Source organism: Aegilops tauschii, chromosome 2, assembly GCF_002575655.3.
Source record: "Aegilops tauschii subsp. strangulata cultivar AL8/78 chromosome 2, Aet v6.0, whole genome shotgun sequence".
In the NCBI taxonomy this organism is placed as follows: Eukaryota; Viridiplantae; Streptophyta; class Magnoliopsida; order Poales; family Poaceae; genus Aegilops; species Aegilops tauschii.
In genome coordinates this window covers 354,677,769-354,749,857 of record NC_053036.3, presented here as the reverse complement: position 1 = coordinate 354,749,857, position 72,089 = coordinate 354,677,769, and the positions used below count along the sequence as shown (strand labels likewise).

Here is a 72,089-nt window from a genome sequence, read left to right as displayed (position 1 = left end):
CCTCAGTTGACGGCTTACCAGCCACCCCCGGCTTATCTGACGGCTTCTATTGATGCGGGTATACCTACGAGGACTGGAGGTGTCCCTTGTCTGGTGTCGGCTCTCCGCAATGAACGTCTGCCCAAGGATTTCAAAGGGCCTAGGAAGGTACCTACTTACACGGCTGATTTACAACCCGGAGCATGGATCGAGAGTTACGAGATGGCTATAGAGTTGCTGGAGGTCAGCGAAGCGGCAATGGCCAAGTACTTCACCATGATGTCAGATGGGACTGCCCGCACTTGGTTGAAAGGACTGCCACCGAACTCGATCGGGTCTTGGGCTGAACTAAAAGCCCGGTTCATCCAAAACTTCAAAGATACATGTAGGCAATCTATGTCAATTGTGGATTTGACTAATTGCAAGCAGCAGGAGGGTGAGTCTACGACCCATTGGGTTCGCCGGGTGAAAGAAATAATACATTCATCTGATAAGATGGATGCCGGCTCTGCAGTCTTAATGTTAGAGCAGAATTGTCGTTTTGCGCCCCTGAAGATGAAGCTCGGGCGGCTCAAGCGCGATTGCAATGATATGGGTATGCTGATGGCGGCTCTGGTCAAGTACGCCGACTCTGATAGTACCAAGGAACCCGCGTCGGATGATGAAAGGACAGGGAAGGGAAAACGGAATGGCAATGGCAAGGGCCCCCAGCATAACCCGGCGAACCAAGGAGGCAACAAGCGTAAGGCTGATGGCAGTATGGAATTTTTGGCCAACACCAATTCACAAGGTAACAGCCACCGGCGCAAGGGGAGACCACCTCCCCGAGCCGGCGGATCAAGCCCGACGCTTGAGCAGTTGTTAAATGAGCTCTGCCCAAGGCATGGCTCTAGGGAAAAGCCGGCCACTCATCTATGGAAGGACTGCGCAATCATGAAGGCCTTTAAGAATTCCAACGCTTTCAATGGCAATAATGGCCCGGGCGGCGGCTCAGGCGCCGGCGGCTTTCATGGCCCGGGCGGCGGCTCAAATTCCAATTCTCAGAACGTTCAAGGGGGCTTTAATCAGCAGTCCGTCCAGGGTCATCAGCAGCAGCAGGGGGGATACCAGACCAATCCAAAGCAGCTCAATGGTGGACAGTATCATGTGTTTACCACCAGTCTGTGCAAGCGAGATCAGAAGCTTCATAAAAGGGTTGTGAATGCTGTTGAGCCGGCGGTTCCACGCTATTTAAGATGGTCTGAGCAGCCTATTGTGTGGAGTAGGGAAGATCACCCTCCCCGGGTTGATAACCCGGGTCACCTGGCCCAGGTGGTGGCTCCTCAGGTGGGGGATATAAATTCACTAAAGTGCTCATGGACGGAGGCAGCAGCATCAACATCCTCTATTATGAGACCTTCCGTCGTATGGGGTTGATTGATAAGAACCTCAGCCAGTCTAATACTGTTTTCCATGGTGTGGTGCCTGGTAAGTTGGCATATCCAGTTGGTAAGATCGAGTAGGAAGTGGCGTTTGGAGATGAGTACAACTACAGGGCGGAAAAAATAACCTTTGAGTTGGTTAAGATAAGAAGTCAGTATCATGCTTTATTTGGGCGGCCGGCTTACGCCAAGTTCATGGCACGGCCGTGTGACGTGTATTTGCAGCTCAAGATGCCGGGTCACAATGGGATCATTACGGTTCATGGCAGCCGAAAGATAGCCTTGGAGTGTGAGGAAGGTGACGCGGCTTACGCTGAATCTGTTTGTGCGACAGAGGAGTTGAAGTTTTACAAGGACAATGTTGACCCGGCAGATATGACGTCTTTGAAAAAGCCGACCATGGAGCATGAGCCGGCAATGAAATTTAAGTCAGCTGATGAGACTAAACTTGTTGACTTTGTTCCAGGTGACTCATCTCAGCAGTTCAGCATCAGTGCCAATCTGGATCCGAAATAGGAAGGCACGCTCATCGAGTTCATCCGTGAGAACAGGGACATTTTTGCATGGAAACCTTCTGACATGCCAGGTGTACCTAGAGAACTCGCTGAGCACACTCTCAATATTGATCCAAAATTTAAGTCGGTCAGGCAATTCCTTCGGCGGTTTAATGAGGAGAGGCGGAAAGCCATTGGTGAGGAGGTAGCCCGGCTCTTGGCGGCCGGGTTTATCGTTGAAGTTTTTCATCCAGAATGGTTAGCTAACCCGGTGCTCGTGCTCAAGAAGAACGGCACCTGGCGGATGTGTGTGGACTACACGGATTTAAACAAGGGATAATTAGATTTATGCCCCTAATTGTGTCCCACTCGTCTATTTTACCCCTAATTCCCAAAAGTCGCCGGTTCTGTCCAAGTCACTTTGATCCTCTTATACTTTTGCCCTTTGACCGTTTGACCGTCACTTTGAAAACTTCATAACTAATTCATACAAAATCAAAAAAATGCAAATAACATACCAAAATGTTCAGAAAAACATCACCTATATGTCAGTGTCATTTGCATTCATGAAAAAAGTGTTGGAAAGTGCACATCTGAGTTTTAGCTCTTTTGATACCACCATGAATAGTAAACTCTAAAAAAATTCAAAAAAATTCAAAAACAATATGGTGGCAAAGAACGACAAGTGTTCTAAGTGCTTGCCAAGTTTCATTAGGGAACGACATTCGTGGAAGTCGTGGCAAAAAAATAATCTATTTTGGAGTGCTAATTGTTTTTTTTTGCCGCGGTACCCACGAATGTTATTCCCTGATGAAACTTGGCAGGCACTTAAAACATTTGTCATTCTTTGCCACCAAATTATTTTTGATTTTTTTGAACTTTTTTAGATTTTACTATTCATGGTGGTAGCATAAGAGCTAAAACTCGGATGGGCACTTTCCAACACTTTTTTTAATGAATGCAAATGACACTGACATATAGGTGATGTTTTTCTGAACATTTTGGTATCTTATTTGCATTTTTCTGATTTAGTATGAATTAGTTATGATGTTTTCAAACTGACGGTCAAACGGTCAAAGGGCAAAAGCATAAGAGGAGCAAAGTGATTTGGACAGAACCGGTGACTTTTGGGAATTAGGGGTAAAACAGACAAGTGGGACACAACTAGGGGCATAAACCTAATTATCCCTTTAAACAAAGCTTGTCTGGCTGATCCTTTTGCTCTCCCCCGTATTGATCAAATTATTGACGCTACGGCGGGTTGTGAGCGCTTAAGTTTTTTGGACGCTTATTCTGGATACCATCAGATTAAAATGGCAGTTAAGGACCAGGAGAAGACGGCGTTCATCACTTCCTTTGGAGCCTTCTGTTATGTGTCTATGCCTTTTGAGCTCAAGAGTGCGCAGGCGACTTACCAGCGCTGTGTGCAGAATTGTCTTCATAACCAGATTGGGCGCAATGTTCACGCCTATGTGGATGATATCGTGGTTAAATCCAGGGAGAAGGAGACGCTGGTAGATGATCTTAGAGAAACCTTTGATAATCTCCGAGTTTACAAGATGATGCTTAACCCGGACAAGTGTGTTTTTGGTGTTCCCGCGGGCAAGCTCTTGGGTTTTCTGGTTTCTCATAGAGGCATTGAAGCTAACCCGGAAAAGATCAAGGCAATCACCTCTCTGGCTAAGCCGGCGTGCATAAACGACGTCCAGCGTCTGGCGGGCCGCATCGCTGCTTTGAGCCGGTTTATAAGCCATTTGGGTGAAAAGGCCATGCCACTGTACCAGTTGATGAAGAAAACAGATGACTTTGTCTGGAATGATGCTGCTAATGCTGCTTTTGAGGATTTGAAGAGACAGCTGGCTGAGCCCCCAGTTCTTGCTGCTCCGGTTGACAAGGAGCCCTTATTGCTGTATGTAGCCGCTAACACACGAGCCGTCAGTGTGGTTGTCGTGGTGGAGCGCAAGGAAGAGGGTAAGGAGTATCCAGTTCAGCGGCCGGTTTACTACGTCAGTGAAGTGCTCATTGATTCCAAACAACGGTATCCACATTGGCAGAAGCTTGTTTACGGGGTATTCATGGCAAGCCGGAAGCTTAAGCATTATTTCCGGGGTCACCCTATCACTGTGGTTAGTTCTGCTCCCCTAGGAGATATCATCCAAAACAGAGAAGCCACAGGAAGAGTGGCTAAGTGGGCTATAGAGCTTGGGCCTCATGGTCTAAAATACGTGCCACGCACTGCTATCAAATCTCAAGCATTGGTGGATTTCATCAATGATTGGACAGAGCTGCAGGTGCCTGAAGAGAAACCGGATAATACATACTGGACTATTCACTTCGACGGGTCTAGGCAATTGGAGGGCTCGGGGGCTGGGGTTGTATTAACTTCCCCTCGAGGTGACAAGTTTTGTTATGTGCTATGGTTGATGTTTCCCTGTACTAACAATGCGGCTGAGTACGAGGCCTTGCTCCATGGTCTTCGAATGGCTAAGGAGATGAGCTTGAGCCGGGTAAGGTGCTTTGGCGACTCAGATTTAGTGGCTCAACAAGTGTCGGGCAAGTGGGATTCCAAGGACCCTCTCATGGCGGCTTATTGCCGCGAAGTTGATGCCATTGCTGGACACTTTCAGGGTTACCAAGTAGAGCACATCGATCGCAGGAAGAACGAGGCGGCTGATGCATTAAGCCGGCTAGGCTCTCAGCGAAAGCCGGTGCCGCCTAATACTTTCTTGGACATCTTGCATAACCCTTCTGTTAAGTTGCCTACAGAGGAAGACTTGGCTGTCCCTGACCCGGAGGCACAGTTGGTGGCGGCTCTCCACATTACCCCAGACTGGACAGTACCATACTTGGCTTACATGACCCAGGGAGAATTGCTTGAGGATGAAACTTTGGCCAGACAAATAACCCGGCAGTCTAAGTCAATGATAATTATCAATGGTGAGCTGCATCGTCGCAGTGTCACTGGAACTTTCCAGTGTTGTGTTTCCCCTGAGGAAGGCCAAGAAATTTTACGCGAAATTCACGAGGGGGATTGTGGTCATCATGCCGGCTCAAAGTCCCTTGTGGCCAAGGCTTTTCGTCATGGTTTTTATTGGCTGACGACTCATGCTGATGCAGAGGATTTGGTCAGTAAATGTGACGGTTGCCAGAGGTTCTCGCAACGGGCTCATGTGCCGGCTCAGGAATTGAGGATGATTCCAATCACTTGGCCGTTTGCGGTTTGGGGGTTTGATATGGTTGGGCCCTTTAAAAGGTCCAAGGATAAGAAGACCCACCTCTTGGTGGCGGTTGACAAGTTCACAAAGTGGGTTGAGGCAGAGCCAGTTAGCAAGTGTGACGCGGCCACAGCGGTTCAGTTCATGAAAAGGGTGATATTTCGCTTTGGTTTTCCACACAGCATTATAACTGACAATGGTACCAATCTGTCTAAGGGTGCCATGGAGGAGTTTTGTCAACGAGAGCATATCCGGCTTGATGTTTCATCAGTGGCTCACCCTCAGTCCAATGGTCAAGCTGAGAGAGCTAATCAGGAAATCTTGAAGGGCATCAAGCCCCGGCTTTTGGTCCCTTTGCAACGGACGCCGGGTTGTTGGGTGGAGGAGTTACCCTCCGTGTTATGGAGCATCAATACTACTCCTAACAGGTCTACGGGTTACACGCCTTTCTTCATGGTTTATGGAGCGGAGGCGGTCCTCCCAAGCGACATTCGTCATGACTCGCCTCGAGTGGCGGCTTATGTTGAGACGGATAATGAGCGGGCGCACCAAGATGCTCTTGACTTGTTGGATGAACAGCGTGATGTGGCAGCGGCTCGCTCGACGATTTACCAACGAGACCTGCGCCGCTATCACAGCCGGCGGGTTAAGTCCATAGTCTTCCAGGAAGGTGATCTGGTGCTCCGGCTCATCCAAGATCAAATAGATGCACACAAGTTATCCCCGCCTTGGGAAGGGCTCTTTGTGGTCAGCAAGAACTTGCACAACGGGTCATACTACCTTATCGATGTTCGGGAGTACAAAGATTCACGTAAGTCAGAGGAAGAGACCCGTCGGCCGTGGAACATAGCTCAGCTTCGGCCTTATTACACTTGAGCCGCCGGCTCTCATAATGTACATATTTCTATAGCCATGTATATATTATGATAAATAATAAAGCAGGACCTCTGTCCTTTTCTCCTCCAAAGGTAAATGTGTTATTTCCATTACAACATTACATGATCACTTGGAGGTGGATCCGGCTTACGATCGTATTCGAATCTAGCCGTTAACAATATGATCACCTGAGGGCTTCCTGTTCCAACATAGGTCGTATTCGAACCAAAGAGAACATAGCTGTCGATACCCACTTGATTGGCAAATTGCCGAGCTCATTGGGGAGTTTTTCTTGATCATATTTGAATCATAGCTCAACCCCCTTTGGGAACCGACGTGGATCGTATTCGAATCAGCGTCGTTAAATAACTCTCAAGGTCATTTGGGGGCTTCCTGTTCAAACATAGGTCGTATTCGAACCGAAGAGAACATAGCTGTCGGTACCCTCTTGATCGGAAACGCCAAAGCCACTGGGGGCTATATGATCGCATTCGAATCTTAGCTTAACCCCTTTGGGACGGTTCTCTGGTCGTATTCGAATCAGAAGCCCCTAAGTTTTGATCTTTTGGTGTGCAACAAGTTCTTTTGATCATATCAACAGTGCGTAAGGGCGGTTCTTACTCCGCCGGCTTAATTTTGTTTAACAATATTGACAACACACAATAAGCATTATTGATGCTGGTGAACCGGAGTTGAGTTTTCAACCTTATTATTTGGGTTACATAAACCGGATGTGTACTTGAAGGCTTGCAAGTATGATGTTATGGTTACCTCGAGGATATAATTGAGAGCCGGTCTTTTATGATTTTGGTTCATATTCCGGGTTATTTGTAAAATATATGACTTTCAGTGCGGTAAGCCGCCTAAAAGACTTGTGATTTGCTTTCTATGCAGGACAATTAAAGACAGCTCTTTACGTTAAAGGAAAGTAAAAGAACAAACATAACCCGGAGGAATATAAAGGAGCAGCTTCAACAGAGTTAAGCACTCTACACATGCACGATGGCACGACAAAATTAAGTGTTTTATCCTACTCTATTACAGGACTCCCCGAGTCCAAAAGGTGAGCCATTGTTTTAAGGTGTAACCATGAGCCGCCTAAGAAATCAAGATGCTTGTTGGGCTGAAGTTCCCGGCTCATCCCTCTCCGCTCCTCCGGCTGTTCCCATGACCTGGAAGGTTGATGATTTCCAGTCAATGGCGCTCACAACTTCAAATTGAGCCTCGTCATCGATTAACCCGGCCGGGTCAATTTCTGGGGCGAAGGTATGCTTACGAGTCGGAGGGATCAGACTGATTGCTTCGTAGCATGGAGTGGAGATCCTCTGATTCTCCGCGTCATAGCTCGGCTGATATTTGGTAAGGTCGGTGCCATTCCCAATCAAGGTGGCCACAGGGCGCACGCTCTTCACACAGGCGGCAAAGTCTTTCTGGTCAAAGGGGGTACCGTCTTCCTTCAGGCTGGGGTATCCAAGAGCGATGTCGGCCGGGTCTAGCTCCGGGAGAAAAGCCTTGGCCCAGCTCAGAGCAGCTATAGCTCCGGCTCTAGCAGAAGCCCGTCTCAGCTCTTGGAAGCGTTGAGGAAGAACGGCGAGCCGCCTGAGTACGTCGGCCAGGTGAGTCGGAACCTCATTGGACAGAGCCACAACGGCTAAAGCACGTTGTGACCCGGTGTAGAGTTGCTCCACCAAGGTGTAAACCGCCTTCAGCTTGGTCAGCACGTTCTGATTCAGATTGGAGCTTCTGGGACCTGCATAATAATGTCAGGTGAGCTGATGGCAACGATGGGACTTATGAGTCATGAAGAATGTAAACTTGTTAAAAGCTTATAGAATAACTTACCGAAGATTGCGGAGACCATCTGTGACACATGGTGTTTTAAGCCGGAGAGTTCGGCGGTTCTTTCAGTAAGGGCAGCCTCCGCTTGTTCGACCCGGCTGAGCAAGGCAGTCTTCTCGTCGGTTTTTCTTGTGCAGCAACACTGAACTCAAACTTGGCATTGGCCTTCCGGGTCTCAGTTTCCTGAGTCTTCAGGCGGTTCTTCAGCTCAGAGATTTCCGATTCAAATTTCTTGCAGGCAGCCTGTACAAATTCCGAGTTACAGTTTGAGTAATTATCATGCGACATTAAAGTCCCAAGCACTTTGCAAGCAAAGACACTTGGCACTTGGGGGCTAATGTATGCTGAAAGATTCTATTTATACGTGCCGGTTCATGAAGGTAAGCCGGAAGTTAAGTCTACAACATATTCTATCATAAGTAATAGACTTGGGGGCTAGCATGGTAAGGATGACTATGGAGTAAGTAAGAGAGTTGTACCATAGATTTTTGCTGTATCTGCTTTACCATGTCAATCTCCAGGTCCCGGCTGTTGTGCACTTGACCAATGTAACCAGAAACAATGTCTCCAATGCTCAAGTTAGCATAGTGAGTGATCTCCAGTCTGGCCCTGCGGCGCTCCAGCAGTTCCTCTTTGGCAGAGCATCTGGCCAGCACAGTGGGTCTTCCCGGCTCAACATATTCGGTCCGGGTAATCACCACATCCGGGTCATCGGTCGGTTGAGCTGAGCTGGGAATCTCCGGGTTGTCAGAACCCGCCATGGTTTGTTCTTCAGTTGAAGTGGCGGTGTCCGGAGCTGGTGCAGATGGCGGCTCAGAGGCAGAGGCGTTGGGTTCAGTTAAGTCCGGCTCTTCGACCGGTTTACTTTTCTTTGCCCTCTTGCTGAGCTTGGCTTGGGCACTGGAAGTCAAAAGGTTAGTGCAAAAAACATAAATAAGATAAGCACAAAATGAGATGATCATCATTACCCGGGTGAAGTCTTGAAAGCCGGCAAGTTAGATTGCATGGAGTCACCGGAGGAAGGTGAAGTTTCCTGATAGTTTGAATCAGAAGAATTGAGTGGTTGGCGAGTGATGCCCGCCAAAGGATGAAAAGGATATAAGTTGGAGATAACCTCGGTCCGGCGCTTCCTTGATGCTTCGGGTAAGCCGGAGGAGAGGTCTGCATCCTTGCTGGCCCGGGTTTGCCTCCGGCTCTCATGAATCTGTTGCTTCAAAAGAAATTGAGAATCTTGATAAGCTAAAGGATGCGAAAATCTTACTTTCCGGGTTACTCTTCGGACTTTCAGCCTTGGCAAGGGGTCCGAGTCGGAGGAAAGTATAGTTACCTCTTCAATCACCGGGTTACTCGCTCTGGTGTCCTCCTGCTGATTATCAATGTCAATAAGGTGGTTAAGAACAAACAAAAAACAAGAGAAGAGCGTAAGAATGAAGGGTTACCTCTGACTCGGAGGAGTCATCCAGCTGAAGCAGCTCTGAGGCGCTAGGCTTACTCCCCTTCTTGCGGGGAGCGGCTCTCCTGGCGGCTTTCTTAACCTTCCTGGCTTTCTTAGCAGCCTCATGGTCATACCTGACCTTCCAGAACTTATCATTAGCCTGAAAAATACAACAAAGGTTTCTTGAGGTTAAGATGAAAATTGTTAAATTGGAAAGTAAGGTGCTCAGATCAGTAGCTTACCGCCGGAGCCGGGTTAGCCTTGCAGAAGGGACTTAAGCCTGTCTTCCCACAGTCTGCTAAGCTCTCGTTCAAAAGGGACTTGGTCATGTCGTCAACGACGTCCTCAGGTAGATCGGTGGGGCTGTGCCGCAGAGGATCATCCTTCCGGCCCGTGTAATCACACATTAAGCCGGGGCGGCGGCTCAAGGGAATGACCCGCCAAGCAATCCAGACCCGGACCAGATCAACACCGTTAAGACCATTTCCCAGAAGAGCTTTAATCTTGTTGATGGTCGGGATAAGCGGTTGTCGCTCCGCTTGAGATAATTTGTCTGGCAGGGGTGATTTGACTCCAGACGCAGGGCGCGAAAGCCGGGTAGAGGGCTCTCATCAGCCGGAGAAGTATCCTGGCAGTAGAACCATGTCTGGTTCCAGTCCTTTGGGTGGCTTGGCGGTTCAGCATAAGGAAAGAGGCAATCTCTCCGTCGTTGGATTGAAATTCCACCAAGTTCAAGCTAGGCCCGTTGGCGCACTCGTTCTGGCGGTTCAGATAAAACAGCTCCCTAAAGAGCAGTAGGCTGGGCTCTTCTCCAAGGTATACTTCGCAGAACACTTGAAAGTTACAAATGTTCGACACGGAATTGGGTCCAATGTCTTGAGGTCGCAGATCGAAGAAGTTTAGAACGTCTCTAAAGAATTTTGAGCCGGGAGGTGCAAAACCCCGGCTCATGTGATCAGCAAATATCACAACTTCTCCGTCTCTTGGTTGAGGTCTTTCTTTCGATGGGTCAGGGGCACGATAGGACATGACCTCCTTCTTAGGCAGGTAACCCGTCTTCACGAAATCATCTAAGGTGTCATCAGTAACGTTGGACCTCACCCAGTTGCACGTAATGGGTGCCTTGGGAGCCTTGGGCGGCATTGTGAAAGACGAAAGCCTATGACAAAAGGAAATGTCCGGTTCAAATATAAGCCGGAGGAAGATTCCAGTTCAGTATTCAAGATGGCGGCTTATGAAGGGGCCTAATGATATATGGCTAATTGTGTCGGGTTATCTAAGCCGCTGTGGGCATCATGAGCAATTCAAGTTGTTTAAACTCTATCATAAATGAGCCGGAAATTTCACAGCGCATGGCCTCTTTTAAGCCGGAGATATGAGCCGCCATAGCTAACAGATGCAATTTTTGACTAAGTGTGGCACAAACAAGTTTCACAGATCGCAGTAATTATTTTGGATCAAACGATCGTCTAGAAAGGAAAAATTTCTAGACCTAGAAAGCGGATACAGAGAAGTTCATAAGCTCAGAACGAGGTCTCTTTGCGGACAAAGGGGATCTACTAGCATAAAAATGAGTGAGAAACTACTACCGCAGGGGGTCTATACCGTTTTTAGATCAAAGGGAACCTCGGTGGCGGAACTGTGAAGAACTTGAGATGAACGACGAAGAACAGGGGAAGAACGACAGAACCCTAATGCGGATCTACTGTAGGGAGGTGCAAGGATTTACTGGCGCTGATGAGATGTGGATGTCGCCGCCGTTTCTCCGGACCAGTTCAGGGTGATGCAGCGGCCAAGGTTGAGGAAGATAAGGGGCACGGCGGCGGCGGCGGAGCTCGAGCTCTCGGGCGTCAGAGGAGGAAGACGATGGAGGAGAGGAGTGAATGAAGGCTTATGGGCCGGGCCTATTTATAAGGGTGACTGATAAATGGGCGCGAGAAACGAGGAGGCCAAGACGTGATTATCTCGCCACAGAAACGCCTCGATTTTCGGGATGGTCATTAAAAGATAAGATCCGTTGGGATATGACATAATAAAAAATGAATTTAATGGAAGATGACGTCACGGCGGGTTACCAAGAATCCAGAAGATGACGTCATGGCGGGTTATAACTTTTGCACAAGCAGAAGCCGGAAGATTTTCTTTCAAAGGGATTGAAGATTGACATGAACTAGTTCAAATCAATCTGGGGCCTAATGTTGAGGATATAACCATTAGAGTCACCCGCCCAGGAGGGGCCGGGTTACGTTATAATGATCATCACGTGAAGCCCAATACCAGGTTGGAGGATGGCGGATCAATAGTGGGCTTAAGACCAGGAGGCGGCTTAAGGCCCGTAGTGATAAACCGCCATTATGGCAAGACTTGTAATGTAAGGCAAGAGTAGATAAGAGTCCGAGCCGGATACTGTTATAAGCCGGCCGGGACTCTGAGAGCCGCGGGGCGTCAACCTATCTATATAAAGGGACGACCCGGCGGCGGTTCAGGGAGAGGGGCAAGAGATCGAAAGCCAGGCATAGCGATTAAGCTCCCTGGTCATCGAAACCCTAAGTAATACCACCTCAACTGGACGTAGGCTTTTACCTTCACCGTAAGGGGCCGAACCAGTATAACCCTCGTGTTCCTTGTCCCGCTTAACCCCTTTAAGCTTCCTAGCTGCAATGGCTCCACGACTAAGTCCTTGCACGAGGACATCTGCCGTGACAATTCCACGACAGCCACCAACTGTGCTTCTGGGTCAGGAACAGCCAAGTCTTCCTATGTAGGTAATTTGACAGAAGGGTTATGCAGAATATCCAAGAAAGTATTAGGCGGCACCGGCTTTTGCTGAGAGCCTAACCGGCTTAATGCATCAGCCGCCTCGTTCTTTCTGCGATTGATGCGCTCTACTTGGTAACCCTGAAATGTCCAGCAAAGGCATCAACTTCGCGCCGATAAGCCGCCATGAGGGGGTCCTTGGAATCCCACTTGCCTGATACTTGTTGGGCCACCAAATCTGAGTCGCCAAAGCACCTTACCCAGCTTAAGCTCATCTCCTTAGCCATCCGAAGACCATGGAGCAAGGCCTCGTACTCAGCCGCATTGTTAGTACAGGGAAACATCAACCGTAGTACATAACAAAACTTGTCACCTCGAGGGGAAGCTAACACAACTCCAGCCCCCGAGCCCTCCAATTGCCTGGACCCGTCAAAGTTAATAGTCCAGTATGTATTATCCGGTTTCTCTTATGGCACCTGCAGCTCTGTCCAATCGTTGATGAAATCCACCAATGCTTGAGATTTGATAGCAGTGCGTGGCACGTATTTTAGGCCATGAGGCCCAAGTTCGATAGCCCACTTAGCAACTCTTCCTGTGGCTTCTCTGTTTTGGATGATATCTCCTAGGGGAGCAGAACTGACCACAGTGATAGGGTGGCCCTGGAAATAATGCTTAAACTTCCGGCTTGCCATGAACACCCCATAAACAAGCTTCTGCCAATGTGGATACCGTTGTTTGGACTCAATGAGTACTTCGCTGACGTAGTAAACCGGCCGCTGAACCGGATGTTCCTTACCCGCTTCCTTACGCTCCACCACCACAACCACACTAACGGCTCGTGTGTTAGCGGCTACATACAACAATAAAGGCTCCTTGTCGACAGGAGCAGCAAGGACTGGCGGCTCAGCTAGCTGTCTTTTCAGATCCTCAAAAGCAGCATTAGCAGCATCATTCCAGACAAAGTCATTTGTTTTCCTCATCATCTGATATAGTGGCATGGCCTTTTCACCCAACCGGCTTATAAACCGACTCAAAGCAGCGATGCGACCCGCCAGACGCTGGACGTCGTTTATGCACGCCGGAGCCAGAGAGGTGATTGCCTTGATCTTCTCCGGGTTAGCTTCAATGCCTCTGTGAGAAACCAAAAAACCTAATAGCTTTCCTGCAGGAACACCAAAAACACACTTGGCCGGGTTAAGCATCATCTTGTAGACCCGAAGATTATCAAAGGTCTCTCTTAGATCATCTATCAAGGTCTCCTTCTCTCTGGATTTGACCATGATATCATCCACATAGGCATGAACGTTGCGCCCAATCTAATTATGAAGACAATTCTACACGCAAGGCTGGTAAGTCGCCTGTGCACTCTTGAGCCCAAAAGGCATAGACACATAACAGAAGGCTCTGAAAGGAGTAATGAACGCCGTCTTCTCTTGGTCCTTAACTGCCATTTTGATCTGATGGTATCCAGAGTAAGCATCCAAAAAACTTAAACGTTCACAACCCGCCGTAGCATCAATGATTTGTTCAATACGGGGGAGAGCAAAAGGATCAGCCGGACAAGCTTTGTTTAAATCCGTATAATCCACACACATACGCCAGGTGCCGTTCTTCTTGAGTACGAGCACCGGGTTAGCTAACCATTCTGGATGAAAGACTTCAACAATGAACCCGGCCGCCAAGAGCCGGGCTACTTCCTCACCAATGGCTTTCCGCCTCTCCTCATTAAACCGCCGGAGGAATTGCCTGACCGGCTTAAATTTTGGATCAATGTTGAGAGTGTGCTCAGCGAGTTCTCTCGGTACACCCGGCATGTCAGAAGGTTTCCATGCAAAGATGTCCCGGTTCTCACGGATGAACTCGATGAGCGCGCCTTCCTATTTCGGATCCAGATTGGCACTGATGCTGAACTGCTTAGATGAGTCACCTGGAACAAAGTCAACAAGTTTATTCTCATCGGCCGACTTAAATTTCATTACCGGCTCATGCTCCGTGGTTGGCTTTTTCAAAGACGTCATATCTGCCGGGTCAACATTATCCTTGTAAAACTTCAACTCCTCTGTTGCACAAACAGATTCAGCATAAGCAGCGTCACCTTCTTCACACCCCAAGGCTACCTTTCGGCTGCCATGAACCGTAATGGTCCCATTGTGACCCAGCATCTTGAGCTGCAAATACACGTAACACGGCCGTGCCATGAACTTGGCGTAAGCCGGCTGCCCAAATAAAGCATGGTACAGGCTTCTTATTTTAACCACCTCAAAAGTCAGTTTTTCCGCCCTGTAGTTGTACTCATCTCCAAAGGCTACTTCCAGCTCGATCTTACCGACTGGATACGCCGACTTACCGGGCACCACCCCATGGAAAACAGTGTTGGACTGGCTGAGGTTTTTATCAGTTAATCCCATACGACGGAAGGTCTCATAATAGAGGATGTTGATGCTACTGCCTCCGTCCATGAGCACTTTAGTGAATTTATACCCCCCAACCTGAGGAGCCACCACCAAGGCCAGGTGACCCGGATTATCAACCCGGGGAGCGTGATCTTCCCTACTCCATACAATAGGCTGCTCAGACCATCTTAAATAGCGTGGAACCGCCGGCTCAACAGCATTTACAGCTCTCTTATGAAGCTTCTGGTCTCGCTTGCACAGACTGGTAGTAAACACATGATACTGTCCACCATTGAGCTGCTTTGGATTGGTCTGGTATCCCCCCTACTGCTACTGCTGATTACCTTGGCCAGATTGTTGATTACATCCTCCTTGAAAATTCTGAGAATTGGAATTAGAGCCGCCGCCCGGGCCATGAAAGCCGTCGGCGCCTGAGCCGCCGCCCTGCCCATTGTTGCCATTAAAAGCGTTGGAATTTTTGAAGCCTTTCATAATCGCACAGTTCTTCCATAGATGAGTGGCCGGCTTCTCCCTAGAGCCGTGCCTTGGACAGGGCTCATTCAATAGTTGCTCAAGCGTCGGGCCTGACCCGCCGGATCGGGGAGGTGGTCTCCCCTTACGTCGGTGGTTGTTACCCTGCGCATTGGCGTTGGCCACAAACTCCATACTGCCATCAGCCTTACGTTTATTACCTCCCTGGTTCGCCGGGTTATGCTGAGGGCCCTTGCCGTTGCCGTTCTTCTTTCCCTTCCCTGTCCTTTCATCATCAGACGCGGGATCCTTGGTACTGTCAGAGTCGGCGTACTTGACCAGAGCCGCCATCAGCGTACCCATATCGTTGCTATCGCGCTTGAGCCGCCCGGGTTTCATCTTTAGGGGCGCAAAACGACAATTTTGCTCCAACATTAGGACTGCAGAGCCGGCATCCATCTTGTCAGACGAATGTATTATCTCTTTGACCCGGCGAACCCAATGGGTTGTAGACTCGCCCTCTTGCTGCTTGCAGTTAGTCAAATCCACAATTGACATAGATTTCCTACAGGTATCCTTGAAGTTTTGGATGAACCGGGCTTTTAGCTCTGCCCATGACCCGATGGAATTAGGCGGCAATCCTTTCAACCAAGTGCGGGCAGTCCCATCCAACATCATGGTGAAGTATTTGGCCATTGCCGCTTCGCTGACCTCCAGCAACTCCATATCCATCTCATAGCTCTCGATCCATGCTCTGGGTTGTAAATCAGCCGTGTAATTAGGTACCTTCCTAGGTCCTTTGAAATCCTTGGGCAGACGTTCATTACGGAGAGCCGGCACCAGACAAGGGACACCTCCGGTCCTCGTAGGTACGCTCGCCTCGATAGAAGCCGTCGGATAAACCGGGAGGGGATGGTAAGCTGTCAGCTGAGCCGCCTGTTCAGCTTCCTGACGCGCTCTGTCTTGATCCACCGCATTAAAGGCTCCATTATGCGCCGGGCCATGGCCAGTAGGCAAGTCACGGCGTCGGACGTTGCCTGAGCCGGTCGCTGAAACCATGTGTCTGCTATAACTCGGGCTCCGGTTTGGACGAGGGGTTGAATGAATCCTGTCCCGGCTATATGAATATGCCTCCTGTTGTGCCAGAGCCGTCTGAAGAAGTTCTCTGACCCGGCGGGTTTCCACCGCCGTCGGAGAGTCGCCCTCGACTGGGAGAGCCGCCAGCCGCACCGCCGCACCGATCATGTTTTCCAACGGGTTGGCATAATGACCCGGTGGTATTGGCACGTATTGAGGCGGGGTAGTGTTCACACGGGGAGGCCCCATCACTTGCGGCTGAACCGGCGTTCCAGCCCCGGGTGCCATGATTTCTGGCGGGTTACTGGGCCCTGCACCAGGCTTCGCGCCAAGTGGCGGTGGAGGGGTTGGCCGGCATCGGGCTTTGAGGAGAGGAGGTGGGAGGCGGCTGGCTGATGATTGGGGGCGCGGGTTTCGAGGAGGAGGGAGGAGAAGGCCAAAAATGGCATGTGGGGGTGTTTATATAGGGAAGGTTAGGGTTTGAGGGGGTTTCGGAGCCCTCCGATCGCAATCGAACGGTTCCGGTCGGAGGGGGTTTTAGTGGGCTGGACTTGGGCTGTGTATAAGGCCTCGGGTAATGGGGGAGAAGAGAAGGGCAGCCCGGCGACAGTTTTGGAGACCGAAACGTCCGACGATTAAACCGGCAACGGTGCCGCTACGGATGACGGTTGGGCTATCAAACGGACTCCGAATGCGATGAAATTTGACATGCGGTCTACCTACACTATAACAAGACCGCACGCCAACTTTCATCCCATTCCGAGAACGTTTTTTGGCGGCTCACAAAACCAAGGACTGAGAGGTGCCGCGGGCGCGTGCGAGTGTGGTTGGGCTCAGAACGGACAACGGAGAGAACCGGGAGGACCCGAACGGATGCAAGTTTTGAAAAACATGCAGAAGAAATGTAGATGATGACATGGCAAAATGCAACACGCAAGCAAAAGACATGGCAACAACGACGAATAGCTGGAAGACACCTGGCGCATCGAATCTGGGGCGTTACAAAGTCTCCATACAACTTTTGGGCCGAAGCCATCAACACCGCGTGTCATGCATCCAATCGGCTCTACCTCCGCAAGGGCTTGAACAAGACTCCATATGAGATATTCACCGGTAACAAGCCCAACCACAAGTACTTTCGGGTGTTCGGGTGTAAGTGTTTCATCCTCAAGAAAGGTGTTCGGTTGTCTAAATTTGAGGCTAGAGCATATGAGGGCATATTTGTTGGTTATGCTACAAACTCTCATGCTTACCGTGTCCTCAATAAATCCATGGGACTTATTGACGAGACGTGTAACTTGGAGTTTGATGAGAATAACGGCTCCCAAGTGGAGCAAAGTGGCACTTGTGACGTAGGTGATGAAATTCCTCCTCAAGCCATAAGAAGAATGGGTGTTGGTTTTATCCTACCCATTGAGGAACCCCTTGTGGCCGAAGGAGAAGGACAATGCTACACTCAAGTGGAGCCATCACCAACCCAAGGCCCACACGCTTCCAAAGAACAAAGTGAAGGCCCTCAACCTCATGAACAAGACCAAGGGCAAGATCATGCTCAAGACGGTGGAGACACACCAAGTGATGCCCAAGGTCAAGTTCTCTCCTCCGAGCAAGTTCATGATCAAGAACAAGCTCAAGACGGCCCTCAAGATGATCAAGTGACCGCTCCTCAACTCACCTCCGAGGAGGAATTGGAGCGTCGTGCCGCCAAGATTGCTTCCAAGCTCTCCACCAAGGGTCATCTCATGAAAAATGTGCTTGGAAGCATTCAAAAGGGGGTAAGCACTCGTAGACAATTGGCAAACTATTGTGAACATCACGCGTTTGTCTCTTGTGTGGAACCCCAAAAGGTATATGAAGCTCTCGAAGATCCGGATTGGCTCAATGCCATGCATGAAGAACTCAACAACTTCGAGTACAACAAGGTGTGGAGATTAGTGCCAAGGCCAACGGGGAACCACAATGTCATTGGAACGAAGTGGATATTCAAGAACAAGCAAGATGCTCATGGGACCATCATCCGCAACAAGGCACGATTGGTGGCACAAGGCTACTCCCAAGTCGAGGGTATCGTCTACGGTGAAACCTTTGCTCCCGTTGCTCGCCTTGAATCTATTCGTTTGTTGATTGCTTATGCTTCTCATCACAACTTTAAGTTGCAACAAATGGATGTGAAGAGTGCTTTTCTTAATGGACCTATTAATGAGTTGGTGTATGTCAAGCAACCCCCCGGGTTCGAGGATCCCTACTTTCCCGATCATGTGTATCAACTCGATAAGGCATTCTATGGCCTTAAACAAGCCCCACGCGTGTGGTATGACCACCTTACCGAGTTGTTACAAGATCGTGGGTTTGAAGTTGGGCTAATCAACCCCACTCTTTTTACTAAGAAGGTCAAAGGGGAGTTGTTTGTGTGCCAACTATATGTTGATGACATTATCTTTGGTTCCTGTTGGGGATATAACTACTGGAGTCACCCGCCCAGGAGGGGCCGGGTTATGTTCTGACGATCATCACTTGAAGCCCAATATCAAGCTTGAGGATGGCGGTTTAGTAATGGGCCTAAGGCCTAGAGGCGGCTTAAGGCCCGTAGTGATAAACCACCGTTAAGGCATGACTTGTAGTGTAAGGCAAGAATAGTTAAGAGTCCGAGCCGGACACTGTTTATAAGTCGACCGGGACTCTGAGAGCCGCTGGGCGTTAACCTCTCTATATAAAGGGACGACCCAGCGGCGGTTCAGGACAAGTAAGATCAGATCGATAGCCAGGCATAGCGGTTTAGCTCCCTGGTCATCGAAACCCTAAGTAATTCCACCTCAACTGGAGTAGGCTTTTACCTTCACCGTAAGGGGCCGAACCAGTATAATCCTCGTGTCCTTTGTCCCGTTTAACCCCTTTAAGCTTCCTAGTTGCGATGGCTCCACGACTAAGTCCTTGCACGAGGACATCTGCCGTGACTATTCCACGATAGTTGGCGCCCACCGTGGGGCCAGCGCACGGTGGATTTGAGTTCTTGAAGGGCAGCTTCGAAGGGCTCAAGGGATACGCTGTGGGCCGGATGACCAAGAGTCGTCGCGACAAGCTCTACATCGACGACGCAGGCTGGGGCCCCGACGCCGCCTCAATCGAGTACGGGTACCGGGTCCCCTTCGGCGGAATCCATGTTTTCATTGGCAAGATTGGCGAGCCGGGCCCTGAGCCGGACCTCTGTACCGACCTCGTCGAGACGGCTCAGCGTGCGAGACCCGCCCGGACTCTGCCTGCTTTGAAGCGTGCTTTCGTGGGATGCGTCCATGGAGGACTCTCTGAAGGATCTGGATCTGGTGATGAGACGGCCGCCCGCTCTGACGGCGAGTCGTCCACAGATGAGACCAACTCGTTATATCAACTTCAAGATGGCAGGCTCAGGGGTTGTTCCGATGGCGACAGTATTCCGGACCCCTTTGAGCCGCCAAGCCGGGTTGGAATCTTCATGGCCGGCACACAACCTGTTCAAAACCCCGCCGTTGGGGCAGGAGGTGCTAATGGATCTCACAGATAAGATGACGGCCCTGTTAACTGCCACGGTCGTCCCGGCGGATCAAGCTCAACATGATGCAGAAGTGGCACAACTAAAATTGGACATAGCGCAGGCCAAGGAAGACCTGGCAGCGAAAGGAGTTAGGATGGCTGCAGAGCGGGCGGCTCTGGACGCCCAGACTCAGTTTATTCAGGCGCAGTCTTTCCGGCTCACGATGGATCAGAACGCATCCAATGAGGTCATGAGAAGAAGGTATCAGAAGGCTCAATCTCGGCTCCCTCCGGTTTATGATCCTCGCAACCTCTTCAACACACCCGGTGCAGGGCCTAGCAACCCGCCAGAGATAAATCAGATCACGGCACCCGGGGTGGGAACGCTGGTTCAGCCACCAGTGATGGGGCCTCCCCGTGTGAATAGTGCACCGCCTCCATATGTGCCAACACCACCGGGTCATTATTCTAACCCGTTGGAAAACATGATCGCTGCAGCAGCGCGACTGGCGGCTCTTCCGGTTGAGGGTGACTCCCCAACGGCGGTCGAAACCCGCAGGGTCAGAGAACTTCTTCAGACGGCTTTGGCGCAGCAGGAGGCATATTCATATAGCCGGGACAGGATTCATTCGACCCCTCAACAGGCAATTCGTCAAAACCGGAGTCCGAGTTATAGCAGACACATGGCGTCGGCGACCGGCTCAAGCAACGTCCGGCGCCATGACTTTCCTGGGGGGGCATGGCCAGGCACATAATGGAGCCTTTACTGCGGTAGATCAAGACAGAGCGGTCAAGAAGCTGAGCAGGCGGCTCAGATGACGGCTTACCAGCATTTTCCGGTTTACCCGACGGCTTCTATTGAGGCAGGCATGGCTACAAGAGCCGGAGGCGTCCCTTGCCTGGTGTCGGCTCTCCGTAACGAACGTCTACCCAAGGATTTCAAAGGACCTAGGAAGGTACCTAATTACACGGCTGATTTACAGCCCGGAGCATGGGTTGAGAGCTACGAGATGGCTATGGAGTTGCTGGAGGTCAGCAAAGCGGCAATGGCCAAATACTTCACCATGATGTTGGATGGGACTGCCCGCACTTGGTTGAAGGGACTGCCGCCCAATTCCATCGGGTCATGGGCAGAGCTAAAAGCCCGGTTCATCCAAAACTTCAAAGATACATGTAGGCAATCAATGTCAATTGTGGACTTGACTAACTGCAAACAGCAAGAAGGCGAGTCTACAACCCATTGGGTACGCCGGGTCAAAGAGATAATACATTCGTCTGATAAGATGGATGCCGGCTCTGCGGTCTTGATGTTGGAGCAAAATTGTCATTTTGCGCCTCTGAAGATGAAGCTTGGGCGTCTCAAGCGCGATTGCAACGATATGGGTACGCTGATGGCGGCTCTGGTCAAGTACGCCGACTCTGAGAGTACCAAGGATCCCGCGTCTGATGAGGAAAAGACAGGGAAGGGAAAGAAGAATGGCAACGGCAAGGGCCCTCAGCATAACCCGGCGAACCAGGGAAGTAATAAACGTAAGGCCGGTGGCAGTATGGAATTTGTGGCCAACACCAATGCGCAAGGTAACAACCACCGACGTAAGGGGAGACCACCTCCCCGATCCGCTGGATCAGGCCCGACGCTTGAGCAATTGTTGAATGAGCCCTGTCCAAGGCACGGTTCTAGGGAGAAGCCAGCCACTCATCTATGGAAAGACTGTGCAATCATGAAAGCTTTCAAAAATTCCAACACTTTCAATGGCAACAATGGGCAGGGCGGCGGCTCAGGTGGCGGCGGCTTTCATGGCCCGGGCGGCGGTTCAAATTCCAATTTTCAGATTTCAAGGTAATCAAGGGGGGTTCAACCAGCAATCTGGCCAGGGTAATCAGCAGTAGCAGGGGGGATATCAGACCAATCCAAAGCAGCTCAACAATGGACAGTATCATGTGTTTACTACCAGTTTGTGCAAGCGAGACCAGAAGCTTCATAAAAGGGCTGTGAACGCTTTTGAGCCGGCGGTCCCATGTTACTTGTGATGGTCTGAGCAACCTATTGTATGGAGTAGGGAGGATCACCCTCCCCGGGTTGATAATACGGGTCACCTGGCTTTGGTGGTGGCTCCTTAGGTTGGTGGGTATAAATTCACTAAGGTGCTCATGGACGGGGGCAGCAGCATCAACATCCTCTATTACGAGACCTTCCATCGTATGGGATTAACCGATAAAAACCTCAGCCAGTCCAATACAGTTTTCCACGGCGTGGTGCCTGGTAAGTCGGCATATCCAGTTGGTAAGATCGAGCTGGAAGTAGCCTTTGGAGATGAGTACAACTCCAGGGCGAAAAAACTGACTTTTCAGGTGGTCAAGATCAGAAGCCCGTACCATGCTCTATTTGGGCGGCCGGCTTACGCCAAGTTCATGGCACGGCCGTGCTATGTATATTTGCAGCTCAAGATGCCGGGTCACAACGGGACCATTACGGTTCATGGCAGCCGAAAAGTAGCTTTGGAGTGCGAGGAAGGTGACGCTGCTTACGCTGAATCTGTTTGTGCGACAGAGGAGTTGAAGTTTTATAAGGATAATGTTGACCCGGCAGATATGACGTCTCTGAAAAAGCCAACCACGGAGCATGAGCCGGTAATGAAATTTAAGTCGGCCGATGAGACTAAGCTTGTTGACTTTGTTCCAGGTGACTCATCTAAGCAGTTCAGCATCAGCGCCAATCTGGATCCTAAATAGGAAGGCGCGCTCATCGAGTTCATCCGTGAGAACCGGGACATCTTTGCATGGAAACCTTCTGACATGCCGAGTGTACCGAGAGAGCTCGCTAAGCACACTCTTAATAGTGATCCAAAATTTAAGCCAGTCAGGCAATTCCTCCGTCGGTTTAATGAGGAGAGGCGGAAGGCCATTGGTGAGGAAGTAGCTCGGCTCTTGGCGGCCGGTTATTGTGGAAGTCTTTCATCCAGAATGGTTAGCTAACCCGGTGCTCGTACTAAAAAAGAACGGCACCTGGCGTATGTGTGTGGATTATACGGATTTAAACAAGGCTTGTCCGGCTGATCCTTTTGCTCTCCCTCGTATTGATCAAATTACTGATGCTACGGCGGGTTGTGAGCGTTTGAGTTTTTTGGATGCGTACTCTGGTTACCATCAGATCAAAATGGCTGTTAAGGACCAAGAGAAGACGGCATTCATTACTCCCTTTGGAGCTTTCTGTTATGTGTCTATGCCTTTTGGGCTCAAGAGTGCACAGGCGACTTACCAGCGTTGCGTGCAGAATTGTCTTCATAATCAGATTGGGCGCAATGTTCATGCCTATGTGGATGATATTGTGGTCAAATCCAGAGAGAATGAGACCTTGATAGATGATCTGAGAGAGACCTTTGATAATCTCCGGGTCTACAAGATGATGCTTAACCCGGCCAAGTGTGTTTTTGGTGTTCCTGCAGGCAAGCTCTTGGGTTTTCTGGTTTCTCACAGAGGCATCGAAGCTAACCCGGAGAAGATCAAGGCAATCACCTCTCTGGCTAAGCCGGCGTGCATAAATGACGTCCAGCGTCTGGCGGGTTGCATCGCTGCTTTGAGTCGATTTATAAGCCGGTTGGGCGAAAAGGCCATACCACTGTATCAGATGATGAAGAAAACAGATGACTTTGTCTGGAGTGATGCTGCTAATGCTGCTTTTGAGGATTTGAAAACACAGTTAGCTGAGCCGCCAGTCCTTGCTGCTCCTGTCGATAAGGAGCCCTTATTGTTGTATGTAGCCGCTAACACACGAGCCGTCAGTGTGGCTGTCGTGGTGGAGCGCAAGGAGGCGGGTGAGGAACATCCGGTTCAGCGGCCGGTTTACTACGTCAGCGAAGTACTCATTGAGTCCAAGCAACGGTATCCACATTGGCAGAAGCTTGTTTATGGGGTGTTCATGGCAAGCCGGAAGCTTAAGCATTATTTCCAGGGCCACCCCATCATTGTGGTTAGTTCTGCTCCTTTAGGAGATATCATCCAAAACAGAGAAGCCGTCGGAAGAGTTGCTAAGTGGGCCATTGAACTTGGGCCTCATGATTTAAAGTATGTGCCACGCAGTGCTATCAAATCTCAAGCATTGGTAGACTTCATCAACGACTGGACAGAACTGCAGATGCCTGAGGAGAGGCCAGATAATACATACTGGACTATTCACTTCGACGGGTCCAGGCAATTGGAGGGCTCGGGGGCTGGAGTCGTTTTAGCTTCCCCTCGAGGTGACAAATTTCGTTATGTTCTACGGTTGATGTTTCCCTGTACTAACAATGCAGCTGAGTATGAGGCCTTGCTCCATGGTCTTCGGATGGCTAAGGAGATGAGCTTATGTCGGGTGAGATGCTTTGGTGACTCAGATTTGGTGGCTCAACAGGTATCAGGCAAGTGGGATTCCAAGGACCCCCTCATGGCGGCTTATCGCCGTGAAGTTGATGCCCTTGCCGGGCATTTTCAGGGTTATCAAGTGGAGCACATTGACCGCAGAAAGAACGAAGCGGCTGATGCCTTAAGCCGGCTGGGCTCTCAGCGTAAGCCGGTGCCGCCTAATACTTTCTTGGATATTCTGCATAACCCTTCTGTCAAGTTGCCTACAGAGGAAGACTTGGCTGTTCCTGACCCAGAAGCACAGTTGGTGGCGGCTCTTCACGTTATCCCAGATTGGACAGTGCCATACTTGGCTTACATGACCCGGGGAGACTTGCCTGAGGATGAAACTTTGGCCAGACAGATAACCCGACGGTCTAAGTCAATGATAATTATCAATGGCGAGCTGCATCATCGCAGTGTTACTGGGGCTTTTCAGCGTTGTATTTCCCCTGAGGAGGGTCAAGAAATTTTACGAGAGGTTCACGAGGGGGATTGTGGCCATCATGCCGGCTCGAAATCCCTTGTGGCGAAGGCTTTTCGTCATTGTTTTTATTGGCTGACGGCTCACGTTGATGCAGAGGACTTAGTCATTAAATGTGACGGTTGTCAGAAGTTCTCAAGACGTGCTCACGTGCCGGCTCAAGAGTTGAGGATGATTCCAATCACTTGGCCGTTTGCAGTCTGGGGGCTTGATATGGTTGGGCCTTTCAAAAGGTCCAAGGATAAGAAGACCCACCTCTTGGTGGCGGTGGACAAGTTCACAAAGTGGGTTGAGGCAGAGCCAGTTAGTAAGTGTGACGCAGCCACGGCGGTTCAGTTCATGAAAAAGGTGATATTTCGCTTTGGTTTTCCACACAACATTATAACTGACAATGGTACCAATCTGTCTAACGGCGCCATGGAAGAATTTTGCCAACGAGAGCATATTTGGCTTGATGTTTCATCAGTAGCTCACCCTCAATCCAATGGTCAAGCTGAGAGAGCCAATCAGGAAATCTTGAAGGGCATCAAGCCCCGGCTTTTTATCCCTTTGCAACGGATGCCGGGTTGTTGGGTGGAGGAGTTACCCTCTGTGTTATGGAGCATCAATACTACTCCTAACAGGTCTACGGGTTACACGCCTTTCTTCGTGGTCTACGGAGCTGAGGCGGTTCTCCCTAGCGACATCCGTCATGACTCGCCTCGAGTGGCGGCTTATGTCGAGGCGGACAATGAGCAAGCGCGTCAAGATGCTCTTGACTTGTTGGACGAACAACGTGACGTAGCAGCAGCTCACTCAGCGGTTTACCAACAAGACCTGCGCCGCTATCACAGCCGTCGGGTTAAGTCCAAGACCTTTCAGGAAGGTGATTTGGTGCTCCGGCTCATCCAGGATCAAACAGATGCACACAAGCTATCCCCACCTTGGGAAGGGCCCTTTGTGGTCAGCAAGAACTTGCACAACGGGTCATACTACCTCATCGATATTCGAGAGCACAAAGATTCACGTAAGTCGGAGGAGGAGACCCGCCGGCCGTGGAATATAGCTCAGCTTCGGCCTTATTACACCTGAGCCACCGGCTCTCATAATGTATATATTTCTATAGCCATGTATATATTATGATGAATAATAAAGCAGGACCTCTGTCCTTTTTTCCCCTCCAAAGGTAAATGTGTCATTGTTATTTTCATTATGATATCACATGATCACTTGGAGGCTGATCCAGCTTATGATCGTATTCGAATCTAGCTGTTAAATATATGATCACTTGGGGGCTTCCTGTTCAAACATAGGTCGTATCCGAACCAAAGAGAACATAGCTGTCGATACCCACTTGATTGGCATATTGCCGAGCTCACGGGGGAGTTTCTGGATCATATTTGAATCATAGCTCAATCCCCTTTGGGAACCGACGTGGATCGTATTCGAATCAGCGTCGTTAAACAACTCTCAAGATCATTTGGGGGCTTCCTGTTCAAACATAGGTCGTATTCGAACCAAAGAGAACATAGCTGTCGATACCCTCTTGATCGGCAACGCCAAAGCCACTGGGGGCTATATGATCGTATTTGAATCTTAGCTTAACCCCTTTGGGACGGTTCTCTGGTCGTATTCGAATCAGAAGCCTCCAAATTTTTGAAGTCTGTTTGTTGCAAACAAGTTCTTTTGATTATATCTAAAGTGTTCAAGGGTGGTTTCTACTCCACCGGCTTAACTTTGGTCAATAAAGTTGATCGCACATGATAAGCATCATGTTACATAGTGGGTTTTTTACTCATTATTCGGATCACATAAACCGGAGGTGTACTTGAAGGATCACAGGTATGCTGTTATGGTTGTCTCAAGGATATAATGGAGGACCGGTTTGTCATGATTCCGGGTTATATGTAAAGTGTGTGACTCTCCATGCGGTAAGCCGCCAAGGGACTTGTGATTTGTTTTTCTATGCAGGACAATTAAAGACAGCTCTTTAAACATAATGAAAACAGAGGATCAAGCATAACCCGGAAGAATATAAAAGGGCAGCTTAAACAATGTTGAGCGCTACACACGTGCGCGATGGCACGACAAAATTAAGTGTTTGTCCTACTCTATTACATGACTCCCCGAGTCCAAAAGGTGAGGCATCGTCTTTTAAGACATAAACATGAGCCGCCTGCGAGATCAAGGGCGTTGTTGGCCTGAGGTTTCCGGGTCATCCCTCTCCGCTCCTCCGGCTGTTTCCATGACCTGGAAGGTTGATGATTTCTAGTCAATGCCACTCAAGGCTTCAAACTGAGCCTCATCATCAATTAACCCGGCCGGGTCAACTTCAGGCGCGAAGGTATGCTTACGAGTTGGAGGAATCAGGCTGACTGCTTCATAACGTGGTGTTGGGATTCTCTGATTCTCCGCGTCATAGCCCGGTTGATATTTGGTAAGATCTGTGTCATTGCCAATCAAAGTGGCCGCAGGACGTACGCTCTTCACACAAGCGGCGAAGTCCTTCTGGTCAAAGGGGGTGCCGTCTTCCTTCAAGCTGGGATACCCAAGGGCGATGTCGGCCGGGTCTAGCTCCGGTAGAAACGCCTTGGCCCGGCTCAGAGCGGCTATAGCTCCGGCTCTTGCAGAAGCCCGTCTCAACTCTTGGAAGCGTTGAGGAAGTACGGCAAGCCGCCTGAGTACATCCGCCAGGTGAGTGGGAACTTCATTTGACAGAGCCACAATGGCTAAGGCACGTTGTGACCCGGTATAAAGTTGCTCTACCAAGGTATAAACCGCCTTCAATTTTGTCAGCACGTTTTGATTAAGATTGGAGCTCCTGGGGCCTGTATTGCAAAGACAGGTAAGCTGATGACAATTGAGATGCTCTTTGGAAAAGATGTAAACTAGCTAAACACTTATAGAGTAACTTACCAAAGATTGCGGAGACCATCTGAGAAACATGGTGTTTTAAGCCGGATAGCTCGGCGGCTGTTCCAGCAAGGGTGGCCTCCGCTTGTTCGGCCCGGCTGAGCAAAGCCGTCTTTTCATCCGCCCAGGCTTTTCTCTCTGCTTCAAATTTCTTCTTCAGTTTCTCTTGAGCAGATACACTGAATTCAAACTTGGAGTTGGCCTTTTGGGTTTCATTTTCTTGAGTCTTCAGGTGGTTCTTTAAATCAGAGATCTTCGATTCAAATTGCTTGACGGCGGCCTGTATAAATTTTGGGTCACAGTTAGGGTGATTATAATGCAACATTAAGTCCCAAGCACTTTGCAAGCAAAGACACTTGGAACTTGGGGGCTAATGTATGCTGAAGAGCTCTATTTACAGTGGCGGTTCATGCAAATAAGTCCCAAGCACTTTGCAGGCAAAGGTACTTGGCACTTGGGGGCTAATGCATATTGCTGTTCAACTACTTGATTAAAACAAGGTAAGGATCGATTCAGATATGCTGATTAAACCGGACCTTGAGTGCTACCAGGTAAGCCGGTTTTCTTGCAGTGATTACTAAGCCGGTATTAAGTCTACAACATATTTTATCATAAGTAATAGACTTGGGGGCTGGCATGGTAAGTATAACTATGGAGTAAGAAAGAGAGTTATACCTCAGATTTTTTCTGTATTTGTTTCACCATGTCAATCTCCAAATCCCGGCTGTTGTGCACTTGATTTACATAGCCAGAGACAATATCTTCAATGCTTAGATGAGCATAATCAGTGATGTTCAACTTGGCCCGGCGGCGCTCCAGAAGTTCTTCCTTGGCAGAGCACTTGGCCAGCACGGTAGGTCGTCCCGGTTCGACAAACTCAACCGGGTGATCTCAATGTCCGGATTATCTGGATGAGCCAGGCTAGGGATCTCTGGGTTCTCAGAACCTTCCATAGCTTGTTCAATAGTTGGTGCAGCGGTGGCATCAGGAGATGGTACAGCCGGCGACTCATCAGCAGAGGCATTAGGAGCAGCCGTTCTGAGTTCCGGCTCAGCCAGGACCGGTTCTTCGGCCGGCTTATTTTTCTTCGCCCTCTTGCTGGGCTTCACTTGTACACTGCAAGTCAAAGGGTTAGTGCAAAAACATGAGTAAGATAAGCACAAAATCAACTAATCATCATTACCCGGGAGCGGTTTTGAAAGCCGGCAAGTTGGACTGCATTGAGTCGCCGGAGGAAGGCGAAGTTCCCTGGTAGTTTGAGTCAGAAGAATTAAGGGGTTGACGAGTGGCGCCCGCCAAAGGATACAAAGAATATAAGTCGGAGATAACCTCAGTCCGACGCTTCCTTGAGGCTTCGGGTAAGCCGGAGGAGAGGTCTGCATCTTTGCTGGTCCGGGTCTGCCTCCGACTCTCATAAATCTGTCGCTTCAAAAGAAATTGAGGATCCTGATAAGCTAAAGGATGTGAAAATCTTACTTTCCGGGTTACTCTTCGGACTTTCTGTTTCGGCAAAGGCTCAGAGTCGGAGGAAATTATAGTTACCTCTTCATTCACTTCATGACTCGCTCCGGTGTCCTCCTGCTGATAATCCGTGTCAATAAGATGGTTAAAAAAGGAGCCTAAAGAGTCAAGAGCTACCTCTGACTCGGAGGTGTCTTCCAGATGAAGCAGGTCCAAGGCGCTAAGTTTATTCCCCTTCTTACGGGGAGCGGCTTTCCTGGCGGCTTTCTTAACTTTTCTGGCTTTCTTGGCAGCTTCGTGGTCATACTTGACCTTCCAGAATTTATCATTAGCCTGTAAAATACAACAAAGGTTAGTGAGTTAAGACAAAATCGTTAAAATGGAAGGTGAAGTATTCAGGTCAATGGTTTACCGCTGGAGCTGGGTTAGCCTTGCAGAAAGGGCTTAAGCCCACTCTCCCGCAATCTGCCAGGCTCTCATTCAGAAGAGACTTGGTTGTATCATCAATGACGTCCTCAGGTAAGTCGTCTGGACTGTGCCGAAGAGGATCATCCTTCTGGCCCGTGTAATCACACATCAAGCCGGGGCGGCGGCTTAAAGGAATCACCCGCCAGTCAATCCAGACCCGGACCAGATCAATGCCATTTAGGCCGTTCCCCAGGAGAGCTTTGATTTTGTTGATGGTGGGAGTAAGTGGTTGACGTTCAGCTTGAGATAATTTGTCTGGCAATGGGTGATTTGACTCCAGACGCAGGGCGCGAAAGCCGGGCAGAGGGTTTTCATCAGCCGGAGAAGTGTCTTGGCAATAGAACCATGTCTGGTTCCAATCTTTCGGGTGGCTTGGCGGCTCAGCATAAGGGAAGAGACAATCTCTCCGTCGTTGGATTGAGATTCCACCGAGCTCCAAGCTGGGCCCGTTGGCACATTCATTCTGGTGGTTCAAATAAAATAACTCCCTAAAGAGTAGCAAGCTGGGTTCTTCTCCGAGGTACACCTCACAGAACACTTGGAAGTTGCAGATGTTTGACACGGAATTGGGTCCGATGTCTTGAGGTCGCAGATCAAAAAAGTGCAGGACATCTCTGAAGAATTTTGAGCCAGGAGGAGCAAAGCCCCGGTTCATGTGATCAGTAAATATGACAACTTCCCCATCCTTGGGTTGAGGCCTCTCTTCTGACGGGTCAGGAGCACGATAGGACATGACCTCTTTCTTTGGCAGGTAACCCGTTTTCATGAAATCAGCTAAGATGCTGTCAGTGACGTTGGATCTAACCCAGTTGCATGTGATGGGTGCTTTGGGAGCCTTAGGCGGCATTGTGAAAGATGGAAGCCTATGACAAAATAAAATTTCCGGTTCAAATTTAAGCCGGAGGAAAGTTTCAGTTCAGTATTCAAGATGGCGGCTTATGAAAGGGCCTAATGATATATGGCTAATTGTGTCAGGTTATTTAAGCCGCCGTGGATATCATGAGCAATTAAGTTATTTAACTCTATTATGAATGATCCGGAAATTTCACAAAGCATGGCCTCTTTTAAGCCGGCGATATGAGCCGCCATGGCTAACAGATGCAGTTTTTGCCTAAGTGTTGCACAAACAAGTTTCACAGATTGCAGGGATTATTTTGGATCAAACGATCGTCCAGAAAAGAAAAATTTCTAGACCTAAAAATTGGTACAGAGAAGTTCATGAGCTCTAAATGAGGTCTTTTTGCAAGCAAAAGGGATCTGCTAGTATTGAAAATGGGTGTGAAACGACTACCGCCGAAGTTATGCACTACTCTTGGATCAAAGGAGGCCGTTGTTGAAGAACTGCGAAGGAATCGCGAGGAACCACAAAGAACATAGAAGAACTCGCGAACCCTAATGCGGATCTATTATATGGGACGGCGAGGACTTACTGGTGCTGATGAGCAGCGGAGGTGCGCCGCGGTTCTCTGGTCAAGACAGGTCGATGCAGCGGCCTTGGTTGGTGCAGACGGGATGCGCGCCGGCGGTGGCGGAGCTCGGGCTCTGGGGTGTCGAGAGGAGGAAGACGATGGAAAGGGAAGAATGATGAAGACCTAAGGGCCGGGCCTACTTATAAGGGACAGCTGATGAATGGGCGCGAGAAACGAGGAGGCTGAAGACATGGTTATCCAGCTGCGGAGATGCCTCGATTTTTGGGACAGTTATTAAGATAAGGATCCGTTGAGATACGTTGAGCAAAACGTGCATTAATGATGGATGACGTCACGGCGGGTTACCAAGAATCCAGAAGATGACGTCATGGCGGGTTATAGCCTTTGCGCAAACAGAAGCCAGAAGATCTTTCCTTAAGGCATTAAAGATTGACATGAACCGGTTCAAATCAATCTGGGGCCTAATGTTGGGGATATAACTACTGGAGTCACCCGCCCAGGAGGGGCCGGGTTATGTTCTGACGATCATCACTTGAAGCCCAATATCAAGCTTGAGGATGGCGGTTTAGTAATGGGCCTAAGGCCTAGAGGCGGCTTAAGGCCCGTAGTGATAAACCGCCGTTAAGGCATGACTTGTAGTGTAAGGCAAGAATAGTTAAGAGTCCGAGCCGGACACTGTTTATAAGCCGGCTGGGACTCTGAGAGCCGCTGGGCGTTAACCTCTCTATATAAAGGGACGACCCAGCGGCGGTTCAGGACAAGTAAGATCAGATCGATAGCCAGGCATAGCGGTTTAGCTCCCTGGTCATCGAAACCCTAAGTAATTCCACCTCAACTGGAGTAGGCTTTTACCTTCACCGTAAGGGGCCGAACCAGTATAATCCTCGTGTCCTTTGTCCCGTTTAACCCCTTTAAGCTTCCTAGTTGCGATGGCTCCACGACTAAGTCCTTGCACGAGGACATCTGCCGTGACTATTCCACGACAGTTCCCCTAACAAAGCTTTCAATGAGGAATTTGCCGCACTCATGACCTCAAAGTTCAAGATGTCTTCCATGGGAGAGTTGATGTTCTTTCTCGGTTTCGAAGTAAAGCAAAGAAGAGAAGGAACCTTCATCAACCAAGCCAAATACACTCAAGACATGCTCAAGAGATTCAAGCTAAGTGATGTCAAGCCGGCGTCCACTCCAATGCCCACCAAGTGCCAACTTGACATCGATCCCAATGGTAAAGCGGTGCATCAAAAGGTATATCGCTCCATGATTGGTTCATTACTTTACCTTTGTGCATCTAGACCGGATATCATGTTGAGTGTGGTAATTTGTGCACGTTTTCAAGCCGCACCTAAGGAAAGCCACTTTGTGGCGGTCAAGCGAATCTTTCGATATTTGGCTCATACCCCAAACTTTGGCTTATGGTACCCAAGAGGAGCAAACTTCAAGCTTGTAGGGTATTCGGACTCCGATTGGGCGGGAGACAAAGTGGATAGGAAGTCCACTTCCGGAGGGTGCCAATTCCTTGGTTGCTCTTTGGTAAGTTGGTCTTCTAAAAAGCAAAGTTGTGTGTCTCTCTCGTCCACCGAAGCGGAGTATGTGGCGGCCGGGAGTTGTTGTGCAACACTCTTATGGATGAGGCAAACTTTAAAGGACTACGGTGTCATTTGTGACAAAGTGCCTTTTTGGTGTGACAATGAAAGTGCCATCAAGATTTCTCTCAACCCGGTGCAACACTTCAAGACGAAGCATATTGAGATTCGGTATCACTTCATCCGGGATCATATGAGGCGAGGGGAGATCGAGCTCAACTATGTCAACACTCATGATAACCTTGCAGATATTTTCACGAAGCCGTTGGATGAAGCAAAATTTCGCGAGTTAAGGCATGAGCTAAATATCATTGATTTGAGCAATGTTGCTTGAACACTTGCACTCCCCACCATACTCGACTTGTTATCTTGTTTAGGTGTAGGCATGGACATAGGGGGAGTGTTGTTCTCTTAATGAAATCTCCCTCCCCTTATTATGCATAAATTGATCAACTCTTTCACATTAGCCATTTTTTATGGTACTTGTGCTTCAAAGACGAGTTTTGGTCATGGGCCCAAGGATAATTCTTCGCGGTGCCATACCAATTGACTCAAACATAGGTGGCCTCGGCCACCGCCCTCTCTTGTAGAGGTGTGTGGTTCTTGTCCTCGTGCTGATGCTTTTGTTGCTTTGTGTTTGCTCTCTTTTCTTGCCGTTTGTTTCTCTTTTCTTTTGAGCTAAGCCTTTGTGTCTAGTCTTTGGACTATTGGCTGGGCGGTACTACCGCTTATGTTGACAAGCGGTACTACCGCCCACCCGAGCGGTACTACCACTGGGGGGCGGGATCAGGGGGTTATGTCGGGGCAGGGGGAGTTTTCTCCTCCCCCATACCCATTTGCACCACCCCTTCGTCCCTCTCCCTCTCTCCAGCGACTCCTCACCGCGGGAGGGCTCCGGCGAGCCGCCGTCTCCGGGCCATCCCTCTCCATTCCCTTCGGTGGAGTCGATCCCCACCTCGTCCTCTTGCCATGGATGCCGGTATTGCCCTCGTTCCTTCTCTCTTTTTGTCTAGTTCTCAGATCTAGCGTTTTTGGGGCAATAGTGGTTGCATCTCTAGATTTTTGGCTAAATGTCGGCTTGAGTAGTTTGGAGAAGGCGTCTAGACTATGTGGATTAAGTTTTGGTAGGATTATTTTTGAATTTGGCAGTCCGGTAGTGCCGGATCTGACCACGGCAGTAGGAACCGCCGGTTCCCCGTCTTGCGCGGTACTACCGCTCCCGCTGGGGCGGTACTGCCGCCTATGGCCAGCGGTACTACCGCTGCCTGCCAGATTCCATCATTCCCCTACCTCTGTTTGATCCATGTTGTTTTGTTTGGAGGCTTACGCTTTTTCTTTCGTGTTGGTTTTTCTGTTCGTGTGTTTGGTTCCAGGTGGTGAACGTCCTGAGGAGCAAGTCCGCCGTGTCAACCCCGGTCGTGCAACCTCAAAGCGCTACCGCACCTCTGAGTCAGTAGGTGCTTCCTCAAGTGCGGTCCTCCGCCTCAGCATCAGAAGAAACTTGCGAACAGGCCGAAGCCAAAGGGCAAGACTTTGACTGAGTTGTCTGCTAAGGAGTTCTGGGAAAGGCATCGCCGCAACCCCTATGCGGAAGACCAAGAACCCAATTTTGTCAACCGCCCGTTCTGGAACCGCTTTCAGTTTGCCATCTACTTTGATGTGATCAAGGCAAAGAAGAATCTCTTTGTTAGTGTTCGCTCCATCGACACGGATGCCATGGAGAAGGATCCTGAGTACTTTGGTGAAGCTCTTCAGGTGTGTACTCAGCTCGACATTCTCAGAATCATGCAGTTCAACAAGGACTTTGATGCAGATTTGGTGGCTCAGTTCTATGCTACTGTCCATCTTGGAACTAATGAAGAAAGGACTCTGACCTGGATGACAAATGGCAAGTTACTGTCTGTCAAGTGGAAGGCCTTCATGGAGTTACTTCATGTGGAAGATCGCGGGCTTGAGACTCCTGTCGGCTTTCGCCCTCACCGCAACGTCAACTCCACTCACAAGCAAGCTCTCTGGCCCTACTGCACTGTGAAGGTTCACCCTGTGACTAAGAAGGAAACCTATGAGTTGTCTACCTACCTGGACATCCTTCATCATGTCTTTCGAGAGACCCTCTTTCCTCGCATCGGGAATCTGGATATGGTCCAATCCTATCTCGTGGATATGCTTCTCTTCTGCCAGCATGAGAAGGAAGCAAACACTGGCAAGTCCTTGGACATTTCTCATGTTATGTGGTCTGAACTTCTCACTGCCATTTCTGAGCGCAAGTGCCCGATCTATGGTCCATTTATCATGTTGCTCATTGAGAAGGCCTGGGCACGTGTCCATCCCCAGGTGATGCTGGAAACTAGAGAATTGGTCTCTCATGAGATCAAGCGTTTGAGGAAGAAGGACAGTTGGGGCGTCCCAGCCCCTAAATCCGGGGGGCCATCTACTGTTGTTGAGATGGAGACCGAGGATGGGACTGAGGCCGATGATGACGATGAGGATTATGAGCCTTCTGGGACAGAGCCCTCTTGGGCAAAGAAGATCAAGCGCAAGATGAAGAAGCTCTTCTGCATGGAGTCTCGTGGTCAGTACATGACTCATGTGGCTGAGAAGAAGGCCAGGGGCGTCACAAGGAGCTCATGCGTCAGCTAGGTGCGACCGTTGTTAGTGGGTCTGAGGGCCAGATCACTGAGGAAGAGGAGTGGATTCAGCAGCATTGTCCGTGGACCGATCCTGACACCGAGCAGTTTCCGACTGAGGATGGCGGTGCAGATGACCCTGCTGGGATGTGATGAGAGAGCTCCTCAGTTTGCCTTCACCTGGAGCCGTAGCGTCGCTCTTTACCCTTTTGGTGTCTCGATGCCAAAGGGGGAGAGAGCTTAGGGATTTGCTTTATGGTATGCTTTATGGTGTCGTCGTTTTCTGTGTTGTGTCATTGTGTTTTCCCGCGATTTTCCTTGTTTGGTTGTGTGCCAGTGAGACCTAAGTTCCAGATATATAGTGTAATACATATGCTACCTTATCTTTATCTATGTCTTTCTAGTACTTTGGTATCTTATGAGTTGCTTGTCTATCATGTTATATTACCTGCTCTCATGTATCCTATACTTAGGTTGTTGGACTATAAAATATAGGGGGAGTGTTGATCCTAATGTGTGTGTCCTACATTCCAAGGGCACTACCAACTAGGTGCACACATTCAGGGGGAGCCCGTCTATATTTTGTAGTTCTAAGTTTCTTTACTTTCATGATATATCCTTGTGCAAATCCCTGGTTGTCATCAATCCACCAAAAAGGGGGAGATTGTTAAGGCATATCTCTCTAGATGTAGTTTTGGTGATTGATGACAACATGTTTGCGGACTAATCGTGTGCTTTGAGCATTTTAGAGATTCATCATTTGGCACGAGACGATTTCTTTCCCCTCGGAGTGTCATTCAAGACGGTGTAGCTCTTTCGCTTCTTTTGGTGGATTAGTTTCCTAGGAGTCACCGTACTATCAAGAGGGGGTCCGCTTTGGTAAGGCTAGGGTGGAATCAACACGTACACATCCTCTTTACACCCTCTGAGCCTTTCCGCTTCATTGGAGTTTTCTTTCCTCTCTCTTTGGGCTGAGTCTGGTCCCAGCGGTAGTACCGCGGTACCCAGCGGTAGTACCGCTTAGGGGTCACAAGCGGCAGTACCGCTCCGCAGCGGTAGTACCGCTACGGTACCAGGCCCCTACCGCGTCGACTCGAGGGGTCTTTTTTCGTGTCGGATTGTGCGGTACTTCGCAGCGGCAGTAGAGCGGCAGTACCGCTCTTAAGCAGTAGTACTGTCCTACCACCACGGCAGTACCACCCATGTCCATATCTCCCCTGCCCTCCAATCTCCACGGTAGTACCGCCGTGGGAGCGGTAGTACCGCTGGTCTCAGCGGTAGTACCGCTGCCTTATGCGGTAGTACCGCCCTCGGCGGGGCTGTTGTGGGGGGTAACAGTTGGATTGTTCCCCCACTATATAAAGAGGTCTTCTTCCCCATAGTTGACTTACCTCTTCCCCCAAAAGCTCCATTGTTGCTCCAAGCTCCATTTTCGCCCGATCTCTCTCCCTAGCCAATCAAACTTGTTGATTTGCTCGGGATTGGTTGAGAAGGCCCCGATCTACACTTCCACCAAGAGAAATTTGATTCCCCCCACTTATCCCTAGCGGATCTTGTTACTCTTGGGTGTTTGAGCACCCTAGACGGTTGAGGTCACCGCGGAGCCATAGTCCATTGTGGTGAAGCTTTGTGGTGTCGTTGGGAGCCTCCAATTAGTTGTGGAGATTGCCCCAACCTTGTTTGTAAAGGTCCGGTTGCCGCCTTCAAGGGCACCAATAGTGGAATCACGGCATCTCGCATTGTGTGAGGGCGTGAGGAGAATACGGTGGCCCTAGTGGCTTCTTGGGGAGCATTGTGCCTCCACACCACTCCAACGGAGACGTACTTCCCCTCAAAAGGAAGAAACTTCGGTAACACATCCTCGTCTTCACCAGCTCCACTCTTGGTTATCTCGTCCCTTTACTTTCGCAAGCTTACTTGTGTTATATCTCTTGCTTGCTTGCGTGCTTGTTGTCATTGCATCATATAGGTTGCTCCCTTAGTTGCATATCTAGACAACCTACTTTGATGCAAAGTTTAATTTGGTAAAGAAAAGCTAAAAATTGTTAGTTGCCTATTCACCCCCCCCCCCTCTAGTCAACTATATCGATCCTTTCACTGTGGTTGCAAGCCGAGTAACTGCTGAAAAGAAGTAGCATCTGCCTGCGGTAGTTGAGGCAGGCCGTGATGCAATACTTGCAAATTATAATTCTGTGGTTGTGGCACTGGTGTCATAGTCTGAGGAAGTAGATGCAATTTGTAGTTTTCTGCCTGTGGTTGCGGAGGCATAGCACGCGGCAATACTTGCAAATTGGAGTTTGTAGCTTGTGGTTGCGGAGGCATAGTGCGCGGAAATACTTGCGAATTGTAGTTCGCAGCTTGTGGGTTTGGAGGCATAGCGTGCGACAATACTTGCGAATTGTAGTTCGCAGCATGTGGTAGTGGAGGCATAGCGTGCGACGATACTTGCAAACTGTAGTTCGTAGCATGTGGTACTAGAGGCCTGGCACTCTGCAGTACTTGCAAGTTGGAGTACTGATTTGACATGGTGAAGCTAGGATTTGCTTCAGTTGAGGCAGAAGCACAATCACCATTCCTATTCTTGCATGTTGTTGCTTGACCTATTTGGAAAAGAAACTGTTAGATCTATTTGAATAACATGAGCAGATAATTATGTAGCCATTTCTTGAGCTGTACCATACCTTTCTTCTGTGTATTCTTTTTGTTTAGTTCCAATCCAGATTTAATCCTCTTACTGCTATTTTCTTTTTCTTTTCTCCTTATTCCTTTTGCTTGGACAACGTTCTCATTGTTGCATTCAACTGGCTGGTTCTCTGCTTGTTTCTCAGCTTGTTCATGATTTGATGGTATATCTTTCGACTGGTTGCTTCCATGTAAAATCTGGTCCACCTTTTCCATTAGTTCTATTGACATACTTTGCAGTAGTGCATATGCCTCTTTGTTTGCTGCTGCTTTGCTCGAAATGTTGTTGTAAGTGCGACATAGTGATCCATACTGCCTAGCTAGCACAACTCTAACATCTTCATCATCAGCGCACTTTTGAATTGCATATGATGGCCCTGATTTTGCTTGCCTTGTCCATCTTTTCAAGATATATTCAGGTGCCAACTCCTTAATATTGTTGTGGTCCAACACCTTCAATGCATGACGACACAAGACCCCAATAAATTCAAACTTTTTGCATGAGCAGGAAACTTTTGATCCATCGTGATCAAATTTCACTGTATGACTATTTTGGCTAGCTGAATGGCTAACCTTGAATTCAGAAATAGAGGCAGTACGACCACTTTCATACACACAATATCCCATTACCATGTCAAATTTTTATTTAAATATCTCGAACATAGCAGGTGTATATACTTTGGAAGTTTGAATCAACATCTGCACATGTGGCACTTTTGGTGATGTTTGACTCGCATAGAAATCACTTTCCACTTCAGCATACCTTCTATCATCCACGGCCCTCTCATAGTGCTTGAATAAATCTAATAAATCAAGCCGAACATGCAAGTATCGCTTCAATAGTGCATTCATACTCTCGCTTCTTTGCGTAGATTTCATATCCGCACAAAAGGTCTGTCGACCATAAACCAAAGCCCACTTCTCCTTGTTTTGGAATAATCTATGTAGCCAGTCATTGTCTTCCAAATTATATTTCACTAGCATATCATTCCAACCTGCTAAGAAATCATCAACTTCTTCAAAATCATAAACACACTTACCAAAATCTTTCTTAAATGTCTTGGAACCTTGGAAAACATGACTCAAATGTTTTGCAGCATTCTGATACATGTGCCACACACATAGACGATGTATTGAATTGGTAAAAACCTTGTCAATGGCACTAATAATGGAAGGACATTGGTCGGTCAATATTGTTTTTGGTTCTTTTCCTGACATAGCCCTTTTGAATGTTTCAAATAACCATTCAAACGTATCAGCTGCTTCATCGTACAATAATGCAGCTCCAAAAACCACTGTTTGTTTATGATGGTTGACACCAACAAAAGGGGCAAATGGTCGTCCATAACTATTTGTCTTAAAGGTTGTGTCAAAGCATACCACATCACCAAAGTAGTGATAATCTAATATTGATCTTGCATCTGCCCAGAATATATTGGTCATCATATCCTCTTCATCTACTTGTATTGCATAAAAAAGGAAGGATTTTCCATTTGCTTCTCTTGTAGGTATTGAAGAATGGCACCTGTATCTCCTTCTTGGATTTATTGCATACGCTTTGATCGGAGATAATTTTTATAATCTTTGTGACCGAAGCAAAGACTTTGTCGGCCCCCTGCTTGCCTACTCATCACTTCATGACCAGATTTAGGTCTAATACCCGAATCATTCAATATGTCAATCTGGGCCTTCTGAGCTTCTGTAATTCTTCTTTGGGATCGCAGTAGATGGGATTTGCTTGGAGTTACGAGTTCATGATTATGGGCATCCTCCAAGCTGCTTACAACATATTTTCCGTTAGCACTTATTTTGATGGTCATCTCTGCCAGACAGCCAACTCTTGTATCTGCTCGCTTCCGCTGGCATTGTTCCTTGCTCTTGTCCTTGAAACTTGCCTTTGAGCATACAAATTTCTTCGTTCGAATAACATTCGTTGAGGATTTATCATGCCAAAATTCCTGACACTGAAACCTACATGTCCTGCATATGCATTATAAAACTCATATGCTATATCTTCATTCTCAAATTCCATTCCTATCTCTGGTTTCAACCTTTTGCTGTAATAATCATCTGTGTTTCGACCTGCCTCTCCCACATTCGTGGTCTCATGATCTACACAACATAAAAATGTCATATACTAATTAGTTCATGGACGACACAGTTTTGTTAAAACAAAACACGATATTCAGAGTCCTGTTGGAGCGAAACCTGAACAACACTTGAAGATGGGACAACATATTTTGCCAAATATCACACTGTATTCATAGGAGCATTAGCAAAACATTGTCCTTTTTCTTAGATACAATAATCTCTATCATTACAATTGCAAAGAAGACACAAGAAACAGACCTATGAAAGATGAAGTACGTGGAGCTAAGTCTCAAGGATTAATTTGCATGTCATAGATTAAGCTCTTCCTTTATTTTTGTTTAATCTTGTCTCCTCCATATGATGAGAGTGTTGATAATTTGCAGATTCAAGACACAACAACAAACCTATGGATGAAGTCGCAGGAGCTCCTTCCATGCCGAAGAACACCGTAGATGCTGGTCCACGTGAGAGGACAATTCTCTATCGATCCTGATCTATTCCTGTGTGATCCACAATGGAGTAGATAGATAGGAGAAAGGATGTTGGAGATTTTGGCGGCAATCTGTTGATACGCGCGAGAAAGAAAGGCAGTTTTACTGATTTTCTGTAATTAGAGAGATACGGGCTGGTTGTTTTAGTGATGGGGTCCACCAGGCCACGTGTTGGCCGCTCGTTGGCCCTGCACGATAGTGTTTGCAGGGATCCCAGCAGGAGAGCCGAACCCCCAACCCTTCGACCTTTGAGGGGGGAATCTCATCATGTTTGCGCCAGTTATTTTGCCTCTAATCATTTCTAAGAAAAAATGTCTTATAGATTTGCCATCTCTATCTCTACTTTATGTACTCCTTTCGAATCCATAATAAGTGTCGCAACTTTAGTTCAAAACAAAAACGCTTATTTTAGATCGAAAGTACATAACAATATAGGGCATTTTTAACCCACTCTCAAAATGCACATATACATCCGGATGTAGACAATCAAATATGATACCATCGATCCGTGGACCAATCCGGATGTCCGAATTCCCTCAAACCGAAAGCAAACCGAAAGCCGAGTTTTAGCAAAAATGTTATTATTATTAGCTTTTTTAGGAAATTATTATTAGGTTTTCTTTGGGGAGATGGAGATAGATGATTCGACAAAGACCTGCCAGGACGAAGTGTCACATGAGATTAGGCACGTCATGTGTCGGGTACACATGAATCTGTTTAAAAAAATGCATTTTAAGTGTGTTTTAAAATGTTAAAAGTTTCAAAACGAGATTTCAAGTGCGCCACCAAATTTTGCAAAAAGATGTCTTTTTATTTTTGATTTCGAAAAAAGGTAAATTCCGTGTGAATATCCATTTCTGAGCCCATGCTCATATGAACTCTATGAACAATGGCATCAATAAAATACAAAAAAAACATGGTAAACGAGCTAGTCAAGTAGAGGCATACTAGTGACACTCTGTTTGTCTATGTATTCGCACATGTATCAAGTTTCCGGTTAATACAATTCTAGCATGAATAATAAACATTTAATGAAATAAGGAAATAAATAATAACTTTATTATTGCCTCTAGGGCATATTTCCTTCAAAAAAGAAGACTCTACACGGATCGATAATGATGAATTACTTGCGGCACAAGTGGTAATAGGTCTTTGCGTCCCGCACGCATCGATCCTGCAGGCAAAGGGATATTTAAGGTTTGCACATATCCCAGCAAACAGCCGGTGCTTCTCGACCCGAACGATTAGCTTTCGTTCTAAAAGCGGCCAGCTGCATCGACCTCTTGGTGCGCGGTTTAAACCTGCAGCTGCTGATGTTGGCGCACTTCACGCTATCCGTGCTGATCGGCTACGTCGCTGGCTGGCTCGGCCACCGGGCGTGCATCGGTTACAAGCGGGAGAAGCAGGAGGAGGCGGACAAGATCAAGAGCGAGGTGAATTCAAAGATGTCGGGCCGAGAAAGGAGCCGCGATGACACCGAGCTCGCTGCGGTGGTACGTAGCCTCCGTTAACAAGGTGGCCGCATCCTAGTTACATTGTGGAGATGCATCGAGTCGTTCTCAGATCTGTCCCCGTATTAGGGCCATGAAATTTACCGTGTTTCTTAGCTTTATAACTGTACTAGCTCAAGTTGTTGCGGAATGCCGGGATTTATTAAAGATATTGATGTGTTATTTGTTGAAGTCGCTATATACACATTGATGCGTTAGTTATTTCTTTTTTCGTTGTTCGGGAACTTCGTGCTTCATTTCTTCGTATAACACTGATTAACCAGAACAAAGGCAATCTGTTGTCGTTTCATCTCGTCACCCCTCACACCCATCTAACGATACCTCCACCAATCGATCCCACCCCACCAATTTTTTTCTCTCCTGCAAAACCGGTGGACATAAAACCAGGGAGAAAAACACCACAAAAAGACCCACGCTTTCCTAATATACCCCTCACCACGCTTTCATAATGTATCTATCTAATCTAATCAATCTATATTTAAAACAGATCTTTCCCTGGCCACGCTTTCCTCCATTGTTTGGGCGTAGGGCTGCACACGAGTCGAGTTCGAGCGAGTTGGCCTAGGTCCAACTCAACTCATAATAAAATTTGAGCGAGCTCAAAATGTGTGAAGCTCAAGTTCAAGTGGCAGAAAGTGTCTCGTCCTCAGCTTGTAACGATCTCGAGTCGATCTCGAGCTAGTTTCGAGTTAAATAAGATGATTTTTAAAATCATTTTAAGGCAAAATTTTAAAGCAAGATAGGCCACAACACAACATAAAAATCACTATAAATTCGACTTACTCTTTCTCAAGTGAAGACTAGTATTTAATAACAAGAGATCTCTGATAAAGGGGACCAAGGTGCGCCATCTCTCCAACTTTGACCAAAATAACAAGATATTGAACACACGGTTGGCCACGTGATGAGAATAAATTTTCTCCATGCTTAATTTCCATGTTTGCTAGTAGGTAAAGTGCAGAAAAAAATCATACAAAACATATATGGAAATGAATGATCCTAATTCTTGGCAATAGATATGAAGGTTATGTAATATACTTATATGATAATCGAGCTATCGAGCTAAAATTGAGCGAGCCAATGTTGGCTCAAGATCGGCTCGTTTCTCGATCAAGCTACATAAAGTGTTAATACTCAGTGCTACCTCTTGAGCATGCGTTGGTTTTCCCTTGAAGAGGAAAGGGTGATGCAGCAAAGTAGCGTAAGTATTTTCCTCAATTTTTGAGAACCAAGGTATCAATCCAGTAGGAGACTACACGCAAGTCCCTAGTACCTGCCCAAACAATCAAGAACCTTGCAACCAACGCGATAAAAGAGGTTGTCAATCCCTTCACGGGCACTTGCAAAAGTGAGATCTGATAAAGATAATAAGATAAATATTTTTGTTGTATAGATTGGAAAGTAAAGATTGCAAAATAAACAACGATATAAATAACTAGTTGATAGGAAAATAATATGATGGAAAATAGACCCGGGGGCCATAGGTTTCACTAGTGGCTTCTCTCAAGATAGCATATTCTACGGTGGGTGAACAAATTACTGTCGAGCAATTGATAGAAAAGCGCATAGTTATGAGAATATCTAGGCATGATCATGAACATAGGCATCACGTCCGTGACAAGTAGACCGAAAAGATTCTGCATCTACTACTATTACTCCACATATCGACCGCTATCCAGCATGCATCTAGAGTATTATGTTCATAAGAACAGAGTAACGCATTAGGCAAGATGACATGATGTAGAGGGATAAACTGAGGCAATATGATATAAACCCCATCTTTTTATCCTCGATGGCAACAATACAATACGTGCCTTGCTGCCCCTGCTGCCACTGGGAAAGGACACCGCAAGATTGAACCCAAAGCTAAGCACTTCTCCCATTGCAAGAAAGATCAATCTAGTAGGTCAAACCAAATTGATAATTCGAAGAGACTTGCGAAGATATTAAATCATGCATATAAGAATTCAAAGAAGAATCAAATATTGTTCATAGATAATCTTGATCATAAACCCACAATTCATCGGATCTCGACAAACACACCGCAAAAAGAATTACATCGAATAGATCTCCAAGAGAATCGAGAACTTTGTATTGAGATCCAAAGAGAGAGAAGAAGCCATCTAGCTAATAACTATGGACCCGAAGGTCTGTGGTAAACTACTCACACATCATCGGAGAGGCTATGATGTTGATGTAGAAGCCCTCCATGATCGATTCCCCCTCCGACAGAGCGCCGGAAAAGGCCCCAAGATGGGATCTCATGGGTAGATAAGGTTGCGGCAGTGAAAATAGGGTTACGTGGTGCTCCCGGATGTTTTCAGTGTATATGAGTATATATAGGCGAGAGAAGTAGGCCGGTGGAGCCACGAGGGGCCCACAAGGGTGGGGGCGCGCCTACCCCCTGGGCGCGCCCTCCTACCTCGTGGCCGCCTCGTTGCTTCCTTGACGTCCACTTCAAATCTCCTGGATTGCGTTTGTTCCAAAAACGATCCTCGCGAGGGTTTCATTCCGTTTGGATTCCGTTTAATATTCCTTTTCTGCGGAACACTGAAATAGGCAAAAAAACAACAACAATTTGCATTGGGCCTTCGGTTAATAGGTTAGTCCCAAAAATAATATAAAAGTGCATAATAAAGCCTATTAAACATCCAAAATAGATAATATAATAGCATGAAACAATCAAAAATTATAGATACGTTAGAGACATATCACTCAGCTAATTTCTTTTCGAGTCGAGCTAAAATACGAGTCGATCTCGAGCGGCTCACGAGCCTCGAGCTTTTCTTGCAACCCTATTTAGGCGGGGAGAGGACAAAATCAATCAATCTATATTCAAAACAGATTTTTCCCTGGCTTGTCAATCAATCTATCTATCTAAAGTGATCTTATATGATTACTACAAATCAATCTCTACTCCTAAGTAGTAGAATGCACGTGCGTTAAGGTTCGCCTTGCCCGGGAGGACTTGATCTTCTTGATTCAGCAGATCAACGCATCCCACTATCTGAAAGAAAAGAAGGGCCACGGGCTTCTGAAATAGTCACATGTGGAGACAATATAAGAGGCTCACAATTGCATAATAATTGAAGTCCACTTCACTTGTAATGTAAAGTGATCACAAAATAGCAAATTAACAATGTATATGTATAAAGTGATGATCCAACTAAAAATCTATTACAAAGTATTGAGATCTACTTGATGCGCTTCAGAAATTCCTTCACAATATCAGGCAAGTTGTCTTTAGCTTCATTCGCACGATGTTTGAGCAAGTATATAAAAACTGCTTCCTCAACTCATACCCATCCTGCAAAAGCAATATATATATCTAGCACGAATACTTCACGTGGAAGGTTTAAAAACATGTGTAACGCACAATACACACCACACAAACCAGCTTCGCCAGGTCTTTACAGTTCCACAATAGCATAAAATGAAAGACAAAATAGCCTGGCAAATCCTTGCAATTTCCTAAATTGTTATTGCATTAAATATTGTGATAACAAAAATAAATGTTTATATTCTAAATTTATTACCCATCTACGCTCGTTGGAATGCCATTAACAAATAAACGTTGCCATTTGGATATATCAAAATTTCATCCTGGTTGCTTTATTTCGAGTGCTTCTTTGAATTCCCTTGCAAAACTTTTTAATTTCACTAAGTACCTCAGAATTTTCATCTCTGACGATTGTGTTGTATGAATAGGGTCCAGAATAGATACACGACGTGCCTCTTTGTCGATGACGTACAAGATGTATCGACCGATGGATTCATATGGAAGATAAATCTATAAGTGGTAGCTATTACAGACAACATAAACCATGATAAACAATAGACAAAAGACCTTACTTACCATGTTGCTCGATGAGATGTTGTTGTCTATCCCAAGCCAGCTATCAAACAAAGTTGCCAATTTCTGAATAGTTTCCTTATCGCAGAACTTTTGATCTCGTGTTGAATCCAGCATCATGGACTGAGTAAAAAACTATTTAGAAACATGTTGATACTAATGATATTGAATGAAGAATTTTGATAATTTACACAAAATTGTAAATCCATGTAGTGTATAGGAGGGTCTGCGAACAATACTCCCTCGTCACATGCCAGTATATGCACGACAATGTTGAAACAATCATTGTCCATAGACTGCTCCATGTTAAGTATGCCCTGAAGTTTTTTGAGACTTAAGACCATTGGACGAGGTGTCGAGCTTCGGACCCATTCCTTCCTGAAAATTGGGTGGTAAGAATAAAAATAATGTATACTGGCACATTACATATTGATAAATGATACTTACTCCAAACACTTGCATCATCGATCGACATGATGTAGTTGCGGTGGCCAGGAAGTAATTCACATTGATCCGTGTGCATGATGGGGATTGGGCTAGGATGTTTGTCTTTGACTCCATCAGGTGGATTATCCATGAGCTCGAGATCAGAATTAGATAAAATTTCTTACGGGGTACATCCGGTTCCGCTCATGACCACGTGATCATCCTTATAGTTTGGCAGGCCTAAGAGTTGTGGTGTAGTATTCAAGTTTCCTATGTCCATATGGAATTGAAGAAATTGAATTAGAGAGCGATATAGCAATGTAGCTCTTTCACCATTGTACAGAAAAATATAGTTGTTTCACAAATCCAAGCCTATTGTCTTTTTATGTGCAAGAAGTTAAGCAATTTACAATCAGTAAGTGAATCTAGGTAGCAAATGGGTAAACGGTTAGGATCTTGCAAGAACAAAAAACTACGTCAGTAAAGCTTATACATACACAACTGCAGATCTTCTCCTACTATTCTCCTTATATACAAAAATAATTCGTAACATATCAGACTCTCCAAAATTTCAGAGATATCGTTAAGATAAATTGATGTTCTTCAATGCCAACGCTACTTCTGCTTAGCCTGAAACATATTACGGTTACGTTGTAATAACCATAAAATCAAGTTGTGATGGGTTAAATCTAGCAAATACTTTGGGATTTAATAGAACTGAAGCATAATCTGATTTCTTGAGTGTTGTTAACAATTGCCAGGGACAAGCACAGTGGTGGGATGCAACAACGGCAATCTTTGCAGGATGTATTGATACGGCAACATCGAAAGGAAGATCATCTTTTCACACTGTTTTCGTTATGCTAATTCAGTAGCTCATGAGCTAGCAAAGTTTAGTTTTTATAATAAATGTAATGAAAATTGGACTGATGAACCCCCATGGTTTCTGATCAGCCAATTAGTGAACGATGTAATTCTTGTTTGAGTTAATAAAGCTAGCCATTATGACCTTTCCCTCCAAAAAAGTTGTGTGTTCACTTTACCATTCCTACTGTACTGTAACTTGCACACATACACAAGTGCAGATCTTCTCCTACTATTCTCCTTATATACAACAATAATTCGTAACACATCAGACTCTCCAAAATTTCAGAGATATCTTAAAGATAAACTGATGTTCTTCATGGCCAACGCTGCTTCTGCTTAGCCTAAAACATAGTACAGTGACATTCTAAGAACCATAGAATCAATAGAATCAAGTTGTGTGTTCACTTTACCTGTCCTACTGTACTGTACCTTGTTGAGGAAATAAATAACCCCCCATTGGGACGCATATCTGTAGCTCATATTACTTCCAGTGTCCATTGAAGGATATCAAGCGTTGTGGTCCAGTGACTGACTATAAGAACTTGGTGACCCTTATTTGCTGAAGAAGGTTCAAGCTCTAGGGCCTGTACACAAAATAGAAATTAAGGTAAAGCATAAATTGTTAACAGAATACATTTCAGTTCAAACGTGCGTCGACAGTAGACATTTTAGTAAAATAAAAACAGTCTATGTGTTTTACTGTTGTTCTTCTTTGTTAGATTAAAGGGGGGGGATACAACACCTGACATATTGCTGATCCAAAGACATGCTCGTCTTTTATGGCAGCCTTTGTACCAATATCATAATATGTAATAAATAGCTGGAGGGAAAATTGAGATATATAAGTGCGCCCCACTAAAAAGGACTAACAAGCTAATTTTGGACATAACATAAGGGATGTGTTTCGACAAAAGACCATGCTTTGTCAACCATTGGCAAATAACAAGAAATGCACACTATGAATTTGCTGCCGCACTTATGTGTTTCAACAACAAACCAAGCTTTGTCCAGTATACATTAGCAAATAACAAGAAATGCACATTATGCGCAGCGCGCAGAATAGCATAAAAAGCTAACAAGCAGGATAAGGAAAATCAGATAACAAAGTTCACAGTAGGCAAAGTCAATAGGAGGTGACACACCTGATTAGGACGTAGATAGAGAAAAATAACAATTGTTGATGGATAGTGAGATCACTGTAGTTTTTAGCTCTTGGATTGCTCCTGCAGATTATATCAAACTTGAGTGAAATCAAGCTTAATCAATTAGAAGTGCCTAACTGAACTAACTTCCGATAAAAAAACATCAGAAATTCAATGATGTAAGTATTCTTATTTTTCACGCAATAACCTAAAAAAAGAATTATGTTTATTTGTACTGAGTTTGAGCATGCTTAAACACATAGAAAGTAAATAGCAGATTATATTGTCCGAAACTGATCTTGCTGGAGAGGATTATATTAGCAGCAACTGCTTAGTTCTAACAAAATACGGTTCGTCTATTTACTTAGATAGTGGTCCACTTATTCACCTTCAATGTTTTGGCGTGATGGTGTTGATTCCCTTTCCACCCAGCTCGTAATCTCAGCAGGGCTTGGAATTTCTAATTTGTTGGTGCTTGAAGGGCAACCATCGGCTACGAGAAAGTCTCCGTCCAACATGGACACCCTGCCATTACATACAAGTTAATTAAAGCATCTAATTAATTGACAGATTCTTGCTCATGGTCAACGACTAACAATCAAACTAAGAATGCATGGCGCTTAATTCTCACTAACTAAGAATTCGTACAATTCAGTGAATTTTAAGTTAATCAAAGAATCGAACTAATTAATTACCAGCATATGGATGCAGAGGCAGTTGGTTGTGGCGCCTTGGACATCTGGACCCCGAGGCAGGCGAGGTTGCAGTAGGCCCTCCGACCGTCAATCACCGGGTACGGGCCCAAGCACGCCCTAATGGCAGCCTCCGCCTCCTGGAACGTAACATGCCAAGCATCAACTAATGGGGTTGAATTAAGCAAGAATATTAACTACGGGGAGATCAAGCGATGATGAGGGGAGGAGAGAATTGTTTGGGCGGTACTCATGAATCCGCCGCCCTTGGATCTTCCAGTGCCCTTGTCTGCGATGACAGCCTCGAGGATCTCGCCGAAGTGCGAGGTGGCCGCACACGCCCTCCTTGCTCGAGCTCTTTCACGCCAGACCATGTAGAAAGGGAACCGTTCTCTTCGTAGCAGCAAGGATGTGAGGGATCGAGAGATGGAGAAGACAAGGGATCGAGACATCGAGGGATGCAGAAGACTCGAGGGATCAAGGGATGGTTCAAGCCTATCAGGCCGGCTCCTCGGCGTCGGATGTGACGGCGTCGGCCAGGCCAGGGGCACAGAGGAGTCGCCGGAATCGAAGGAATGAGGTCAAGGTCGGACGAGGAGAGGACGGCGGCGCGAGGACGAGATGAGGGCACGCGTCGGGAGGATCACGTCCAGGTTCGCGAGGAGGGCAGGGTCGAAGGGATTGCGTTAGCAGGAGAGGTAAGAATCGATGCGTTAGGAAAGTTAGGATTTTGAATTAATTCCTTGAAAATGTGGTTTTATTGATTGTAGCGTCATATCAGTACCTGTCCGTTTATGATGTGTCTGGTTAGGAAAGTTTGCAAATGTTAATAAAGATTTTATTGAAATAGTGAAAAAATCAATGTGAAAATATGATTATGGAAGGTGAGACGAAACTAAACCGGACGGAAATAAGCCAGACGAAAATAAACTATAATTTGGGATGTTATACATTAGATCATCATTGCATATCATATTTTATCGCATTTTGGTTTGATCCTAGAAATTCTACGCAACTCAATGACCCGCGGAGAGAGTTGGGGATTTCATTATTTTCATATTCGAGCTTTTCTCGAATTTTGAAAAAAGGATCGTTTGTTTTTAATTATTTTCTCTTGAATATTTCTTTTATAAAAATAAAAAGAGAGGATAAAATGACTTCCTCAAAATAAAGAAATATTGCAGATTTAATATTAAAATCAAATAAGATTTTTATTCGGAGTTTTGTCGCTATTTTATTTGAATTAGGAAAAAAATATGCGTTTTTCAAAATTGCATTTTAGGCCCAAATAAATGTTCACCTTGTCCAGCCTATTTTTAGAGGGCGAGGAAAATTTATTTTGGGATTTTTGAAGTCCGTTTAGTATTTCTTTCCTTTCTTTTTCTGCACGTGGGAATTATTTTTAAAAAAAGTTACCGACCTACCGGGCCGTGTCCGCCTGGGACACCGACCCGGCCGGCCCTTTAAGAGGCGAGGGACCCGAGCCGCCAAACCTAGCCAGCCCCGCACCCCGCTGTCGCCGCCAACCCCGCCGCCCGCCACAGCCGCCGCCCCACGCCGCCGCCGCCGCACCTCGCCGCCGCCCCGCCGCCGATCCGCAGCCGCGCCGTCGTCGCCGGAGGTAGCCGCCGACGCAGCCGCCTCGGCTTTCGTTCGAAAACCGTCGGTTTCTTTTTTAGAACCCGCGGTTTATTTTATTTTTGTTAGATCAGGTTTTTTTTGGTTTAGTTATTTAGCGAACGCTCGTTCGTACATTCGTTTTTAACGAACGGTTTTCACCGTTTAACCGCAGACAGCGAACATTCGTTCGTTAGCCTGTTCGTCAGTTTTTTTTTTCTCGAATTTTCCATGATTATTTTCGATCGCGATTTCTGATCCGATTTTCGTTTTAGTTTAACTTTTCGCTCGTTTATCGGAATCAGGTGATTCAAGCGCCTAGAGTTTTGTCTCGAAATCCTCTTTCTGTTTAACCAACTTAAACAAGATTTTGCTACTGTAAAATTTGACTTTAGTCCAGATTAGTAAACGAAGCTTGTTTCTTTCGCTGTTTGAGTTTTGTTGCTTCGTTTGATTTGATTCTTTTTGCAAACCGGAGTTCTTAAGTTGAACTTTCTGGTTAGATCTCTTATTTGAGTTTTACCCGTGCCCTTGCTTGATTGCTTATTGTATGCTTGTTTGTTTGCGATAGAGTACCCGGAGTGTGAAGCGTGCTACTACGAGTCTCTAGGTTTCGCGGATCATCAGCAAGGCAAGTAACACTTTGATCATACCTCTTACTACCCAATTTTATTGCATTAGATCAATCCTCAACACAATTGCATGGTTAGGATCTGATTTAAATTGTGGGTTGGGAAGTAGTTGAGGTAGTACCTATTCACCTGTTTATTATCAAACCTTTGGGAGTTACTTCTACGTTGCTTATACTGCTATGTTATGCTCGTAGACGTGGATTGGGTTTGAGTGTATCCATGACAGATGTGAGATTGTTAATTAATGGTTCAACTTAAGGTGGCAACTTTAATACACATCTGGGTGGATTGAGGCACCTGGGGAATTCCAGTGATTGCATGTATTTTTGGAATCCCGGGGTACCGTGTGATTCTCCTATGGACTGCCACCCAGGCTCAAAGGGATCATAAGATTATTCATGCTAGAACTTCCGTGTGCAGCCACATGCCATTATGGGCTCTGGCATAGTTGATTAAGTCGTGTGAACTCTTACATGTTGGGGATCGTTGCAGAATTTTAAAATTTTCTACGCATCACCAAGATCCATCTATGGAGTTTACTAACAACGAGGGGAAAGGAGTGCATCTACATACCCTTGTAGATCGCGAGCGGAAGCGTTCAAGTGAACGGGGTTGATGGAGTCGTACTCGTCGTGATCCAAATCACCGATGACCGAGCGCCGAACGGACGGCACCTCCGCGTTCAACACACGTACGGAGCAGCGACGTCTCCTCCTTCTTGATCCAGCAAGGGGGAAGGAGAGGTTGATGGAGATCCAGCAGCACGACGGCGTGGTGGTGGAAGTAGCGGGGATCCCGGCAGGGCTTCGCCAAACGCAAGCGGGAGGGAGAGGTGTCACGGGAGGGAGAGGGAGGCGCCAGGGGCTAGGGTACAGCAGCCCTCCTCCCCCCCTTTATATAGGCCCCCTGGGGGCGCCGGCCCCTGGGATCCCATCTACAGGGGGCGGCGGCCAAGGGGGGGAAACTTCCCCCCCAAGTCAGGTGGGGCGCCCCCCACCCCCAGGGTTTCCAACCCTAGGCGCAGGGGAGGCCCATGGGGGGGTGCACCAGCACACCAGGGGCTGGTTCCCCTCCCACTTCAGCACATGGGGCCCTCCGGGATAGGTGGCCCCACCCAGTGGACCCCCGGGACCCTTCCGGTGGTCCCGGTACAATACCGATAACCCCCGAAACTTCCCCGGTGGCCGAAACTGGACTTCCTATATATAATTCTTCACCTCCGGACCATTCCGGAACTCCTCGTGACGTCCGGGATCTCATACGGGACTCCGAACAACTTTCGGGTTTCCGCATACTAATATCTCTACAACCCTAGCGTCACCGAACCTTAAGTGTGTAGACCCTACGGGTTCGGGAGACATGCAGACATGACCGAGACGCCTCTCCGGTCAATAACCAACAGCGGGATCTGGATACCCATGTTGGCTCCCACATGTTCCACGATGATCTCATCGGATGAACCACGATGTCGAGGATTCAATCAATCCCGTATACAATTCCCTTTGTCAATCGGTACGTTACTTGCCCGAGATTCGATCGTCGGTATCCCAATACCTTGTTCAATCTCGTTACCGGCAAGTCACTTTACTCGTACCGTAATGCATGATCCCGTGACTAACTCCTTAGTCACATTGAGCTCATTATGATGATGCATTACCGAGTGGGCCCAGAGATACCTCTCCGTCATACGGAGTGACAAATCCCAGTCTCGATCCGTGCCAACTCAACAGACACTTTCGGAGATACCCGTAGTGCACCTTTATAGTCACCCAGTTACGTTGTGACGTTTGGTACACCCAAAGCATTCCTACGGCATCCGGGAGTTGCACGATCTCATGGTCTAAGGAAATGATACTTGACATTGGAAAAGCTCTAGCAAACGAACTACACGATCTTTGTGCTATGCTTAGGATTGGGTCTTGTCCATCACATCATTCTCCTAATGATGTGATCCCGTTATCAATGACATCCAATGTCCATAGTCAGGAAACCATGACTATCTGTTGATCAACGAGCTAGTCAACTAGAGGCTTACTAGGGACACGTTGTGGTCTATGTATTCACACATGTATTACGATTTTCGGATAACACAATTATAGCATGAACAATAGACAATTATCATGAACAAGGAAATATAATAATAACCATTTTATTATTGCCTCTAGGGCATATTTCCAACATTACAGTGGTAGACTAGCAGATGTAGGGGATGTAGGTGGTACTGTCTACCCATCGTAAGGTGCTAACGCTTCTGAAAGACTGTGTCTCGGTCATCCGTTTCTCAAACACCATGTAGTGCGAGAAATCCAACGGAGGTGATCGAGTCTTGTGGGGAAAAGTGCGCAAACCTCTGCAGAGTGTACAAACTAATCATGGTTAGCCGTGTCCCCGGTTATGGACGTCTTGAGTATCTAGTTTCTTGGATTATCATGTGGATCTCATCACTCTTAATTATAAAATTTGATTGGGTTATTAATTACCTTTTAATTGGGATTGAGATGGGGTTTACCATTCTCAATGTTTTCAACCAACATTGTAGTTAAATAAAATTTATTCCTTTGTTGTAGGAAAAAATTGGCTTTTCGCAAAACATATTAACCATACAGCCTCCACCAGCCATATATGCATGTAGTGATATCATTATTCTGTTCATTACTCTTTTGTGTTACATTGCCAGCATATTCCATGTGCTGACCCGTTTTCGGGCTGTAACGTATCATGTTGCAGACTTTTCAGACGACGAGTAAGGAGACTTAGGTCATGGTCTTTCACTCAGTGATGCCGTTGGAGTTGATGGACTCACTTTATCTTCCAAGCCTTCCGCTGTTATCGTATTAGATGGCCTTAAGCCATATTTATTGTAATAAGTTCTCTTTTGAGACCTTCGATGTAATAAGTGTATGATTGCTACTCTGTTATAAATCCTTCAAGTACTGTGCGTGTCAGCATTATCGATCCAGGGATGACACTGATGCACAGAGATCAGACTGTTTGAGGTCTGGTCGCTACATAAACCAGGCGAAAAAAAAACTTGGACGCAATCCTACCAACTGCTCCATTAGGAGTAGAGATGTATGAGTCCATTGTAGCTTCGTCTCGTCACCCCCCACACCCATCGAACCATACCTCCACCAATCTATTCCACCCCACTGATTTTTTTTCTCTCCCCTGCAAAACCAGTGGACATAAAACCAGGGAGAAAAAACACCACAAAAGACCCACGGTTTCCTAATGTATCTATCTAATCTAATCAATCTACCAACTATATTCAAATCAGATCTTTCCCTGACCACGCTTTCCTTCATTGTTTGGGCGGGGAGAGGAAAAAATCAATCAATCTATATTCAAAATAGATCTTTCCCTGGCGTGTCAATCTATCTATCTAAACTGATCTTGCATGATTACTACAAATCAATCTATCAATAATTCCAAGTCTACGGCGGTGATAGTACATCAGTACGTCATTCGTTTGGTTTCGTTTTGTTAGTTTTGTTCCACCGAATGATGGATCGTTCTCCATCAATAGTTTACAAAGATAGCCTACCTTGATCCTTCCTACGATTTCCTACCAAAACGAACTCGCAAAAAATCAGCCCACCCGACTCGTTCCTCACGTGATCGATTCCGCCGCTGCCCCAGTCCTACTCTACCTCCCCCTATTCCTGATAGCAGCAGCAGGGGAGAGCCACAGAAGCAGCAATGGGACGACAACGGCGGCAAGCATCAGGAGGCCGGATGCCTCTATCCCATGGGATCGTTCATCTCTCACCCTTTTTCTTTCTCCATATCGAAATCGAGATATAGAGCAGGTGACCGGGGCGACACTGGTGGGGCGACGGACGTGTGTGGCGGCATGGTTGGAGCGCGACTGCGCGAGACAGGCACCGACATAGTGATGGTGGAGGTTGACCGCGTCGTGAGTCGTGACCAAGAGTTGGGGACGCTGGTGGTGTCGTTGGGAACGCGGTCGGTGGTCTGATCTAGCATAGTCAGGTGGCGGATTGGGTCATGGCTATCGCCTCCTTCCTCTGACCACCACCAGCAGCTTCCCATGCACGACCTCACCTTCGCCATCAAAGGAGATGTACTGCGACCCCACTCGCTCCCTCCCTCCCTTGATCACATCGATATTCAGCAATCTCACTGACTGACTAACTGGTCAATTGCAGCTTAGACGATATCGCCGGCTGTGTCACTGGGTTCGGGACCCCGGACTGGGCCCGGACGCACGCGCTCGTCGTCGGCATCGTGGGCGTGGGCAAGACCGTGATGGACGAGATGGCCTACAACATCAACGGTGAGAACACGCACTGCGGCACTCCCTCCAACCCCTACGCTCCTGGTCGCGTCCCTGGCGGCTCGGCTCGGCCACCGCCGTCACCTCCAGCCTCGCTGACTTCGCCCTCGGCACCAACACCAGCGACAACGTCAGGGTGCCCGCCGCCTACTGCAGCATCTTCGACCTCCGCCCTTCACATGGACTAGTCTCCACCGCGAGCATTGTCCCCATGGAGCAGATGTTCGACACCATTGGTAATCTCAGTCTACCCGTACAGTGCTACTGTCAGTGTTTAGCAGACAAAATTATTCATTTGCTCAACTGTTCATTCAGTTGTATTCGAGTGTCTGATTGTGTTTTTGCTTACAGGGTGGTTTGCCAGAGATCTGGCTACATTGTCTCGTGTCACTGACGTGCTGCTACCACCTGTACCTGTCGACGCCTTCGATGCCGAGCTGCGACGACCAAGTTGTGTCATCATTCCTGTAGACTCTTTCAAGATCTTGGGCTCCGTGGAAGACCGCACCTACGAAATCCTCAACGCTTTAGTTGCCAAGGTATTCGAAAGTAAGTATCTACCATGAACTTGAACTCATCCATCCTTGGTATCCCTTGATGCAGAGTAGAGCAGAGCAGGGCTGGGCTAGGCAACTTACATATACGAGTCTCTGAACCTTGTGAGGTGTGTTTGCTGACTGACTGGTAGATGATGCAGTGGTGAACAATGCCAACATTGGTGATTTCATCTCTAGCAACGTTCCGAGCATCGGCAACTTCATGACCGACTTGTTTGTGGTCGAAGCATCATCATCATGTGTGCCCTTTCTGTCTGTCATCTCATGTGCCATGCGTGTCCTTCAAAGGTATGCTGCTTTACTGTCAATTGTTTACATACCTACTTACTCACACTAAGCACAACCATGTATATCATAAATTTGTGTGCCCCTTAATTGAACCCATGCCATCTTCATAATTCCACAGTCAAATGAACTCAATCATCTCTGTAATGGAAATAAAAGCAGTTTACTCCAAATTGTATGGAGTGTTGCTACACGGACGACGTTGTCCAGCCGATTCTTGCACGATGGTATGGATCGAACCATGGACATGCGCAAGTGTAGCACACCCGCTGGATTAAGCATCGGCTATCGTGCATTAAGCGTCAGATGAGTCCATTGTCATTTTGTCTCGTCACCCCCTGAAGAAAATATGCTATAGAGGCAATAATAAAGTTGTTATTTTATATTTTCTTATATTATGATAAAATTTATTATTCATGCTAGAATAACCGGAAACTTGATAAACAAAACACCATATTCCTAGTAAGCCTTTACTAGACTAGCTCGTTAATCAAATATGGTTAAGTTTTCTAACCATAAACATGTGTTGTCATTTGATGAAGAGAAGTGCATATTTCAACCCCGAATTCTTGGCCTAATCTAATTTACAACCCCAAACTTCAATACCGTCTAAATTACAACCCAAACTCTCAAAACCGGTAAGGATTGAACCCTTCTCCACCTCTTGACCGGTTTTAACCAAGTTGACCACTTTTAACCCGTTGACTGGGTGAACAGTAAATTAAAAAAAATTCACCTGGTGACCAGTAAGTTCAAAAAAAGTTATAATTTTTTTAGTTTGTTTGGATATTTGAGTAATACTAGCAAAAAAGACAAATATGGGGTCTGTGAAACATTTAACTGTTCATGCATTGTTGAGGCTGATTTTGTTTTTTAGGCTAAGAGCTACTCAGATGTCCGAACGCGATGAAAATTGGCACAGACCTCACGCATTGATACATCTTCCATGCAAAAAATATTCGAATTTGTTTTATACTGTTCATTAGTCAACGGGTCAAAACCGGTCAACAGAGAGAAGGGTTGAATCCTAACGGTTTTGAGAGTTGGGGTTGTGATTTAGACGGTATTGGAGTTCGGTGTTGTAAATTAGACTAGGCAAAAGTTCAGGGTTGAAATATGCACTTCTCTCTAAAACTAAAATGCGAGTCTTGTCCAATATCACAGATCTAGCAATGATCGTGCATTACTGCAGCGCAAGTTGTCATAATTCAGTACAAGGACGATGATCATCTGCTGATCTTAAATAACAGTGCAAAAGTGGACAAGAAAAATATGATACAGGCATCTCGGGGACATCGTCTTTGGCAGCTACTCGCAAAGGATGGTTGGCGTTGTTCAGAATGGTGTAGGATGGTTGGCGTTGTTCAGAATGGTGTGGCAGTGGGTTCGGAGCTGGCGCATAGGAAGAGGCATTTTTTGCATCACTTGCGGGAGGGAGAGCTACACGCACCCCTCTCTCTCTGCTCCACCGTGTATGCTTCCTCCACAACATGTTCGGATTTGGTTTCTGGACTGGTTAGGGTGAAGGCCAAGGTTGACTGCGCCAGCCTAGCCCTCCAAAGGAACATTGGCTCCCTACGAGGATGGCTGGGTGAAGGCCAAGGTTGACGGCGCAATGTTGAAACTCCAGGACAAAGGCGGCACAAGAGTGGTTCTTCAAAACCACCATGAAATTTATTATGTTCACATTTGTTACAATTTGAATATTAACCATTCAATCAGTTTTGCTACAAAACAGAAGAGAAATTTGGTGAAATATTAATCGTTTCAATGCCGCTCTGGCAGTTCTGCTCGCATCAACGGTATCAGCATTCCGTCCGACGAGTTGTGCTACAAGTGAAGTAGGAAGATCAGGTTTAAAAATGTGAAGCCCTGATGTACACGAGCCGCGATTGGTTAGACGCGGCGCATGTAACGAAGGGCACGCGTCCATCTCCCAGGCGTGTAACCGCGGCAGCTCATCCGATTAGGGTAGCCCGCTGCCACTTGACTTACACCTGGTTAACATAAAATAACTTTTAATCTGTTGCCAATATATATCAAAAAAATAACCAAACAAAACAAAGGGGGGCAAAAGTCGTGCTGCAAAGCGGATGTGGCAGCCAGGTCGTGAGCGAACGCGGATGTGAACATGAACCGCGTACGCCCGTGGAATACCGGCCGCCGATAAAATCCAATCGAATACTCTTCGTCTCGCTGGCTATGGGAGGTGGCCAAGGAACCGGGGTCATCCCTGGCACCACATCACCAGCACAACTGACGAGAGAAGGACGACAGGGAGAAGAAAACCCAAAATCGGTAGCACGATTCGGCGGTGAGATGTGTCAGATCTCGACAAGAGCGAATCCGTGTGGAAAACCCGAAGAGACGCTCGGTCAGATGATCGACTGGTTCGCGTGTTGCTGGTGGTCAGAAGGCGCTGAGCCACCGCCGAAGCCGGCCGCGCGCCGCTGAACCAGCGAAACCAAAAACGAAACAACGGTCAGCAAACAAGAGAGATCCAAACAAAAACGCCGGCGATAAAAGAGGAAGAGGGGAGATTCTTCTAGTACTGCCGAAGCGGAACACGGGGAGAGGTTGCGGCGGCGCTGGTTATATATATAGGGCGCCTGAGAGGTTCTCGCGCTAGGGTTTTCTGACGACTCCTCCCGTTGGCGTGAATGGGCCTGCTACCCAGGGAGCTCGGTTTTTTGTAGCCTCAACCCAACCATGCGACCTAGGCCCAGGAAGAGGCCATGTATTCGTATTACCGGGACGGGACCTCATTTTTGTTTTTTGTTTTTTGCTTTTTGTTTTTGTTCTTATTATTACTTTTTTTCTTCAAGTTTATTTTCAATTTAACAGAAAGTGTTCATATTTAAGAGAAGTTTATGTTCTCAAAGTTTGTTCACAAATTCAAAAAATATTCATGTTTCAATTACGGTTCGGGGATATAAAAAAACATAATTTCAAAAAATGTTCCTGCCTTTCAGAAAAAATAACAAATTTAAAATGTTTGGGGGTTTGCTGTTTCAGAATTCAGAAAAAATTGCATCGGCTATCTGTGCATCGCCCCGCCAATGTGCCGCAAAGATCGACTGATAGGAGCTCCCGGAAGATTGTTCATTTAATCCTCGCTGCATCACTCTGTTCAATCCTTTCCACCATAAACACTACTCCCTCCGATCCAAATTAATTCACGCAATTTTAGTATAAATTTGCGAGCATTGACCACACCTCTGACGGGCATGAGCCCCTGCTGTAGCTGCTAGGCAGGCAATGCTCGCAAAGGTGGACTGGGCGATGGGTGTTATACGCGGAGGTCGATTGGGCGGGTGGGACTGGGCGATGTGTGTTGTACACGGAGGTTTATGGATGAAAGTGGTTAGGATAATTTCCTTCTAAACCGTTTTTAGAACAAAGAAGGGTATTCGCCAGGGGATCCTCTATCGCCGTACTTGTTTCTTATTCGTGCAGATGCGTTATCAAGCCTATTATTGTTTCAAGAGGAAATTGGTGGCATGGATGAGATCAGGGTGTGCAGAAATGCATCATCGGTATCACACCTTTTTGTTCGCTGATGATTCCCTGGTTCTCATGAAGGCAGATATGACTAATGCAACTTCTCTACGCCAAGCTCTTGATACGTATTGCAAAAATTGGGGCCAAATGATGAGTGTAGCAAAGTGTTTTTTCAGCCCCAATACGGATGCAACAATGAGAACTGATATTTGTGGATGCCTCAATATTAAGACCCAAACTCTATCAGATAAATACTACCTTGGTTCACCAGCTCTAGTTGGAGCAGGCAGGAGTGACTCTTTTAATCATTTTGTTGAAAGAGTTTCTTCACGAACATGTTGTTGGAATAAGAAGCAGTTATCCATAGAAGGACATGAGATTCTATAAAAGTCAATTGCGCAGTCAATCCCTGTTTGCAATGTCGGTATTTAAAACTTCTAAAGGAGTGTGCAAAGGAATCACAGATGCAGTCGCAAGATTTAGATTGGGGGATGATGAAAATCAAAGAGAATGCATTGATGGGCTTATAGAAATTACGTTTTCCCAAAAAAGATGGAGGGATGGCTTTCGCGGCCTCCACTCCTTCAACTTAGCAATGTTTGCAAAGCAATGGTGGCGCCTACTTGATGATCCAGAGTCCTTATGTGCCACGGTTCTTCATGCAAAATACTACCCCGCCCAAGACTTCTTATCTGCGAGACTGAAAAAGGGCGCCTTGTTCACTTGGCAGAGCATACATGCCGGCATTAAAACATTTAAACAAGGACATATTTGGAGAATTAGGAACGAAGAGAAAGTGAATATCTGGGATGACCACTGGGTTCCCTTGATCCCGTCAAGGAAAGTCGTTACCCCTAGAGCAGGTGTCTTGATTACAAAGGTTAATGAGCTCATAGACCCTACTACTAAAAGTTGGGATGAAGAACTTCTCCGTGATATTTTTAGCCCAATAGATGTTAACCGTATTCTCCAAATTCCGTTAAGCAATAGCTCCTTTGGTGACTTTGTAGCTTGGCATGGTACACAATCAGGACACTTATCTGTTAAAACGACATACGATTTGGAGTGGAAACATCAATTTCAGTATACTGGAATATCGCAATTTGTGCCATCCTCAGAGAACCCAATATGATCGATTCTATGGAAAATACAAATTCCGGGCAAGGGAAAAATTGCTAGAGTGCGCTACATGGGATCCTACAACTTAAGCTACACTCGCTAATAGACATGTTGGTAGTATTGGCCAATGGCCAATCTATGCGCAAGGAGTTGAGGATGTCAATCACCTGCTATTTCAGTGTAGCCGTGCTGTGAAGTTGTGGCGATTACTCGGACTTTCGGAGCTGATCTCACAGACGGCGTCGGTTGACAGATCGGGTTCAGCAGTATTAGAGCACTTGCTATGTTTGCCTGACAGAAATATGCCTAATTTACCTTCTGTTGTCTCAAGGAGGGCATTGATGTAACATGTGGTGGCTAAGGAGACAACAGACTCACCAGAATCAGGGTCCCCCAAGTAATAGAAGCTCTTTAGCTATACGTGCAATATGGCAAAAACTTTCAATTCGGGAGGAATAAAACGAGCTGGGTTAACATGAAAGAAACAAACAGGTGGTTCAGTTAAAGTGAACGTGGATGTATCGTTCCATACTGAGGAGAATAGAGGCGCCACTGGAGCAAAAAAAATTTGACGGGTAATACCTTTATTTCTCATATAATAGCAAGATCGTGTACAATGAAGTGAGACATAAAGTCAGGTATGGAGCCTTCCCAATACTCAGTTGAACTATTACAGAGTGAATGTTTTGCAATACTATCAGCAACACCATTAGCCTCCCAGAAGCAGTGAGCCACATCAAATTATGCTAGATCTTCTCCAATTGTTTTACCTTCTGCTACAACTGCTGCATCCGGACCCAAGTAATCATCCTGGTCATAGGCTTCAATAGCATTTAGACTGTCGGACTCAATTATCACCGAGTTACACCCAAGTTTAGCTGCAAGGTACAGCCCATTCCTGATCGCTACGATTTTAGCTGTTTCCGCACTTTGCACATGCGATACGAACCATGACGCTGCACCTATGAACTCACCCCGGTCATCTCTGCAAACTGCTCCGGTAGCTCCCTTCATATTTTCCACACAGAAAGATGCATCAACGTTAATCTTTACCCTGCCTCTCTCTGGTTTCTTCCACATGTGATCTCGGTGCTGATGCGGTCGGTTAGGGCTGGCTGCTCGCACAAAGTTTGTTGCTAGTACTCTGATAGACATTGCAGTGCACTCTGGTGGCCTAATAATCTCCCCCTTCACAAACTGTCGCCGTTGCCACCAAATATACCAACTCGCCACTGCCACTAATTCTGCCATGGGAATCTCCCCAACCAGTTCGTGGCGTCTCATGAGAATATCCATGGTTATCTCTCCCGACCGATCCTCCATGACTGCCCGTTGTATGTCTTCTCTCAACCCTAGATTCGACCAAACATCCAAAGCTCGCTTGCATGTAAACAAACAATGCTGCGAGTCTTCGTATCCAATTCTGCAGCTAGGGCATTGAGGGTTTGTTGGGACATGCCTCCCTGCTAGTGTTCCTAGGCACGGCAGAACCCCACGTAGCACTTTCCACACAAAGTGTTTAATCTTCCCTGGCAAGCTGAGTTCCCATACTTTCCTCCACGAGTCGCAGTCCTGAAAACCACCCGGTCCACCACGTTGGTTCCAATTGTGCCCAAATTGATGATCAAACTCGACATGGTATGCCGACCTGACAGAGAACGTGCCCGACCGAGTGTGCTGCCACGCAACAAAATCGTCCATCACCTCAACCCGAAGGGGTATTTGCAAGATTCTGTGGACATCTACTAGTGATAGAACAGATCGTAATATGTCCTCATCCCACTGACCAGAGATCGGATCAATCAAGTCCTCAACTTTATCTACCATAGCTTGTCCTCGTGGTGTAATAACCTTTCGGTTTTCACTTGTTGGAATCCACGGATCATCCCAGATGTCAATATGCGAGCCAGTTCCCACTCTCCAGATATGTCCCCTTTTAAAAGTTTGAATTCCCGAAACAATACTCTGCCACGTGAAGGATGATCCTTTCTTTGGACCCGCATTAAGAATTTTTCCATCTGGATAGTACTTTGCACTAATAACTCTTGCACACAAAGAGTCTGGATTCTGGAGAAGTCGCCAACACTGTTTTGCTAATAAAGCAAGATTAAAACTGTGAAGGTCTCTAAACCCCAATCCTCCATTCTTCTTCGGGTTGCACATTTTCCACCATGCAAACCAATGCATTTTCTTTTTCTCTTCACTATCTCCCCACCAAAACCCTGCAATCTCATCAGATATCAGTTTGCAGATCCCCTTAGGCAATTTAAAGACAAACATGGCATATGAGGGGATTGCTTGAGCTACTGCTTTTATCAAGATTTCTTTTCCTTGTACTGACAGTACCTTCTCCTTCCAGCCTTTTAATAGTTGGCAAATTCTGTCAACTATGTGCTGAAAGCAGTCACTTCTATCGACACCCACAATAGTTGGAAGACCAAGATATTTGTCTGACAATGCCTCTGTTAAAATATCAAGTGTCCTACACACATCTTCCCTGATATTGACATTTGTATTAGGACTAAAAAATATGCTTGATTTTGGAGTACTTACAAGTTGTCCCGAGCTAGCACAATAAGAGTCCAGCACTCTTTTCAGGGTATTTGCATTCTGAATATTTGATCTCATGAGGATCAAGGAGTCGTCTGCAAAAAGAAGATGGGAAATTGATGGGGCGTTTCTGCAAACACGGACCCCATCCAGCCCTCCAATTTCTTCCTCATGAGCCAAATAGCTGGATAAACCTTCTGAACATAACAAAAAGAGATATGGGGACAAGGGTCCCCCTGTCTAAGCCCCCTTGTGGGTGAGAATTCATCTGTTTCAGTGCCATTAAAACGAACTCTATAGCTTACTGATGACACACATTCTATAATCAGCTCCACCCAAAGTGGATGAAAACCAATTTTTAACATCATCTTCTCCAAAAAGCTCCACTCCACACGATCATATGCTTTGACCATATCCAACTTCACTGCACAGTACCCATTTGAGTCGTGAGTCTTCTTTATCGCATGGAAACATTCATAGGCTACCAACACATTCTGTTATCGATCTCCCTAGAACAAACGCACTCTGTGTTGGCGAGATAACCTCTGGTAGAATTTCCTTGAGCCTGTTAGCTAGCATTTTGGATATTATTTTATAGATCACATTGCATAAGCTAATAGGCCTATACTGAGTAATTACCTCTGGACTTTCAACTTTTGGTATTAGAACAACATTAGTTTGATTCCATCGATCCGGTATTTTCCTATTATTAATCGCTGCCAAAACCTCATCTGTTAACTCCTCCCCAAGGATATGCCAAAACCTCTTAAAGAACACTGCATGAAGCCCATCCGGCCCCGGTGCCTTTAAATCACCGATCTGGAATAGAGCTTTCCGGACGTCCTCCTGAGAGTATGGCGCCATGAGAAACCTGTTCATATTTGTTGTCACGCGAGGTTTAACTGTCTGCAAAAGAGCTTGATCACACTCAACAGCATCCGAAGTAAACAAGTTACCAAAGTACTCAGAAATTAGGTGGTTGAGGTTATCATTCCCCTCCACCCATTCATTGTTATTATTTCTCAATTTCTTTATCAGATTTCTTCTCTTTCTACCTGACGCAAACTTGTTGAAATATTGTGTGTTACGATCTCCCTTACGCAGCCATCGCACCCTGCCTCGCTGCGCCCAGAAAATTTCTTCTTAGTCAAGCAGATTTTCAATCAGAACTGAGAGGTCTTTCCTCTTTTCTCGACCCTCATCTGAAAATGGAGCTCGCATCAGAGTTTCCAGTTCCTCCTGTGCCTTCTTCAACCTGAGCCTAAGCCCCTTCAGGACCCGTCGGTCCCAAGCATGGAGATCGCGGTGTACCTCATCCACTTTCTCCTTAATAGTAGGGCACAACCCTCTATGTACAACTTTCTGCCAAGCTGTTTTAACTATTTCCTCCACCGTTTCTTCCTCAAGCCATCTTGCTTCAAACCTTCTGCTATACTTAGGTTTTCTTTCTTCTACTCCCTTTAAGTACTCAGTATCCAAGAGAATGGGCCGATGATCAGATTTTCCCATCTCTAGATTACATAAACCAGCATGAGGATGCATGCTCATCCAGTCTGCATTTGAGACCGCGCGATCCAACCTCTCGTTTAGACCACCACGGAACCAGGTAAACTTGTCGCCAACATACCCCAAGTCCTCAAGCGCACAATCAGATAATGCATCTTGGAATGCTTGCGATCGTGCATGTTGCCTTGGGGCTCCACCATCCTTATCAGATGAGACTAAGATCTCATTGAAATCTCCAATTATAACCCAGGGTAGTCTGGACTGGTCATGCAAATCTCGTATGTGGCGATATGTCTGTTCCTTGTTCTCCCAGCTTGGCTCTCCATAGATGCCAGTCAACCTCCAAATGTCCCCGCTGCTCTCATGAACATCAACATCAATGCCATCAAGTGTTGTAGTCCGGGAGTAGATCCTCACCTCCTTCTTCCAGACTAACAACAGACCACCAGTTCTCCCATCGGGACATGGTGCAACAATCCTTTCATCCATGCCTAGTTTCCTCATTAGTGTTTCTGCCTTTGCTTCATCCAGATGCGTTTCAGACAGAAAAAACGCATCCGGCACATGTTGTCTCTGGATCTCCAGAAGCGAACGAACAGTCGGGGCTCCGAGCAGGCCCCTGTTGGAAATATGCCCTAGAGGCAATAATAAATTGGTTATTATTATATTTCCTTGTTCATGATAATCGTTTATTATCCATGCTAGAATTGTATTGATAGGAAACTCAGATACATGTGTGGATACATAGACAACACCATGTCCCTAGTAAGACTCTAGTTGACTAGCTCGTTGATCAATAGATGGTTACGGTTTCCTGACCATGGACATTGGATGTCGTTGATAACGGGATCACATCATTAGGAGAATGATGTGATGGACGAGACCCAATCCTAAGCCTAGCACAAGATCATGTAGTTCGTTTGCTCAGAGCTTTTCTAATGTCAAGTATCATTTCCTTAGACCATGAGATTGTGCAACTCCCGGATACCGTAGGAATGCTTTGGGTGTACCAAACGTCACAACGTAACTGGGTGGCTATAAAGGTGCACTACAGGTATCTCCGAAAGTGTCTGTTGGGTTGGCACGAATCGAGACTGGGATTTGTCACTCCGTGTAAACGGAGAGGTATCTCTGGGCCCACTCGGTAGGACATCATCATAATGTGCACAATGTGACCAAGGAGTTGATCACGGGATGATGTGAGTTACGGAATGAGTAAAGAGACTTGCAGGTAACGAGATTGAACAAGGTATCGGGATACCGACGATAGAATCTCGGGCAAGTAACATACCGATAGACAAAGGGAATTGTGTACGGGATTGATTGTATCCCCGACATCGTGGTTCATCCGATGAGATCATCGTGGAACATGTGGGAGCCAACATGGGTATCCAGATCCCGCTGTTGGTTATTGACCGGAGAACGTCTCGGTCATGTCTGCATGGTTCCCGAACCCGTAGGGTCTACACACTTAAGGTTCGATGACGCTAGGGTTATAGGGAAAGTATGTACGTGGTTACCGAATGTTGTTCAGAGTCCCGGATGAGATCCCGGACGTCACGAGGAGTTCCGGAATGGTCCGGAGGTAAAGATTTATATATGGGAAGTCCTGTTTTGGTCACCGAAAAAGTTTCGGGTGATATCGGTAATGTACCGGGACCACCGGGAGGGTCCCGGGGGTCCACCAGATGGGGCCACCGGCCCCAGAGGGCTGCGTGGGCCAAGTGTGGGAGGGGACCAGCCCCAGGTGGGCTGGTGCGCCCCCCCACAAGAGGCCCAGGGCGCAGGAAAGGGGGGAAAGGGGGAAACCCTAGTCTCAGATGGGCCTAAGGCCCATCTAGTGGGGCGCCCCCCTCTCTCCACCCCTTGGCCACCCCCCAAGCCCCATCTAGGGCTGGCTGCACCCCTTGGGGGGGAACCCTAGATGGGGGCGCAGCCCTCCCCCTCCCATATATATTGGGGTTTTGGGGCTGCCCAGGACATGAGAACGTCTCTCTTTCGGCGCAGCCCTACCCCTCTCCCTCCTCCTTCTCTCCCGCGGTGCTTGTCGAAGCCCTGCGGGATTGCCACGCTCCTCCACCACCACCACGCCGTCGTGCTGCTGCTGGACGGAGTCTTCCTCAACCTCTCCCTCTCTCCTTGCTGGATCAAGGCGTGGGAGACGTCACCGGGCTGCACGTGTGTTGAACGCGGAGGCACCGTTCTTCGGTGCTTAGATCGGAATCAACCGCGATCTGAATCGCTACGAGTACGACTCCTTCATCCGCGTTCTTGCAACGCTTCCGCATCGCGATCTACAATGGTATGTAGATGCACTCCCCTTCCCTCGTTGCTAGATTACTCCATAGATTGATCTTGGTGATGCGTAGAAAATTTTAAATTTCTGCTACGTTCCCCAACAGTAGCATCATGAGCCAGGTTTATGCGTAGTTTCTATGCACGAGTAGAACACAAAGCAGTTGTGGGCGTAGATGTTGCCAATTCTTCTTGCCGCTACTAGTCTTATCTTGTTTCGGCGGCATTGTGGGATGAAGCGGCCCGGACCGACCTTACACGTACGCTTACGTGAGACAGGTTCCACCGACTGACATGCACTAGTTGCATAAGGTGGCTAGCGGGTGTCTGTCTCTCCCACTTTAGTCGGAACGGATTCGATGAAAAGGGTCCTTATGAAGGGTAAATAGAAATTGGCATATCACGTTGTGGTTTTACGTAGGTAAGAAACGTTCTTGCTAGAAACCTATACAAGCCACGTAAAAACTTGCAACAACAATTAGAGGACGTCTAACTTGTTTTTGCAGCATGTGCTATGTGATGTGATATGGCCAGAAGATATGATGAATGATATATGTGATGTATGAGATTGATCATTTCTTGTAATAGGGATCACGACTTGCATGTCGATGAGTATGACAACCGACAGGAGCCATAGGAGTTGTCTTTATTTTTTGTATGACCTGCGTGTCATTGAATAACGCCATGTAAATTACTTTACTTTATTGCTAAGCGCGTTAGCCATAGAAGTAGAAGTAATCGTTGGCATGACAACTTCATGAAGACACAATGATGGAGATCATGATGATGGAGATCATGGTGTCATGCCGGTGACAAAGATGATCATGGTGCCCCGAAGATGGAGATCAAAGGAGCAAAATGATATTGGCCATATCATGTCACTATTTGATTGCATGTGATGTTTATCAAGTTTACATCTTATTTGCTTAGAACGACGGTAGCATAAATAAGATGATTCCTCACTAAAAATTTCAAGAGACATGTTCCCCCTAACTGTGCACCGTTGCGAAGGTTCGTTGTTTCGAAGCACCACGTGATGATCGGGTGTCATAGATTCTAACGTTCGAATACAACGGGTGTTGACGAGCCTAGCATGTACAGACATGGCCTCGGAACACATGCAAAACACTTAGGTTGACTTGACAAGCCTAGCATGTACATACATGGCCTCGGAACACAAGAGACCGAAAGGTCGAGCATGAGTCGTATAGAAGATACGATCAACATGGAGATGTTCACCGATGATGACTAGTCCGTCTCACGTGATGATCGGACACGGCCTAGTTTGACTCGGATCATGTATCACTTAGATGACTAGAGGGATGTCTATCTGAGTGGGAGTTCAATAATCAGATGAACTTCATTATCATGAACATAGTCAAAAGGTCTTTACAAATTATGTCATTGCGCTTTAGTTCTACTGGTTAAGATATGTTCCTAGAGAAAATTTAGTTGAAAGTTGGTAGTAGCAATTATGCGGACTGGGTCCGTAAATTGAGGATTGTCCTCATTGCTGCACAGAAGGCTTATGTCCTTAATGCACCGCTCGGTGTGCTGAACCTCAGCGTCGTCTGTAGATGTTGCGAAACATCTGACATACACGTTTTGATGACTACGTGATAGTTCAGTGCGTAATGCTAACGGTTTAGAATTGTGGCACCAAAGACAGTTTTTGAAACGTTGCAGAACATATGAGATGTTCCGAAGACTGAAATTGGGATTTCGGACTGTGCCCACGTCAAGAGGTATGTGACCTCTGACAAGTTTCTTAAGCCTGCAGACTAAGGGAGAAAAGCTCAATCGTTGAGCATGTGCTCAGATTGTCTGAGTGCCACAATCGCTTCAATCGAGTGGGAGTTAATCTTCCAGATGAGATAGTGACGGTTCTCCATAATCACTGCCACCAAGCTAGTAGAGCTTCGTGATGAACTATAACATATCAGGGATAGTTATGATGATCCTTGAGCTATTCGCGATGTTTGACACCGCGAGAGTAGAAATCAAGAAGGAGCATCAATTGTTGATGGTTAGTAAAACCACTAGTTTAAGAAGGGCAAGGGCAAAAGGGATACTTCATGAAACAACAAGTCATTTGCTGCTCTAGTGAAGAATCCCAAGGTTGAACCCAAACCCGAGACTAAGTGCTTCTGTAATGAGAGGAACGGTCACTGAAGCAGTACTATCCTAGATACTTGGTAGATGAGAAGGCAGGCAAAGGTCGACAGAAGTATATTGGATATACATTATATGAATGTGTACTTTACTAGTACTCCTAGCAGCACCAGGGTATTAGATACCGGTTCGGTTGCTAAGTGTTAGTAACTCGAAATAAAAGCTGCGGAATAAACGGAGACTAGCTAAAGGTGAGATGACGATATGTGTTGGAAGTGTTTCCAAGGTTGATGTGATCAAGCATCGCATGCTCCCTCTACCATCGAGATTTGGTGTTTGCGTTGAGCATGATTGGATTATGTTTATCGCAATACGGTTATTCGTTTAAGGAGAATAATGGTTACTCTGTTTATTTGAATAATACCTTCAATGGTCTTGCACCTAAAATGAATCTCGATCGTAGTGATACACATGTTCGTGCCAAAAGATATAAAATAGTAATGATAGTTCCACATACTTGTGGCACTGCCATTTGAGTCATATTGGTATAGAACGCATGAAGAAGCTCCATGTAGATGGATCTTTGGACTCACTCGTTTTTTGAAAAGATTGAGACATGCGAACCATGTCTATTGGTATATATGCATGAAGAAACTCCATGCAGATGGATCGTTTGGACTCACTTGATTTTGAATCACTTGAGACATGCAAATCATACCACATGGGCAAGATGACTGTAAGGCCTCGTTTTCAGTAAGATGGAACAAGAGAGCAACTTATTGGAAGTAATACATTTTGATGTATGCAGTCCAATGAGTGCTGAGGCATGCAGTGGATATCGTTATGTTCTTACTTCACAGATGGTTTGAGTAGATGCTGAGTGTATTTACTTGATGAAACACAAGTCTGAATTATTGAAAGGTTCAAGTAATTTCAGAGTGAAGTTGAAGATCGTCGTGACAAGAGGATAAAATGTCTGTGATATGATCATAGAGATGAGTATCTGAGTTACGAGTTTGGCACACAATTAAGACATTGTGGAAAGTGTTTCACAATTAATACCGCCTGGAACACCATAGTGTGATGGTGTGTCCGGACATCATAGCTGCACCCTATTGGATATGGTGCATACCATGATGTCTCTTATCGAATTACCACTATCGTTTATGGGTTAGGCATTAGAGACAACCACATTCACTTTAAAAGGGGCACCACGCAATTCCGTTGAGACGACACCGTTTAGAGAAACCTAAGTTGTCGTTTCTTAAAAGTTTGGGGTTGCGATGCTTATGTGAAAAAGTTTCAGGCTGATAAGCTCGAACCCAAAGCGGATAAATGCATCTTCATAGAATACCCAAAACAGTTGGGTATACCTCCTATTTCAGATCTGGAAGCAAAAGTAATTGCTTATAGAAACGAGTCCTTTCTCGAGGAAAAGTTTCTCTCGAAAGAATTGAGTGGGAGGATGGTGGAGACTTGATGAGGTTTTTGAACCATAACTTCAAATAGTGTGTAGCAGGGGACAGGAAGTTGTTCCTGTGGCACCTACACCAATTGAAGTGGAAGCTTATGATAGTGATCATGAAACTTCGGATCAAGTCACTACCAAACCTTGTAGGACGACGAGGATGCGTGCTACTTCAGAGTGGTACGTGATCCTGTCTTGAAAGTCATGTTGTTAGACAACAATGAACCTACGAGCTATGGAGAAGCGATGGTGGGCCCATATTCCGACAAATGGTTAGAAGCCATGAAATCCGAGATAAATGGATCTTTGAGAAGAAGACGGACGTGGACGGTAATGTTACCGTCTATGAAGCTCGACTTGTGGCAAAGAGTATTTCCACAAGTTCAAGGAGTTGACTACAATGAGATTTTCTCATCCGTAGCGATGCTTAAGTCCGTCGGAATCATGTTAGCATTAGCTGCATTTATGAAATCTGGCAGATGGATGTCAAAACAAGTTTCCTTACCAGTTTTCGTAAGGAAAGGTTGTATGTGATACAATCAGAAAGGTTTTGTCGATCCTAAGGATGCTAAAAGGTATGCTAGCTCCAGCGATCCTTCCATGGACTAGAGCAAGCATCTCGGAGTCAGAATATACGCTTTGATGGAGTGATCAAAGTTTTTGGGTTTATACAAAGTTTGTTAGAAACTTGTATTTACAATAAAGTGAGTGGGAGCGCTACAACATTTCTGATAAGTATATGTGAATGACATATTGTTGATCCGAAATGATGTGAAATTTCTGGAAAGCATAAAGGGTTGTTTGAAAGGAGTTTTTCAAAGGAAGACCTGGATAAAGCTGCTTACATATTGGGCATCAAGATCTATAGAGATAGATCAAAACGCCTGATGATACTTTCAAAGAACGCACACCTTGACATGATTTTGAAAGAGTTCAAAATAGATCAGCAAAGAAGGAGTTCTTGGCTGTGTTACAAGGTGTGAGTATTGAGTAAGACTCAAGACCTGACCACAGCTGAAGAGAGAGAAAGGACGAAGGTCGTCCCCTATGCTTTAGACGTAGGCTCTACAGTATGCTATGCTGTGTACCGCACATGAAGTGTGCCTTGCCATGAGTTGGTCAAGGGGTATAATAGTGATCCGGGAATGGATCACATGACAGCGGTCGAACTTATCCTTAGTACCTAGTGGACTAAGGAATTTTCTCGATTATGGAGGTGAAAGGGAGTTCGTCGTAAAGGGTTACGTCGATGCGAACTTTGACACTAATCCGGATGACTCTGAGTAGTAAACCGGATTCGTATAGTAGAGCAATTATTTGAAATGGCTCCAAATAGCGCGTGGTAGCATCCACAAGATGACATAGATATTCGTAAAGCACACACGGATCTGAAAGGTTCAGACCCGTTGACTAATAACCTCTCTCACAAGCATAACATGATCAAACCAGAACTCATTGAGTGTTAATCACATGGTGATGTGAACTAGATTGTTGACTCTAGTAAACTCTTGGATGTTGGTCACATGGTGATGTGACCTGTGAGTGTTAATCACATGGTGATGTGAACTAGATTATTGACTCTAGTGCAAGTGGGAGACTGTTGGAA

General features: G+C 46.6%; 1 protein-coding gene and 1 long non-coding RNA gene across 4 annotated transcripts; both read right to left on the bottom strand.

The window, feature by feature from the left end:
- Positions 1-36,883: 36,883 nt before the first annotated feature.
- LOC141041019 (protein FAR1-RELATED SEQUENCE 5-like) lies at positions 36,884-38,914 on the bottom strand. The gene is made up of 4 exons (XM_073507131.1): positions 38,123-38,914; positions 37,471-38,077; positions 37,289-37,389; positions 36,884-36,931 (listed from the first exon to the last, which is right to left on the bottom strand). Exons 1-4 carry the CDS (start codon positions 38,912-38,914, stop codon positions 36,884-36,886), a joined length of 1,548 nt encoding a protein of 515 aa, XP_073363232.1.
- Positions 38,915-44,633: 5,719 nt separating this feature from the next.
- Positions 44,634-49,218, bottom strand: LOC109771498 (uncharacterized). 3 transcript variants are annotated; one of them, XR_012202706.1, is made up of 10 exons: positions 48,795-49,203; positions 48,548-48,684; positions 48,241-48,377; positions 47,853-47,933; positions 47,453-47,530; positions 47,121-47,294; positions 45,865-46,113; positions 45,657-45,795; positions 45,421-45,540; positions 44,634-44,871 (listed from the first exon to the last, which is right to left on the bottom strand). It is a non-coding gene; the product is annotated as an uncharacterized lncRNA (long non-coding RNA). The 3 variants fall into 3 exon arrangements; XR_012202704.1 differs by lacking the exon at positions 47,453-47,530 and having other exon boundaries at positions 48,795-49,218; XR_012202705.1 differs by lacking the exons at positions 44,634-44,871; positions 47,453-47,530 and having other exon boundaries at positions 45,500-45,540; positions 45,609-45,795; positions 48,795-49,218.
- Between the last annotated feature and the right edge of the window lie 22,871 nt (positions 49,219-72,089).

Coding starts and splice junctions, on each gene's coding strand:
- LOC141041019 (XM_073507131.1), bottom strand. CDS start 38,914: ATGACCAATATATTCTGGGCAGATGCAAGATCAATATTAGATTATCAC. Junction 38,078..38,122: donor CACCTGCTATGTTCGAGATA/TTTAAATAAAAA, acceptor TGTGTGTATGAA/AGTGGTCGTACTGCCTCTAT. Junction 36,932..37,288: donor ATCAGTACTCCAACTTGCAA/GTACTGCAGAGT, acceptor CAACTACCGCAG/GCAGATGCTACTTCTTTTCA.